General features: G+C 38.7%; 2 pseudogenes; both read left to right on the top strand.

Moving 5' to 3' along the window:
- Nucleotides 1-28,211: 28,211 nt before the first annotated feature.
- Nucleotides 28,212-28,962, top strand: LOC150004884 (high mobility group protein B2 pseudogene; annotated as a pseudogene).
- Nucleotides 28,963-34,474: 5,512 nt separating this feature from the next.
- Nucleotides 34,475-35,803, top strand: LOC150004883 (elongation factor 1-gamma pseudogene; annotated as a pseudogene).
- The last annotated feature ends 36,286 nt before the right edge of the window (nt 35,804-72,089 follow it).

Raw genomic sequence — 72,089 nt, 5'->3', positions numbered from 1 at the left:
AAGTCCTTAAAATAATTTCTCCAATTTTTGCCTAAACCAACTTAACTAAGTTTCTGTTTGGTATGACCAAAGTAAATAAACAAATCAATTATTCTTGCCATTTTTCTTTACCCCACTAAATCATAAAATTGACTACTTCTTTCAAGGATTTCCATTTTTGAGTCCCAGTTAAAATAAATTACTCTTTATGCCCCACATAAAATAATGCATTGGTTGTTGTTTAAAAGCAGAACAAAAAAGTTTGAATATATTTGTGTCTTGTTTATGTGTGAGGAGGGTGCTGTGTTAGCCACAGTAGGAAACAGTGTACAAAATAACACCATATGCATTTCAATTATTTTCTTATTTTGTAACTTTTGGAAAAATACACAACCAAAGATACGAATATAGATAAACTACAAATCCACAGGCTTTTCATTTTTTATTTTTTAAGTATATTTTATTGATTATGTTGTTATAGTAGTTCCAATTTTTTTCCGCTTTGCTCCCCTCTGCCCAGTACCCCCTTCCCTCCAGCAATCTCACCCCCCTTAGTTCATGTCCATGGGTCGTGCATATAAGTTCTTTGGCTTCACCCTTTCCTATATCATTTTTAACTTCCCCCTACCTATTCTGTACCAACCAATTATGCTTCTTAGTCCCTGCACCATTTCCCCATTTATCCCCCTCCCTCCTCCAAATGATCCCTATACCTATGATTCTGTTCTTATTCTGGTTTTCTTAGTTGAATTTTGTTTTTATTTTTTACATTCAGTTGTTGATAGTTGTGAGTTTGTTGTCATTGTAGTGTTCATAGTTTTGATCTTCTTTTTCTTAAGTAAGTCCCTTTGACATTTCATATAATAATGGCTTGGTGATGATGAACTCCTTGAGCTTTACCTTGTCTGGGAAGCACTTCATCTGCCCTTTCCATTCTAAATAATAACTTTGCTGGATAGAGTAGTCCTGGTTGCAGGTTGTCTTTCATCACATTGAATACTGCTTGCCAGTCCCTTCCTACCTGCAAAGTGTTCTCTGAAAAATCAGCTGATAGTCCTACAGCACCCACCCCCACACCCCCTGATAGGCAACTCTCTGGGTCTCTCTTGCTGCCCCCAAAACTTTGTCTTTATCTTTCACTTTTGGCATCTTAGTCATGATGAATCCTGATGTGGTCCCCTCAGGATCCAGCTCGCCTGGGACCCTCCATGCTTCCTGGACATGTTTGTCTATCTCCTTCGCAAAATTTGGGAAGTTTTCCTCATTTTTTTCAATTCTTCCTCATTCTGTACTGGTTGACTGCTTTTTGTTCCATATGTTCTAAATATTGATTTGAGCCCTGGTTTCCTTTCCTGCACCATTGGTTTTCTGTGGATTTTCCTTTGTTTCACTTACCATAGCCTTCACTTATTCTCTTATGCGTTTGCCATAGGCAAGCATATTTGTCAAGCCTGTGAGCATCTTTATCACCAGTGTTTTGAATTCTGCATCTCTTAGGTTGCCTATCTCCTCATCTGCTGGGTTGGCTATCTCCTTTTTACTTAGTTCTCCCACTGGAACCTTGATCCGTTCCCCCTTTTGGGCCATACTTCTCTGTCTCCTCATTCTGACAGGCCCCTGTGTTTCTTTGCCTCTGGTCCCCAGGTAGAGCTGTTGCTTCTGTTACGTTGTAAGGGGCAGAGCCTTAGGTATTGGTCAGTACAGGGCGACATGTTTCACCACGTTGTGGCACTGTATGTGGGGGAGAAGTCTGAGAGGGAACAATGCCTCCTGCCCAGCACTCGCCCCTTTTCCATGAACCTCTCCCACTTCCACACTAGACTGGCACCCCTCTAGCTGCTGCCCTGGCCATCGTTCCCAGAGTGGGTGGGTCTGTGGACATTCTAGGACCATGGGGGTCCTTTAAACAAGTGGACTCTGCTGAGACCAACAGTTTCTGCCTCCACCTCAACTCCCACTGGTCTGCACAGTCAGAAGCAATGAGGTTTGATTTTCCCCGGTGCTGGGACCGTGGGCTGCGAGGTCCAGTGAGGATCTAGGAATGCTCCGCAGGTGTCCTTCCTGACTTTTTAAAATGTGTGACTGTGCTTTCTGCTGGCCTGCTGCTGCTGCCACTGCTGCCACCACTACACCACATCCTCTCCGCCCCTACTCCACCCCTTCTACCTGTCTGGATGAGTATTTCTTCTTTATAATTTTGTTTGCTGGACTTCCATGCAGTTTGATTTTCTGGAACTTCTGGTTGTTTCTAGTTTTGAGGAAGTTGTATTCCTTCTTAGTTGTGCAGTGAGATATGGCATGTCTGTCTACGTTTCCATCTTTGCCGGATCCACAGGCTTTTTAAAACATGTCATCACATATATTTCAGTTGACTCTCACAATGACCCTGGGAAGGAGGATTATGAGACCCGTGAGGCATGAAAAGGCAAGAGTCCACATCAAGTAATTAATTTGTCTTGGATGGGACTCCAGAATATATGACTTCAAATGCATAATATCTCCTCCATTTTCTTATTTTTTTATTTTCTATTTGTTTCCCAAAATATATTCTATATCACACTACTCCCATGGAATATTCCATGGTCCAATTAACTTGAGAACTGCTAAATACCCCTTTACATTTACAATGTACATCCAAATTGTATATACTCGGCAAACAAATGTACTCAAATTCATTTAACCCAGTGTTTGGCCAATATATTTTCCAAAGAATCATCATGAAGTATATTAAACTTGTGTTGCTAGAAAAGCTATTAATAAATTAAAGAATTAGGATCCAAGATGGCAGAGGAGTAAGTGAAAGCTACACTAACCTCCTCCCAGGATGAGGCTGAATTTACTACTTAACTTTGGAGAAATCATCTGGAATAACCAACCGGACACCAGCTGGAGAGAATTCTAATAACTATGGAGAGACAGAAAAGGCCGCTACATCACAATGTGATGGGAGGGAGTGCGGAGATGCAGAAGAGCTGGATGGGCTCCCACAGGTGGCAGCTGAAGGGATTGAGAAACAGCTCATCATCCAGGGGTTCCCCCTGAAAAGGGAGGGGTCTAGACCCTCCAGCTGGGCTCCCCAGCCTACAGCAACAGAGTGGAAAGTAAGATAGTATCCAGCTCTGAAAAGCGAAAAGCCACAGGGTTTCTTGCTAACTGGAGAGAAACAGCTAGAGAAAAAGAGCTCTTAAGTGGATCACATACAAAAATATTTTGGCCCACACTTACCCCGGGCTCAAGCAGAGGGAAGGCAGAGAGGACTGGAGACACTTGGGGAGAGTTTGGAGTGGTAGCTTTGAGGGCAGAACTGGGGGAGCAGCCGACCGGGTCCCAGTGCTGACTTATCCCCAGTACTGCAGGAAAACCATTTCCCTCCAAGTGGCATCAGCCTGAGGGGAAGCAAAAGCCCTGCCTGCAGTAATTAAGCTGCCACACTTTTGGGCCTTAAGCCTGATGGCTAATCACAGACTTAACAGATTAACAACTAAAGGAGACAGGCAAAGGCAAGTAGATCCCTGGAAGTCTCCAACAGGCTGCCTAGAGCCAGACTGGTACACGATCTGACACCACCAGGGGCAGATCCAGGAAGTGCAGATCATTCTAAAAAGCAGCAACAAACAATAGGGGTCACAAAAATGGGGAGACAGAAAAACAACCCCACATCGAGAGGAAAGGCAGAATCCACAGAAAGAGTGCTAAATGAAATAGAGGGGAGCAAACTATCAGATATGGAATTCAAAACATGAATTATGGAGAAGCTCAATGAGCTCAGTGGAAACTACAAGGACTTCAGGGAAACTACAAGGAACTCCAGAAAAACTACAAGGAACTTACTGAGAATTACACCAGCATGAAAAAGGACATAGAAGCTATCAATAAGAGCCAGGAGGAAATGACAAATACAATTTCTGAATTGAAGAACACAGTAGAAGGAATTAAAAGCAGGCTAGAGGAAGCAGAAGATCGGATCTACGAGCTGGAGGACAATGTAGACAAAAACTCCCAGACAGTGAAACAAAATGAAAAAAGATTGAAAAAGAATGAAGAGCTTCTAAGACAGCTGCAGGACAACCTGAAACATAATAATATCCGTATCATGGGAATTCCAGAAGAGGAAGAAAAAGAGCAAGGGATAGAAAACCTCTTTGAAAAACTAATGACAGAAAACGTCCCTAACATGAGGGGAGAAAGAGTCACACAAGTCCAGGAAGCACATGGGGTTCGAATGAAGATGAACCCCAACAGGCCCACTTCAAGACACATCATAATTAAAATGGGAACATTCAAAGACAAAAAGAGAATTCTAAAAGCAGCAAGAGAAAAACAACAAATAACATACAAGGGAGCTCCAATAAGGCCATCATCAGATTTCTCAGCAGAAACACTACAAGACAGAAGGGAATGGCAAAAAATATTCCAAGCAATGAAAAACAAAGGCCTACAACCAAGAATACTCTACCCAGCAAGGCTCTCATTCAAAATGGAAGGTGAAATAAGAAGTTTCCAAGACAAAAGAAGGCTAAAAGAATACATCTGCACCAAACTAGCATTGCAAGAGATACTAAAGGGTCTGCTTTAAGAAGATGAAGAAACAGAGAAACAGAGAGGAACACAAGTACAAAGGGGAAAAATAACAATGAGTAAGTACCTATCGGTAATAACTTTAAATGTAAATGGATTGAATGTTTCAATCAAAAGACATAGGGTAGCTGAATGGATTAGAAAGCATGACCCACATATATGCTGTCTACAAGAGACCCACCTTAGAACAAAAGATTTACTCAGACTGAAAGTGAAGTAATGGAAAAAAATATTTCAAGCAAATGGACATGATAAAAAAGCTGGGGTAGCAATAGTTATATCAGACAAAACAGATTTCACAGCAAAGGCCATAAAAAGAGAAAAAGAAGGGCATTTCATAATACTTAAGGGAAAAATCTATCAAGAAGATATAACCCTTGTAAACATATATGCACCGAACTTAGGAGCACCCAAATATATAAGGAAAATTTTAAAAGACCCCAGGAAAGATATAGACAGCAACACACTCATAGTAGGGGATTTTAACACCTTATTGTCAACAATGGACAGATCTTCAAAGCAAGGAAACACCAAAGATATTGAGGATTGAAGAACACTCTCGATCAAATGGACTTAGTTGATATATATACATAGAACTTTTACCCCAAAGAAGCAAAATATACATTCTTCTCAAGTGCACATGGAACATTTTCAAAGATAGACCACTTGGTAGGACATAAAATAAGCCTCAACAAATTCAAGAAAATTGAAATTATTTCAAGCATCTTCTCAGATCACAAGGGCTTAAAATTGGAAATCAACCTCAAGGAAAAAACTCAAAAACATTCAAACTAATGGAGAAAGAATAACATGCTATTAAATAATGAATGAGTTAACGATGACATCAAGGAAGAAATCAAAAAGTTTCTGGAAATGAATGATAATGAACACACAACAACCCAAAATTTATGGGATACAGCGAAAGCAGTCCTGAGAGGAGAGGCGTAGCAATACAGGCCTACCTAAAAAAGCTAGAAGTATCTCTAATAAAAAATTTAACCCTACAGCTACAAGAACTAGAGGAAGAACAACACGCAAAGCCCAGAGCGAGTAGAGGAAGGAAATCGTCAAGATCAGAGCAGAATTAAATGACATAGAGACTAAACTAACAATTCAAAAGATCAACAAAAGTAGGAGCCGGTTCTTTGAAAAGATAAACAAAATTGACAAGCCTTTAACCGGGCTCATCAAGAAAAAAACAGAGGACCCATATAAATAAAATCAGAAACGAAAGAGGAGAAATCACAACCAATACCACAGAAATACAAAGGATTGTAAAAAATTATTATGAACAACTGTATCACAAGAAATTTGACAACCTAGAGGAAATGGACAGATTCCTGGAAGCATATAATCTCCCAAAACTAAATCAATAAAAAGCGGAAAGTCTAAGAAACTAATAACAACTAGTGAAATTGAAGCAGTAATCAAAAAACTCCCAGCACACAAAAGCCCTGGACTGGATGGCTTCACAGGTGAATTCTACAAAACATTTAGGAAAGAACTAACTCCTATCCTCCTCAGACTATTCCAAAAAATCCAAGAAGAGGGAAGACTCCCAAACTCATTCTATGAAGCCAGTATAACCCTAATTCCAAAACCAGGTCAAGACACAACAAAAAAAAAGAAAACTACAGGCCAATATTGCTGATGAACATAGATGCTAAATCCTCAACAAATATTGGCAAACCAGATCCAGCAACACATTAGAAAGATCATACACCACGATCAAGTGGAATTCATCCCAGGGATGCAAGGATGGTTTAATATTCGCAAATCAATAAACATAATACACCACATAAACAAAATGAAAGACAAAAACCACATGATCATATCAATAGATGCAGAAAAAGCATCTGATAAAGTACAACACCCATTTATGATGAAAACTCTCAGCAAAATGGGAATAGTGGGAGCATACCTTAGCATAATTAAGGCTATATATGAGAAACCTGAAGGCAACATCATGCTCAATGGGCAAAAACTGGGAGCATTCCCCCTGAGGTCAGGAACAAGACAAGGATGTCCATTCTCTCCACTCCTATTTAACATAGTCTTGGAAGTTCTAGCCACAGCAATCAGACAAGAAAGAGAAATAAAAGGCATCCAAATTGGAAAAGAGGAGGTAAAATTGTCATGGTTTGCAGATGACATGATAGTGTACATAGAAAACCCTATAGACTCCACAAAAAAACTACTCGACCTAATAAGTGATTTTGGCAAAATAGCAGGGTACAAAGTCAATATTCAGAAATCAAAGGCATTTCTGTACACCAACAATAAAATCTCAGAGATAGAAACAAAAGAAAAATCCCATTTACCATAGTAACAAGAAAAATAAAATACCTGGAAATAAACTTAACCAAGGAGGTAAGAGACCTGTACTCAGAACACTACATAACACTGAAGAAAGAAATTAAGAATGATACAAATAAATGGAAGCATATACCATGTTCATGGATGGGAAGAATCAACATCATTAAAATGTCCATACTACCCAAAGCAATTTATAGATTCAATGCAATCCCTATTAAAATTCCAGTGACATATTTCACAGACGTAGAGCAAATACTTCAAAAACTTATATGGAACCAAAAAAGAGCCCAAATAGCCACAGCAATTTTGAGGAAGAAGAACACAGTAGGAGTAATCACAATATCTAATATCAAACTATACTACAAGGCCATGGTAATCAAAACAGTCTTGTACTGGCATAAGAACAGACGTATAGATCAACAGAAGAGAATAGAGATCCCAGAAATAAACACAGGTCTATATGGTCAACTAATATTTGACAAAGGGGGGGGGGGAAGGAACATCGGATGGAATGAAAAGAGCCTCTTCAACAAATGGTGTTTGGAGAACTGGACAGGGACATGCAAAAAAATGAAACTAGATGAACAACTGACATTATACACCAGAATAAGCCCAAGATGAATCAAAGACTTAAATGTAATCTGTGGCACCATTAAAAGTGCTAGAGGAAAAAATGGGCAGGAGAATTTCAGATATTCCATCTGGCAACATTTTCACTGATATATCTCCTAAAGCAAGGGAAATTAAGAAAAGAATAAACAAATGGAGTACATCAAACTAAAGAGTTTCTGCTCAGCAAAAGAAAACATCAGCAAGATGAAAAGGAAACCAACCATATGTGAAAATATATTTGCCAATGATATCTCAGACAAAGGATTGATCTCCAAAATATATAAAGAACTTGTATGTCTCAACACCAAGAAGACAGACAACCCAATTAAAAAATGGGCAAAGGACCTGAACAAACACCTATCCAAAGAGGACATACAGAGGGTCCATAGATATATAAAAGAATGCTCAACATCACTAGCCATCAGAGAGATGCAAGTAAAAACCACAATGAGATACCACCTCACACCAGTCAGAATGGCCATCATCAACAAATCAACAAACACCTTGTGCTGGTGAGGATGCGGAGAAATGGGAACCCTGGTGCATTGCTGATGGAAATGCAGACTGGTGCAGCCACTATGGAAAACAGTTTGGAATTTCCTCAAAAAACTAAAAATGGAAATGCTTTTTGAATCAGCAATTCCATTGCTAGGATTATATCCAAAAAATCCTGAAACACCAATTCAAAAGAACTTATGCATCCCTATGTTCATAGCAGCACTATTTACAATAGCCAACTGCTGGAAACTAGCTAAGTGCCCACCTGTAGATGAGTGGATCAAAAAACTGTGGTACATTTACACAATGGAGTACTATGTAGCAGAAAGAAAGAAGGAACATCTACCATTTGCAACAACATGGATGGAACTAGAGAGAATTATGCTTAGCGAAATAAGATAGGCAACAAAAGAAAAATACCTTATGCTATCACCTATTACGGGAAACTAATGAACAAAACAAATAAATGAGAAAAATTGAGCCAGAGATATGCAAACAAGAAATAAACTAACAGTAAATAGGGGGAAGGCGGGAGGGAGAGAATGGGTTAAGAAGTGGAAGGGTCTAGTCAAAGAACATGTATAAATGACCCACGGACATGGACAACTGGGTGGGGACTGAATGTGTGAGAAGGGGGGTGCAGGGTGCAGGGAAGCAAAAGGGGGAAAAGTGGGACAACAGTAATGAAAAAATAAACAAAAAAATTTTAGTGGGGGAAAAAATAAAAATATAAAGAATGGAAATGCAAGTTCAGTGAATATTAGAAGGACAAGGATTTTTCTTCACACTGTATATTTTTCTCCCTATCTGATCCCTCCAGAGTTTGGCATTCTAACGAAGTAAGTAATGACATAAGTTTCTTTGCATAAAACTAATAAGACCAGTCATTGATAGAGATTTTATTGACCAAGACTTTGACTGGAATGTCATGCCTAAAGGAGACATGCTTGGGCTCTGGTTGTTACCAAAAAGCCCTGAGGAACTGGTATTGATTTTCAAAGGTAATAAAAGCCCATGAGATAAAAGGCCTGGTACCTTGGTTGGTCGTGTGGTCCATAGCAATCTTTCCAGAGAAGGAATGAAGGTTGTTTTCCTGAAAGATGGCTAGAAGGGACCTTTATGCACAATGGAAAACCAGTTTCCAGAAAACTTGGAAAATACAGGTGTATACTGGCAAGGCTGAAAGCCAGGTATGTGGCTCAGTTTCTGTGCCCTGAATGTCCCCTAAATATTTCTTGCATAAGTTCCAGCAAAGCAGAACTAAAGATCATAAGTGATCATTTTCTGCTCTTGTGTTTATGCAAATGAACAGGATAAATTAAAAATGGACTTAATGCAGTCCCTTTAATGACAAGGAGGGTAATCTTAGGGAGAAAAATCGTGACTCAAGGAAAATCACAACGCTCAGTGGTAGACTATAAAGTAATGCAGCTAACTGTGTTTAAAGTTTCTTTTCATTTAAAATTTGTTTTCATTTGAAAGTTAAACTATGTCTGTGGTATTATCAAAGATGTTTAATTTACAGGCAAGAAGAATGTCAAATGTCTTGCAACTGGATATCTTTCCAATAACACAGTCCTACAGATTTAGAGACTTGTATGTGGGTTATGTTGTATAAATTAACATGTGTGTTCTTTTTTCATAGGGCATAAGCCTTTGGTCTCACTACTTGAGTGATTTTCTCTATATATAGGCCTCACTTATTCCTGTCTGCATCGCTGCCTCCTGAGACTCAAAAATTTGGCTGAACTAATTGACTGGGTTGGTGAAGTATGGGGTGGTCTGTGGGCTTCACTTTAAAACTGGTTTCTCTTTTCTATCCTAATGGCTTGGACAGAAAGAGTCCAGAGGTCTGAAAGGGGGGAAACCTAAACTATTTCCCTCAGCCCAAACTAAGTATAATGGGCAAAAGGATTTTGGACAGGTGAGATGTGCCTGGCACACCTTCCTCCAAAGAACCCCCTTTTTTCCCTAATGTGGGACATTGAAAAATTAATCCCTGCCTTTTGTCATCTAGTGGTTATGGATTTAATGATGTCTTTTAACCCTGTTGCCAAACCTGTTGCCCCCAGAATATAACAAGAATGCCAGCCTGTTAAACCAAGCATGCCGTTGTCTTGGGACAGTCAACAGACTGGGAGTCTGCACGATCCTTCCCCATGTGGGAAGGCCACCCTCCCCTCCACACTCCAACTCTTATTAGGGATTTCTGAACCCAAGGGCAGGTAGGACGATGACCAAGTCCAGTTTGAAGCAGCTAGAGGAGCTCGAGACCTTTGCCCATTGTCCTTTATAAGTTTATAAAGGGTCTTAAGTCTGAGAGGGAGGGATTGTTATTTTTTATTGTTAAAATAATTAAGTAATTATTTTAAAAAAGAAGAAGAAGAAGAATATATGAAAGGGTGAAGAAGGAGAGCTTGTATGTATGACCCATAGGCATGGACTTGTGGGGGGATTGCTGGGGGTGGGTGGGTGCTGGGAAGAGGGGAGCAAATGGGAAAAAATTGGAACTATTATAACAATATAATCAATAAAATTTACTTTAAAAAATTAAAGAATGGTTAGTTGGTTAAAAATTAGAAAATATTGAACAATAGTACATTGCTTATTTTCCCCATGTTTTGTTGATACTTTTGAATATAATATCTTCTTATTGTTAAAAAATACTAAAATACATTACAGTATGAAGAGTCAAAAATCAGCTAAAATCCATGGCCCTGGGACAACCACAATCAACCTTTCATTGTTCGTACTATCACATATCTCTATCCATAGCTACCTTCAATTACAAATGGTTTTTCATAAATCAGATATCATCACAGGATGATTCATCATGACAATCCCCACCTTGTCTTTCTCTCTAACACTACTTGCAACAACACATACCTCTAGATAACCAATGTTTTAAAAAGTCAGTGTGCAGCTTTTGATGATTAGATAGATGAGAAAAACAGTGGGAGAGGTGGTTTTGTGGTACTGATTGTGTGATGACAATGAGATCATAACATATACATTACTCTACATCTTTCTTTTCTCTGTGAAAATTCCTTTAAGTTGAATGGGATAAAAAACTAGAGACCAATGGGAGAAAAATTGGGACAACTGTAAGAGAACAACAATAAAAAGCAAATTTAAAAAATAAAAACATAATCAAAAGGAAAAATAAAAATAATAAATTGTAAAAAAAAAAAAAAAAAAAAAAAACTTCAAGTGACAGCAGAGCATTAAGCCAAGCACAGGTCCTTAACATAGGACCCTATATGCACAAGTCACACACCTACAAAGTCAGCCCTGTGTCCACGAGATCTGTGGTAGATTGATACTGTGTGCCCCAATCTCAAATCACATTATTTTTGTTAATCTCCAGTTAAAGTATTAATATATTTTGCTTTTTCTCTGGCTGGTTTGGCTCAGTGGATTGAGCATTGGCCTGCGAGCTAAGTGTCGCTGGTTCGATCTTCCAGTCAGGGCACATCAGAGAAGGAAAACTCTGACTCCAAAAAACCTCCGCTGCCTTGCGGCATACCTTTTCAGGGGAAAGGCTAAGGGAGTAAACCCCGACAGAAAATCTGGAGCCGGAGTCCCTAAGGCGGTTTGACGTTGTAGTCAACACCGGCAACTCCTGCGGCGCACCTGAAGCCAAGCTGTATTGACTCTGTCTTTCCCTTGGATCCTTCAGCTGCGAAGAGAGGGGGGGTCTGCTGCATGGGCAACAGCAGACCCTCCATATCACCCTGCCCAGGCTCTGTAGCTTCAGCTTCACTGGAGAGGACACTCCAGCGTCATCGCAAGATGTCGATTCAACACAGGCGGAGACAGATACCGTGTCACTCCCGAGTCGGACTGCACAACCATTCTCGGCGGTGCAGATAGACTCTTAAGAAGCTACACCATTGTCTCTCGAGACGGACGACTGCCGACGATATTTTGCTTTATATGACTTAATACTATTTTATTTATTGCATAGACATAATTTAAGTCTCACTGTGGCCTTGTTAGGAATCAAGATTTTATCAATAAAAATCATGGCTTTTAGGCTTTTTTTTCCTTGAAAAAAAATTAAAAGGAAATAATTTGGCTCAAATCATTGAATATTCCAGTGAAAAAACTATAGCTTCAGGTATGGCAGGTTATAGAGGCTTATTCAACTTCATCTTTACCCCTCCCTTCTTTTCTAGAATGTTTCATTTCTTAGATAAGCTTTTCCCTTAAAGGAGCAAAATGTAAACTTTGGAAACCCAGGGCTATGTCCCTGCTGATTCATTTTTATCAGCCAGAAGTGTTAGTACTTTTATCCCAATATTCCCTACGCTTTCACTCTTTCACATATATTGAGTTGACTTAGGTCACCTGCTTGCCTCTCAATATATTGCAATAGGTAGTGCTGTGCAAATCCCCAATGAGCTTTGCTCTTTTAACTGAGTATTTACCCTTCCTAAACCTGAGGGAATGAAATGAAGATGGTCAATCCCCAACTAAAATCTGAAAGGGGTTGGTACCAGTAATAAGGTAAGTAAACACTGGGTTGCCCAAAATAACCAATATCTTGTAAGCATACTAGAGGATGGAAATCATTCTGAAAACATAATATTCCACTAAACACCAAGAAAATATAGCATAATTATATTTCTCATTCTTGGAGAGTTAACTTTAACATGGAATATTAGGACTAAATAAAAGTTACCAAATTTTATACCAGGTATCTCAGTCAGTCATCATGTGGCTGCAAGGAACAGAAGTCATTTGAGCTGGTTTAAGTTAAGAGGTGACTTTGGAAAATCTACAGAAGAATCTTAAAGAACCACATGGCAAGAAGTATAACAAGTATAGCTGGGTCTCATGAGAATTGGAATTTCTTAAGGAGATTATCTAGGAATTTATAGCCTCCTGTCTTTACATCTGCATCATTCTCTTCTTGGCTGGTCAATTTCTTCTCTACCCTAGGAATAAGAATGCTCACTCTCTTGCTGATAAAATTGGGATTTTTATCTCCTTTTACTTTTATTTTTGTATAACTTGCCACTGACAAGTTATGTCATTTCTGATACCTCACCCCAAAAATGTGTGTTGTCAGCGGTTTTGAAATACAAAGATAGTGGCTCCATCCCCATCTCCATGTAATCTTTCATTTGGAATATATTCCTTTCTTTCTTCATTTCGCTTGAACCTTCTCTGTTGGTTTCTTTACCATTAAATGAAACCGCTAGTCTTGAAGGAGTTGAATCTTATAATTCAAACTTGCGCTAGCTCTTGAGTGTGATTGTCCAAACAGCGTATTTTATTTTTAAAAGCTCCCAGTAGTTGAGGATGTGCAGAATCTGTCAGTGTCCAAAGGGGAGGATCTCAGCCAGCATCTAAATTCAGCCTGATTGGAAGCCAAACTTTGCTGCAGTTGGTTTCAAGTATGCAGATATAAACAATCTTGTGAGATCACAAGTGTAGGCCCCGCTCCTCACCAGTGCCAGGCGATCTAGGTATGAGTCTTGGTGATGGGTGAAAATACCGGGACTGAGCCTGTACAAGGCCCTTCCCAGGAAACGGAGCCGGCGGGAGTGAGGCGGATGGAGAGTGCCAAGGCAGTAGCTGCTCTCTACACTCTCTGAGAGCACGTCTGGCATCTAGATGTGCCCCAAAGCCAGGCCCTCAGGCTGAAGCTCCTGAACAAGCAAATAGGCTTCTTCCCCAGAAAGACAAGGGTAGTGTCTCAGCCGGCTCTCTATGCAGTGCCCGGGAGGTGGAGTCTGTCAAGAACCGGCTCTTTGATTATTCCAGTCCTGTGGGACCCTGAAGCGCAGCCCCTCCACAGATGCCGCAGCCGTGGAGCCTCAGAGTGAGAGCAGAAGATGGCGCCTGCCCTCTGGAGGTCTCCGGAAACGTTCACCGCCAGCCCTTAGATGTGCTGTTAATTAGAAGCCTGCCCCTCAGGCTGCAGCTATGATAATAATTTTATAGGCCTTTTCAATGGGAAGACAGAGCTCCAGGGAAGTGGCCTCTTGCTGTGCTCTGGGGGAGGTAACCACCGAAGAACCTTTTCTCCATTGGTTACCATTCCGGGGGACCCAGGAGTGTAAACCCCACGGTCACCCGAGGCAGGTGATGTAGAAGTGTGCCCTGGTGGCTGCAGCAAACACTATGCACCAGACGTCTGTACAAGCTCCCCTCGTGGCCATCTGGGCGTTCTGGAGCGAAAACCCGGCGAAGGAAGAAGGCGCCCTCTAGTGTCTGTCCTGGGGAGCAGCCCAGCAGGCCCCTGAATGTGTGGCAAATCAGCTGCCTGTCCCCTCAGGCCACACTCCCAAACAAGGGAAGGAGCCTTTCCCACACAAAGTCCTCTTGGCCTTTTTCAGGCCGCTTGCGCTGGATCCAGAGCTTCCCCTGGATCCTGGAGTGGGTGAGTCTGCGCTCATGCGCCCTTTAAGCGCGTTTCTCCAATCAGTATACTCTTGTGGGTCTGGTGGACGTGAGCCACGTTAGTTTTCAGAGCTAGGTGTTTTGAGGGCTCGGCTCTTAGGTGCAAGTCTTAAAAATTGGGGTTGCACATGTTGGGTTCAAACCCTTCACTCTTCAGGAGAAGCTCTGGATTCTGAGTTCCTTCCCAACTGCTAGGCACTGTGTGGGAGTGGAGTTTATGTGAGATCGTGTAGGATCCATTCCCACTCACTTGGATTTGGGCCTTCACTCATTTGCTGAACGTGAAGGATTCACTCAGCCAGTTTTTAGAGTATTGTTCAGGGAAAATTGTTCCATATGTAGCTGTAGATTTAGAGTGTTCATGGGAGGAGGTGAGTTCAGGATCTACTATGTCTCCATCTTGGACCGAAACCTCATCTCCACAAGATCTTATAACCCCTGGGTGAGTACATCTGATTAACTCAATGTTTATTTCTTAATTCCAAGTTCTTGGCACAGAGAATTGGATTTGGATAACTTGGGTCCAGTATGCATATCTGGCATAATCAGCTGCACCTGAAGGGGGGCAGTTTGCCTGTTATCTGAGGGAAGTCTCAGAAGAGGACTGGCTAGGGAAGAAATGTTGGGTATCTTACATGGAGTAGCTTCAGGGTTGGAAACTAATAGTCATTAGGGTTCATTTCAAGGCATTGTGGGTAAGCTTGCTGATATTGAAGGCGACTACTTAAATTTGAGGACTAGGTCCATCACCTATCAGCTATGTGACTCAGATGATTTCATCTGCAGATGGGGGTAATGATAATATCACTACCAAATAGGGTTTCTATGAACAATAAAGATGTTAATAGCCAAAACTCTAGATTCATACTTGATGCACAGTAAGCACTACATAAATATGAGATGTTATTAAAAACACAAAATTAACAAGTTCTGTGGCCAAAGTAACAGTTTCAGATAACGACTCAATTGATGCATTGAATGAAATGTACAATGAGAGATGTGCAAATAGATTATCCAGGAATGCAAGTCTTAATAATCAGAACAGGGACTGAAAACTAAAGTTGAGGCTGAGGTCCCTATATTTATGAGTCCTCTGTTAACCTGAAGCTGCTCCTTTTTACACATGGGAGATCTGCTCCAGCCTCCAATGGACTTGTTCTATTCACAGCTGCTCTGCTAAGCTGCTAAGGCTTTTACTTGGTCAACTTTATGTGGAGTGAGAGCCTGTCCCACTAAAAAGTGGTGGGTAGGTGATGCCCAACATGGTGTATCCTCATTAAGACAGAAGCAGAGGCAAGAAAGCCAATTATGGTAGCCAGGAGTCCCAGCACAGGTTCTGCCTCTGGGGCTGTCAGCCACTCTTCCCTCAGGGCACCAGATTATAATTTCAGAATCAGCACTTGGAAGGCCATTCAGGCTCAGCTTCTACTTCACAGTGCTTGGACATGGAAGACAATACCTTTCAGAACAGCAAAAATGTCCTGAAAGCAGCAGAGAGATGGAGTATTTAACAGGTATGTTCCTGGTAGGTGGGTGTCAAGAAAAATGGCCTCTGGTTGTTCATTAAATGTTACCAAGACATTGAGACAGAGACAACACAAGGGGCCGAAGCAAAACTCAAACAGTTTCACAGCCAAGAGGAGTGGCAGGTTTTTTATCACAATAAACTCCACTAACTCATGAGAAAAATCTGTATTTATTCTGAAGTTACCACAGTTAGAGGTGAGATTACAAAGAAAGTCAACAAGAGTTTAAGTTCATAGATGTCATTCTTAATATTGGTGAAAGTTAGGAAAAGCCAGGCTCTACTTTCACTGAATCTATGTTCCTGCCTCCCCTAGGACATTGATAATAACTTTTAAGGCTCACAGTGTGGTTTGGAAAGGACTTTCCATGACTCGTGTTCTAATGTATAATTTTTCTTTTTAAGATCAACCCACATAGAAGAGGTCAACATGATCACATAAATGAAATATTGAGAACAGTGGCTGGCATATAATAAACATTCAAAACACTGGCCATTTCTCTCTTCTCTTTTGAAGTAAGAGTTCCTCATTTATTTATTTATATTGATATTTATTTGACATTCTTGTATATAGGGTATGTGCCAGACAGTCTTTCAAGTGCTTTATGTATAACTCATGTAATCTTTACAACAAACATCTATAAGGTAGAGTCAGTTGTAAATCCTACTTTAAAAGTAGGGAAACTGAGGGCCAAGATGGAGACATAGGTAGACACACTGTGTCTCCCTCCACAACTAAGAAGGAATACAACTACCTCAAAACTGGAGACACCCAGAAATTCCAGAAAATAGAGCTGCATGGAAGTCCAACAAACAAAGATATAAAGAAGAAATACTCATCCAGACAGGTATGAGGGGCAGAGCCAGGGAAGAGAGGAAGCAGTGTGGTGGCAGCAGCAGCAGGTCAGCAGAAAGTGCAGTCACACATTTTAAAAAGTAGGGAGGGACACCTGGGGAGTGCCCCTGGCCCCAGACCAGACCATGCAGTTCATGGTTCCAGTGCCAGGGAAAATAAAGCCTCATTGCTCCTGATTGTGAAAACCAGTGGGGGTTGGGGCACAGGAAGAAACTGCTGGTCTCTCAGCAGAGTCCATTTTTTTAAAGGGCCCCCACAGTCTTAGAACATCTACAAATCCATCCACTCTGGGAACCATGGCCAGGGCAAAAGCTAGAGAGGCACTGGAACCACAGACAGGGCAACAGCTAGAGAGGCACCAATCCCATATGGGAAACAGGTGAAGTGGTGTTTGGAAAAGGGTCGAGTGCTGAGCAAGCAGCATTATTCCCTCTCAGACTCCTCTCCCACATACACTGCCACAACATGGTGAAACGGGTCACTTCATACTGACAAATACCTAAGCTTTTACCCCTTACAACTTAAAAAGTGTGACAGCTCTACCTAAGACACATAGGCAAACACAGGAGGCTTTCAAGTTGAGGAGACAGAGAAGTATGGCCCAAAAGAAGAAATGGATCAGGGTTCCAGTGGGAGAACTAAGTGATGAGGAGATAACCAACTTAACAAATGTAGAGTTCAAAACACTGGTGATAAAAGATGCTCACAGACTTGACAGATATGCTTGAGTATGGCAAACACATAAGGGAAGAATTGAAGGCTAAGCTAAGTGAAACGAAGGAAAGCCCACATGAAACCAATGGTGAAGAGAAGGAAACTGGGGTTCAAATCAATGCTTTGGAACATAAAGAGGAAAACAACAGTCAACCAGTACAGAATGAGGAAACAAGAATTGAAAAAAATGAGGAGAGGCTTACAAACCTCTGGGACAACTTTAAACATGTCAACATCCAAACCATAGTGGTGCCAGAAGGAGAAGAGGAAGAGCAAGAAATTGAAAACTTATGTGAGAAAATAATGAAGGAAAACTTCCCATATGTGGTAAAGGAAATAAACATACAAGTCTGGGAAGCAGAGAGTCCCAAACAAGCTAGATCCAAAGAGAACCACACCAAGACACATCATAATCAAAATGCCAAAGGTTAAAGATAAAGGGAGAATCTTAAAAGCAGCGAGAGAAAAGCAGAGAGTTACATACAAAGGGGTGCCTATAAGACTATCAGCTGATTTCTCAAAAGGAAATTTTCAGGCAAGAAGGGACTGGCAAAGAGTATTTAAGGTGATGAAAAGCAAGGATTTACAACCAAGATTATTCTATCCAGCAAAGCTATCATTTAGAAAGGAAGAGCAGATAAAGTGCTTCCCAGACAAGGTAAAACTAAAGGAGTTCATCATCACCAAGTTATTATTATATGAAATGTCAAGGGGACTTAAGAAAAAGAAGATCAAAATTATGAACATTAAAATGACAACAAACTCACAACTATCAACAACTGAATCTTAAAATTAAGAACAAAATTCAACTAAGCAAACCAGAATAGGAACAGAATCATAGGGATGGGGATCGTTCGGAGGACTATCAGCTGGGAGTGGGAAGGGGGAGAAATGAGAATTGGTGCAGGGATTAAGAAGCATAATGGTTTGGTACAAAATAGACAGGGGGATGTTAAGAATAATATAGGAAAGGGTGGAGCCAAAGAACATATATGCACGACCAATGGACATGAACTAAGAGGAGTGGGATTGCTGGAGGGAAAGTGGGTACTGGGCAGAGGGGAACAAAAGGGATAAAAACAAACTATTGTAACAATGTAATCAATAAAATATACTTTTAAAAATATTTTACTCAACTTGTTTTCTACATATTTATCCATCTCTCTATATTTCTGCTTATCCATGCATCAATCCTTCTCATGTTTAAACATTTCAAAGTCAGTTGCAAACATCAATAGATTTTTCACAAACATTTCAGCATTCATATCATTTACTAGAAAATTATAGGATACTGTATTGACCACCTCATAGATTGTAGATAGTGGGAGAGTAGTAGTTCTCCAAAGCATGGGTTGTTGTGCAAAGACATACCTCATATATCCATTACCAAAATCTGAGCCATGATTTTCTGATTCTGTATCTTTGCTAACACCAAGGCTTGCCATCTTTGGAGTGCTTGACTAGTCGCATAGATCACAAGTACTCCTTATAATAATAAGACATAGAAGTTATTTAAACAAAAAGAAAAGCTGTCATGTAAGATATGTAATTTGGCTGGTTTATGAGCCATGAGTATAATTTCAGCACTGACACACCTAGAACAGTGTTCTACCCAAGAGAAATGCATGATTAATGAATTTTCAGATTCATTGTAATAGTTCATATGCATTCTTTCCTCATTCAATATTGATCTAACATGACTATCCTGAATTAGTGTAAACCCCTTTCCCACATTAGTTACATGCTTTTGTTCCCTGCTTCTCATGCAGGTGTCTTAATTATTGGGTACACATCTTGCAGAGTATAATGTGTGCAATCTGATAACTTTTCCTTCCTGCCCTATTATTTTTAGAGGTTACAGTTTTTAAGTAAAGGAGAGAGTGTTAGTACATATTAGGACAGGAGTCTAACTAGTTACTTCAAAAATCGATATCCATGCAATAGAGGTTGGATAACCAGTGTTTTGGCTGGCTTACTGACCACCTTTTAAGTGACAATGTGTATGTCTATGCCTTGTTTGTCACCATTATTATTTGTAATTTTGCTTTTAGTTCTAATAATTTGGGAAGAGATCCAGCCAGAAAATGCTGGGTTAACCAATTTTCCCAACTACTGAGCAATGCATTGTTACTTCAGTAAGTCTTGGTTTCCCCAACTATGTGCAGTGAACTACTTGTAAGCTTAGGGAGAGCAGGGCCTGAGGCTGTGTTTGCCTGTGATTGGCTACTCAGCAGCTAGCAAAGTGGCTGGTACATAGTAAAAAATCTGTAAGTATTTTTGAATGAATACATCTTAAACTATTATTTACTCTAGCTGCAATGTCATTTTGAAGTACATAAAGATAATAGCATGTTTAAATATTATTATTAATGTTAGTAATTAAATCTAAATATTGTATTTTAAATATAATAATACATGTAATAACAAAACATGAAATCAAAACCTACAAGGGCATATAGAATAGGTAGTGTGTTAATTTCCTGGAGTTGCTATAACAAATTTCCACAAACATGATGTCTTAAAAAAAAACAGTTATTTATTCTCTCATAGTTCTGGAGGCCCAAAGTTCAATATCTGGGTGTTGGCAGGACTTTACTCTCTCCAGAGGCTATCGGAGGAGAATTCTCCCACCTTTACCTGTACTCCTCTGTGTCTTTGTCTCCTCTTCTGTCTCAAATCTCTCTCTGATTTAAGGCCCACCCAGATAATAAGCCTCAAAATAGCCATCATGATCTTTGAGCTCAACATCCTTAACTCATCTGCAAAGACCTTTTGTATTTTTTTAAATTTTTTTAATAAAGTCACATTCACAGGTTATAGGAGTTAGGACAGGGACATAACTACAGGCCATTCAACCCACTGCTCACTCAATATTTTGTTAAGCACTCACAATAGTTATCATGTAGAATAATGCAATTTAAGATTATATTGTTCAGCAAAGTTTTAAAATTAACATACTGCATTTAAGGAACTGCTGAGAAATATAACCAATGTATTTTTAACTTAAATAGCAATTTTCCTTTTGTAATAGCTTAGCTCTATCTGCTGTATCCAGAACTCAAATTATCCAAAAATGTAGCCAACTGTTGCCATAAAGAAAATTCATTCTTTACCACCAACAAAATTAAATTAAAACTACTATAGATATTAAAGCCACAATTCTAATTAGAGAAGTACACTTTGGGGCATTTCCTCTTAGGAGCTGGAATTCTCAGTAACTCTTCAAAAATTTTTGTATCCAAGGTTGTTGGCCACAAAGCTGAAATTAGTACAGTGATGAGATATAGGAGCTAAAATAAAAATCATGTATCTAATAGCTTTTATTTATATTTGTGACCTATAACTGAAGGCATCAAATATAATATATGGATTGAATGCTTCCTCAGTAATTTAATGACAGTGAACTTGGCACATTCTTTAAAATTGTGTGTAATCAATAGTTTGAATTCAGGTTAATTTACTTTCAGGGTTTTCTTCTCCTCTGCCATTTTCTGAGCTTCCCCTAGGTTAATGACTTGACAGAAACCTAACACAATTATTTGTGTGGCTAGTCAAAAAAACCAATGCTATAATATGAATTACATTTGATTCATTAAAAAAAAATCCATTGTGATTTTTGAGCTATGTAATAGCAGATAATTGGGCTTTCATTTTATTTGGTGGGTACTATCTCCAAATTGGTGCCATGTCTGACTCACTTAGTTTTCCATGCCAGCCTAAACTCTTGTCTTTTTTCTGATCCTCCCTTGGTATTTTAGTTGCCATCAGTTGAATTTGGTAGGACTTTCATATGTGAAGATGGTGGTAAGGTCTTTAAGTGCAGTAAACAGTGTGAGACAAGACAGAAGCCAAAGATATCCAAGAGGACTAGGCAGAGGAAATCACAGTTAGAGGAAGGCCCACTGGTTGTTCCATAGCAAGATGAAAAGAGAAGTGGAGGGGACATAGGTGGGGAGGAGAAGAGATGTATAGCAGGGATGGGGTAAATGTGAAGAAGACTGAAGAAAACATTTAGCATGAATGCTCAGCCCTTCCATTATCAGGCACCAAATGGTTGAAATAAATGTCCATCTCTTCCTACTTTATAAGATAGTCTACAGTGAAGGGGCTATCTGTTTGCTTCCGATTGAGTCCTGCCCAATCTTATATTGATTACAAGCATGCAATTATAAATGGAGATGAGAGCTATCAAGGAAATGAACATAGTTCCATAAACAATATCAAAGATACTTGAGGTAGACTGGAGATAAGAGAAGAGTTCACTGAAGAAGTTACTCTAGACTTGAGATGCAAAGAATGTAAGGAATTAACTAGTGAAAGGGGAGAATAGGGAAAGTGGGTGAAAGAAAGTAGCCATATGGTGGATTCAGCATGTGCAAAAGATTGGTAATAAGTGGTAGTATAATCAAGGACCTAGATATTAGAAGGTAAGGAGGAAAGTGGCAGGACATGAGGCTAGGGTGTAGACAGAAGCCACTGCCTACCTCTGCTTTAAGCCTTGAGAAGGGTGTACAGCTGGATGTGCATCCCTTCAGTGAGTGGTGGGATAGAACAAGTTGAAAGAACAGCACTATTCATTCAATCCAGCTCTTTAAGAACACATTATCCTTTCTTACAGCCTTTATGCTAACACACCATATTTCTTTTCACTTACTTCATTTACCTTAATTTGTCTGGTGTTATAGTTCCTTGTATCTTCAACTAATCCCCTTCATTAGACTATAAACTGCTGGCCTACCACTCTTATAATAAACATTTTCTGATCTCAAAGCAAAGGCATTGCCAGTACCCCTGGGCCTGGTGTCATTTTAAGCTGCTATTAAAATTTGTGAAATATATTCCTAGTCTTTGGAGTTTCTATCTTCTTCATGTATCAGGATTTTTCACAGTCCTTATTCTTATTTTTATGTTGTATTTTATATTTTATGACATTATCTCATGTATCTAATATCTGGACTTTATATATTCATTCATTCAGTCATATTCATACATGCATTTATATATGAATATATACCACATTTGGTACTAGAAAGTAATTAAGGCACCATTTTTGAATGAATGAATAGTTCTGTAATCAATATGAGCATATTATTCAAAATTTCTGGATATCAGTTTTCTGAGAGTGATGCTATTAGTATCTAACTTATAGATTTCCTGTGAATGTTTAATGAGATCAACCTCATGAGGCATACTATTTGTAAAATAGAAGTTCTGAATCCATGCTATCAACTCTTATTTCTATGAATGTCTTGATGATGATGGTGGTGGTAGTGGTGGTGGTGGTGATAGAGGTGGTATGGGGGTGTCTTTACCAGTTATAGAATTGATATCCTTTCTACGTACTTTAATTATTTTTGGTATTAACATGGTTATTCCATCACTAGTAAAGAGTGTGACATTTCAGGTATTCTGAATCCCATGCTTATTTAAGTAAAATCATGAATAACAATAATTGCTACCATTTATTGAGTGCTACTAAGTGCTGAATTTTGGTTAGTACTATATTAATTTGTTCCATAGAGAGCAGGCATTTTTAATAAACTATGGGATCTACATCTGGCTCTATTATGAAAAACTGGAATAGTGATTTTGTGTGTGAGTCCTTGAAACCACTTCAGGAATCTCTCTCCATGTCATATTCAGAGAGATCTACTTTTTATCCTGTGTCAGTGTACAGCTTATTCTAGCACTGTCATGTTGTATTATTATCTTCATTTATGCATCTATTTTTTTCAACATTCTGATTCTTCCTTAAAGACAAGAAAATGGGATTTGTACACATACCACCTTCTATTGAGCACAGGGTCACACACATTGAATAAATGACTGAATGACTTTTAAAAGGCTAATATCTACATACCCATGTATACATTTATTTGAAAGTCACCTTGAAATGCTAATCTATGACCTAGAAATTGTTACAAAAGTGTTAGGAATGGAAAGCAGGTAGCTGTAGTCTTGTCTTAAACTTCAGGGGAACCTGTGTCTCATCCTGGCTCATCTTCCTAAATACTTGTAATTCCAGATAAATTTCTCAGCATCTCAGTTTTATTACCTATAAACTAAAACCATAGGACTAAATTACCTCAAAAAGCCCTCCTTTTTTTGACATTTTATTACTCTGGTATTAAAGCAGTTCTTTCCTACCTATGCATCCAGAACAATATGCCTCCCAGACTACCTTGCAGATAGGTGGGAGCCATGTGACTAGTTCTAAGGAGCAAGTGAAAGTGACACATAAGGAAAATTCTCATTCTCTCTTCCTCTGCATCAGCAGTCAGAATCAGTGTGTCTAGACAGCAAGGCAATAGGTAGAAGCAGACTCCCTGTTCCACTGCTTGGAAGGGAGCTGCTCTGAAGAGGATCTCCATTACAATAAAAAAGAAAGAAAGAAAGGCCAGGTTCAGGACTGGCCCTCCAAAACCCCATAATCTTATTGAGTTTAGAAGCATGGGTATGAGAGAGCAAAAAATTAAAGATTTAAGACTATCTTGAACAAATGCTGTGCGTGGTCACTGGCACACACTGAAATTAGATGTTTGAAAAGCTTACAAGTTTTGTTAGATCATTTTGTTGCTGAAGAAACCTGAGCCTTGAGTTAAAAAAAAAAAACAAAAACCTATGACTTAACATGAAACCTTAAATGGTCTTTGGTCTATCAATTCTCATGGGATGAGAAAGCTGTGTGGCCCCAAATAGAGCATCTGTGTGGCCCCCAATAGAGCATAATGTCAACTTCAAATATGACCAAGGATAGTGGAAAGAAAGAATATCTAAGAGGATGGATTCAGAGACCATAGAAAACAATAGCAACATTGAAAGTCGAGTGTTGAGAAGATGGCATCACAAGATGGAAGCTGATGTGAACTTCTTTGGTGATAGGTGATATATAGCAAGAGGACCCAAAACATACATTGTGTGAACCCAAAACATACTTTTATGTGGTAAGCCACTGAATTTTGAAGGTGGTTGTTATTCAGCATAGACTAGCTTAACCTGAATATTATAGATCTATCTTCCCTTTCTATACCATATAGTAAGTTGTATCCTACCAACCACACATTTTGTCCTTGATTTTGTACAACACAAAATTGACAGCTGGTTCTCTATGACCAGCAGATTCCCAGATAAACACAAAGGAAGGTATGTATCTATGTTAACATAAAGCAAACTAGGGCACTAGTCATTTCCAAAAGCTAAGGTCTAATAAAAGTTTCCAAAACTCATAGTGAATATTCAGGGAACAAAACTTTGGAAGAAGTGGGTTAATTTTCCTGATTTCAAAAAACAACTTTTTATTGCTATAAACATTTAAAAAATTCTCCCTCTGAGAAACTGGAGGCATTAAAAATATTTTTATGTGCTTTAAATCCATTAGAGATTCAAAGTACAAAATGCATGGCCATGCTTCAGGTTAATTTGAAAATAACTATAGGAGAACTGTATTTAATTCTTCTTGAGTGTGTGTGTCACAAGTACAGAATCTGATAAGTTACTTTAATAAGCTAAGTTCTCCTACTGCAAGTATTACATGAAGTCATTGTGAGACCCAAGTTATAACAGTGGAAAACTGTAATGGTGGGAAACTGTAATCCTCTCACGATTCTTTTGGCATTGTTTCTATAAGTGCTGAATTTGACTAATATGTAGCTTGTAGATGGACAGCATGTTTTTATAAGAATCATAGGAACTAATTTCAAAAGATAGTCAGTGTGGCAGACATCAAAGACTCTGTTGAATGAATGGGTCAGACCAGACCCATAAATTGTATTTCAATTACCTTCCTCTATACTGTGTGTTTCAATATGAGAAAGTTAGCAGCTTCTTTTCAGGTCACCATGTATGTTTTAATGGCAATGCTATGCACGTAGAAAGAGTCTGCATGGAATCCTAACCCTCAAGGGAGCAGCAGCAGTGGTAGCATCATACCTAACTTCTAGTAAGAGCTTACTAGTTGCCAGGCATTGTTCTATCAGCTATAAAATATATATATTTATTTAACTATCACATTAAGCTATGATGCACATTCATTCCCATTTAAAAAATGAGGAAACAAACCAGCATCAATGCAGTCAGGATGTCAGGCCTTTCTCCAAAAAAGTTCTCCAAAGCTCACATGTGGAACTACCACAATCAGCAATTTGAAAGCAGACCAGAGAGCTGTAAAGAAGGAAGGGAATATCTTTATTTATTTATTTTTTAGAATCCTCTCTGCACCAGAATTAAGTCCTCTACCTATGCATCCTGAATGAGAATATGCTTCTTAAAATTAACTGTTGTACAGTAGGCACAGAAGGGCCTCAGTGGCTTGAGACAGAAGTAACTTAACTCCTGGTTAGAAACTATATCTTCAGAGTTTGAAATTGGCCTTAAAAAGAGCTTACAAACATACAATTTCAAAATAATCCATCCACGGAGCCCTAAAAATCTTTAACAGTATGTTAAAGATATTTTATTAATTTTAAAACAATCATTCCCTTTTAATTGACTCTGGGTTTTAAGTATTATGATAATCATAGATAGACTATCTTTTAAAAAATTACAAGTGCCACCCTGCATCCTGAAATTGCTTGAATTCACAGAGCCTTTCTAATGTTTAGGAAGCAGTTTAGAATTTATTATAACAACTGGAAAAGTGAGACTCGGAGATTTAATGGCAGGCTCTATGCATCAGGATGGGCAAAGTTGGGCTGTACAAATCTCAAAGTTTTAAACAGCTAAGTATATTTCTTCCTCACTTCATTCCATCAAAGATGGGGAAAAGGGCTCAGATGGACACAGGCACTGAGGAACTCAGGCTGATGGAGGTTCTCTCCAGACATGCTTTTCAGGGAAGATAGAGTCAAGCAGACAGGGCCTACATATGGTGGTTCTAAAAGCTTCTGTTTAGAAGCGACACACATCACCTTCATTCTCATGTTATTGACCAAACCAAAATATAAGCCAACGGTGTGAAGGAAAGTATAGGTTTCCCTAGTGTTCCATCTTTCATTTGCCTCTCCAGAGCCTTCTCCACCCATCTACACTCAGTTTTTTGTCCCAGAGGACTTTTATAAACTCTATCAATGGGCTCCCATATCCTCTGGGATATTGGAGGAAGGAAAGTCAGGTAAGGGCGTTTAGTCCCCTGGATAGCTCTCTGTGATGCAACTCCTGGTTTACTGTATTTTCCAATCTAAGGCCACCGCTTCCCTCAAGGCTTCTTTATAGGATTCCTTCACTCCAGATTCAAGTTCCTACTCCCTGGCCTCATTCATTTATATTTAGATTAGTAACAGCTCCTCCACATTTTGGACCCTAACTTTTTAGACTATTTTTAAAACTATATTTCACACTTTGTAAATAGTCCCTTTGTAATAACAACACCTGGATTATCCTAAATTGGGTACACCATCTGTTCTCTGTTGGAGCACTGAAAGGCAACGAATTAGTGAACAATAATTCAGTCTTCTTCTACACTGTCTTATGACACAGTGGTTAGAGTAGAAAAGTGGGATTGTCAGTGAGACCTCAATGATCTTCAATGATAATGTATTTGAAACTGTTCTATGGAAATACAGGACATGTGTGCCAAATAATGATATCCACAGTATTTTTTACCAGCAAATTTCCCAAAAGAGCACAGTAAAAACTTGAAATTTAAGGATATCTTTAAAGCATTGCTGGGAATATAAAAAATTTTTTGTCTGCTCTTTTCCAAAATAATCCCCACTGCTAATTAACTCAAATTAATTTCTAAATAGTGCAGCAGTAATCCAACAGATGTGCTTCTAGATATCCAGTGTAATAAACATTGATTAGATTGGGGGTTTTATCTAAAAATTACTCAGTCTTAGCTTGTCATACTATCTTTATTGATTTGTTATTGGCTACACTGTTCATTAAAATGCCAGAGAGCAAGGAATTCATTTTTAGTGCTCTTCCAGATACCAGATTTTTATCTCCTTAACAGTATAATTCAAGGTCAAGGTTGTATGTTGTGCTTAGACAGAAAAGCAATCAAAGTAGCTTGTGTTTAAAAACACACAGAGGGAAGTTTGAAGTTCCTACTTACCCTAAGGACTGAAGTTTTAATCTCAGCATGCAATCTGAAGAGTCCCTGGATATTTGCTGAGGTTTCATAGTTTAGAGTGGGAGGGTTTTTTCCCCCTTTTCTTATTTAACTAGTTACAGAAAGAGTGGTAGTAATTATTGCCTTTTATTCCCAAGCAATTTTGCTTTCTGAGTGACTGCATTTTAAATTCTGCAATCTATCTCCAAGGTAATCTTAAAGTCATCAGACTACTTAACTTAATTCACCACTTTCTGGGCAGAGGTATCAGTTTAGTAATGTTTCCAGCCAGTTTCTCACATAGTTTTAAAGGTCTTCAGAAATTTTATGTTCAATATTTTGTTTATGTTTGATATCTATGAACCCTGGTGGACCTTTAGACATATCAAGTCAAAAAGGTGACAAAAATGAAAACCTAGTGCTCTTTAAAATACTATACTGTGAACTTCCCAAACCAGAAATTATATTTCTAGTTATATGAAAATACCAAAAGTTCCCTATAAGTTGATGAGAAATATAAACACATATCCATAAAAAGGAATGAGTAGTCAATTTTCAGAAAAGAGAAAGGCAGGAGGCTAATAATACATAGTAAATGATGCTCAAGCTCACTACTAGGAAAAAATATAAATTAAATGAAAAATGAAATAGTATTTATCTTGCCCATCAGAATGACAAAATTTATACATACAATAATCCAAGCAAAACAACAGCCTGAGGATTAGGTAAGCGAAAAATCAGTTCACACCAGAGCCCAGCGAGGAAAGCGTCTTGGTAGACACTGTCTGTCACCATAGCTAAAGGAGACCCCAACAAGCCGAGAGGCAAGATGTCCTTGTATGCCTTCTTCGTGAAACCTTCCAGGAAGAGCACAAGAAGAAACACGCGGACTCTTCTGTGAACTTTTCCAAATTCTCCAAGAAATATTCAGAGAGATGGAAGACCATGTCTGTGAAGGAAAAGTCAAAATTCAAAGATATGGCAAAGAGTTACAAAGCTCACTATGACAGGGAGATGAAAAATTATGTTCCTCCCAAAGGTGATAAGAAAGGAAAGAATAAAGATCCCAATGCTCCTAAAAGGCCTCCATCTGTCTTCTTCCTGTTTTGCTCTGAACGTCGCCCAAAGGTCAAAAGTGAACACCCTGGTTTATCCATTGGGGATACTGCAAAAAAATTAAGTGAAATGTGGTCTGAACAATGAGCCAAAGATAAGCAGCCATATGAACAAAAACAGCTAAGCTAAAGGAGAAATATAAAAAGGATATTGCTGCACATCATGCCAAAGGCAAAAGTGAAGTGGGAAAGAAAGAAGGGTCCTGGCAGGCCAACAGGCTCAAAGAAGAAGAATGAACTAGAAGATGAGGAGGAAGAAGAAGAGGAAGAGGATGAGGACAAGGAAGAGGATGAAGGTGAAGAATAAAAAGCTATCCTGTAATGATGTGTGTGGAGTATGTGTGTGTGCTTAGGCAATTGTTTTGCTAAGAATGTGAATTGAAGTACAGCCAAATATTAGCTTCAATATATAAAAACTGTACAGATTTTTGTGTAGCTGATAAGATTCTTTGTAGAGAAAATACTTTTTTCAAAATGCAGGTTGTAACTTTTTGAGGGGCTACTACATACAGTTAGATTTTAAGGCTTTGGATGTTAAATGTTTCTAAATATTTAATGGTTTCTTTAATTTCTTGACTTGTGTATGGTAGCACAGCAAACTCAGGAATTAGTGTCAATAGTAAATTTTGGGTTTTTTAGAATGTTGTATTTGTTGTTGTTTTTTTAAATTTGTAATAAAAGTATGTATATTTAAAAAAAAGAAAGAATCCAGTGCTGGGGAGCATGTGTGGAAATGAGTATTTTTGTGCATTGTTAGTACAAAGTAAATGCTATCCCTCTTGAATTCCAGTAGTGTCTGTGGAAATAAAAATGTAAAATACTGATTTTTGATCAAGCAATACCACTTTTGTAGCCCTCATAGAAATGAAACCAATAATATATATACAAAGATATTTATTATTGTATTTGTACTGATAGAAAACTGAAAACAACCTGAATTATAGGGGTAGATTAAATTAAATCTAATGTTAGCTACAATGTAAAAAATGATTGAGATTCACATCTTCCAATCTAGAGGAAGGGTAGTGACATATTTTTATGTGGAAAAAAAAGCATGCAAATGTAGATAGCATGGTTATATTTTTATAAGAACAATACTACAAACTGTCTATATTGGTGGCAGCCAGCCTCCAAGATGGCTTTCAATGACACCTGCCTCCTGATGTTCATGCCATGATGTAGTTCCCTCCCACATGGTATCAGGATTGGTCCTGTGACCAACAAAATATAGCAGAAGTGCTGTTGTGTGCTTTTCAAGGCTAGGTCACAAAAGGCATTGTTGCTAAAGTCTTGCTCTTCATATTGAATTGATCTTGCTGGGGGAAGCCAGTGCCCATGTTGCAAGGACTCTCACGATGCTCCATGAAAAGGTTCATGTGGTAAGGAGCTGGGGCCTTCCACCAAGAACTGTCCAGGAGCTGAGGCCACAGCCAACAGTGACATGAGGACATTCTCTTACAAGTGGATTCTGTTCTAGATAAACCCCCAGTCACCATTTAAACTGCAGCCTCAGGAGAGACTCTGAGCCACGACCATCCAGCCGTGCTGCTCCTGGATTCCTGACTTTTCTGAAACAGTGATACAGTGAATATTTGTTGTTTTTATAAATAATAAGTTTCTGGATAATTTGTTACACAGCAACAATTAACTAATACAATGTGGAAAACATGGAAGGACATGTCATACTATTAAATTGTTTACTTCAGTGTAAAGGTGGAAATGATTTTTAAATTAAGGTTTCAATTTTCATTTTTATATTTTGTGCACTACAACTACCATACAGAAGCTGTTAAACGCTACAGACAGCATCCTAGTGATCTATTTATTTAACAAATACTGCAAATATTGATTAATTACTCTGAGGCAGGTATTGTTTCATGTGAAGGTTTAAAAGTAAATAACACAGTGTCCTCAAGAAGACCACACTTCAAAACAGCAGGTAATCATTTTTTACATTGTAGCTATTTACTCTCTCCCATTTTAAATAATAATAAAAGTTATGAGTGTACCCAGAATGTCATGGGAACATGGGAAAACAGGACAATTGTGTTGGAAAATTGCTGAAGACTACAGAGAAACTTACCTCTAAGGTACATCTTGAGTGACCAAGAGGAGATTTCCAGGAAAGGAAAGTAGAGGCAGGTAGGGAGAGCAATACTAGAGAATACTTGATTTTGAGATTTATTCAAGTTTTGCTACTCTTTGAACATACACTTCCTTCTGAATGGGTCTTCACCATCACAGAGTATAAAAATCATAAATCTATGTTAAAAAGCAAAAGCCAGGTTATATTTATTTTACATTGATTACTACGAATATAAAATTAAGGAAGAAAACCTGCTGCTGTATTATTCAGTTTCAAAATCCATCTCAGTGGAATCTGACCATCTAGAGCAGAATTGGAGGACATGGTGCTTTGTTCGGGTGTCAGCCCTTATACAATGTATGGCCAATGTCTAAACAGCCAGCAGAGGTGCTCACCCATCTTATTACACTGGATACTCCAGGGCCTGAGGCTAAACGGCTTGCAGTCTGTGATGTTACTTCACAGTCAGTTCCAATTTATTTGTACTTAAGAAGCTGGGCAGTTTGGATTAACTCTGCCTTTTGTTTTGTGCAGCTCTTCCTAGTTTTCAAAGATTTCAGCTCTCATTAGCATCCCTAAAGTTACAAATGATAATTACAAATAGGTCTTATTTTTTTAAAGCTCACATGTGTGCAAAGCAAGCATCAGGCTTTTTTTTTTTTTTAGAAAACAAAAGGACATTACTTAAATAAGTGAACAAATGTCATTCTCCTTCTTATCTCCATATCTCCCCCTGCAATAATTGAGACCTTGGGGATCCATTTCTGTTATGATTTTAATGGCAGCCAATTTCTGCATTTTTAGGAAATAAGAGTTGTGTATCTTTTATTTGCCTAAGCCATCTGAATAGGAGTAATGAACTGCCGTTATAATAGGAAAAGTGACAATCTGTCGTCTCTCGATGCAGTTGTTACTCTTACATTTCTTAAATTCTAAATACTTTTGCTCAGGTCAGTATGATAGGGAACAACTGACTTTGTGAACAGGTTTGCAAAGTTGGTTCCAAAGATGGGAAATTCTAGAATGTTTGAACCAGAAGGGGGTTATATAAATTCAGATTCTATAGATAGTGAGTAACAGAAAATCTTACTAGTCACATAAGCCAATGCATTCTTTGTTAAGCTGAATGTATTGGCTTACGTGATAGAAAATCAGATTAGAATCACTTTAAGGAAGATTTCAGTCAAGTCTGATGAGTCCTTCCTGTTCATAGTCTGTTCCCCTCATCCATGAGTTGGGTTGACTTCCTCAAAGACACTTGCCCTTAACCACCCAGATAGCTGTTAAAGTTCCTTGCATTTTCTCAGGTTCCAATCTATCAGTACAGACAATCTTTTGTTCCAGCATCTCCTGAATTAGACAATGTCATTTTCTCTGATTGAATTGTTATATTCAAGACAACATCAATTATATGGCCCAGAGAATAGACCTCAGGCACAGATCGGCCTTTAGAGCCAGGGTGGGAGTTAATACCATCAGAGCTATATGGACAGAAAGTTCCAAACCCATGATTCTGCATCTTCTCGAAACAGTACCATATAGAATTTTGATGAAAAGTAACAAAATCATCATAAAGCCACAAAGTCTGTTTAATTGCCAAGCTTTTTCTGAGAGACTTTATTATGGACTGAATGTCTGCCCACCTCCCCATACACACATACACAAATTCACATGTTGAAGCCTGATCCTCAATGTGATGGTATTTGGAGGTGGGGCTTTTGGGAAGTCATTAGGTTTGGATGAGTTCATAGAAGTAAAGCCTCCATGATGGGATTGGTACCCTTATAAGGGGATGAAGGGTGATAGTTCTCACACTTCACAGCACTTTGATACCAGATGTGCTGTAACAAATAGTTTACTGACTTCCAGCCAAGATGGAGGCCTAGACTGACATGCTCCATCTCCCTCCACAACTAAGAAGGAATACAACTACCACAAAACTAGAAATAACCAGAAGTTCCAGAAAATAAATGGAAGTCCAACATGTAAAGTTATAAAGAAGTGGTGCTCATCTGGACAAGTAGGAGGGGTGAAGCCAGGGCAGAAAGATCAAGCTGTGCTGGCAGCGCAGCAGCAGCGATGGCGGCAGGATGGCAGTAAGCACAGATACTCATATTTAAGGGGAGGCAAGAAGCACCTGGGGAGCAACCCAGCTTCAGACCAGACCCATCAGCTTCTGATTCCAATGCTGGGGAAGGCAGACCCCCATTGCCTCAGACTGTGAGGTCCAGAGTGGGTGGGGAGGGAGAAGGAGGCTCCCGGTCTCTCAGTGGAGAGTGAATGGCAGGAATCCATCTTAGATCCCCACCCCCACAGAAAACACCACAGCGTGGTGAGAAGGGTCACCCGGTAGTGATGAGAGCACAGGGCTCCACCCCCTATAGCATAGGAGGTGTGACAGGAACATAGGGAAGGAACAAACAGTCAACCAGCGAAGAAAGAGGAAATGAAAAGTGAGGAAAATGAGGAGAGGCTCAGAAACCTATGGGGCAGCTATAAGCGGGCCAACATATGAATCATAGGGTTGCCAGAAGGTGGAGAAGAAGAGCTAGAAATTGAAAAATTGTGTGAAAAAACAATGAAGCAGAATTTCCCTAACTTGGGGAAGGAAACAGACTTATAGGTCCCAGAAGCACTGGACCAAGGGAGAACCACACCAAGACACATTATAATTAAAATGGCAAAAAATTAAGGATAAAGAGAGAATCTTAAAAGCAGCAAGAGAGAAGAAGAGAATTATGTACAAAGGGGTCCCTATAAGACTATTAGCTGATTTCTCCAAAGAAACTTGGCAGGCAAGAAGGAACTGGCAAGAAATATTCAAAGTAATGAAAAGCAAAAACCTACAACCATGATTACTCTATCCAGCTAAGCTGTCATTCAGAATAGAAGGGCAGAGAAAGTGCTTCCAGGACAAAGTAAAACTGAAGGAGTTTATCAGATCCAAACCACTGTTATATGAAATGTTAAAGAGACTTGTTTAGGAGAAAGAGGATCAAAACTACGAATATTAAAATGAATACTGTGTCACAACAACCAGCAACAGAAGCTAGGGAACCGAAACAAAGGCAAACTAAGGCAACAAGAGTGGGAAAATAATTATAGGTATGGGGAACATATTGGGGGGACGTCAGTGGGGAGGGGGAAGGGGGAAAGGGAGGGAGATGGTACAGGACTTAAGAAGCATAGTAGGAGGGAGTGGCATAGACAGGAAGATGTTGAGAAGAACTATGTGCACAACCAATGGGCATGGACTAAGGGGAGGACAACCAGAGGGAGGGGGGTCACTGGGTGGAGGGGAACAAAGGGAAAAGAAATTGGGACAACTGTAACAACATAATCAATAAAGCATATATATATATATATTTATTTATTTATTTATTTATTTATTTATTTATTTATTTATTTATTTTTTAAATAGTTTACTGGGGCCCTCCATACACAGGGGATTCTATTCAAAAGCCTTTGTCCAAGATGGAGGCCCAGGGATCTCATGGGGGACTCAAATGTTGGAATCATTTTGTTTCAAATAACAGCTAATGAGCTTATTAATCAATGTATGTATAAAGCTATTGTTTCAAGAACTGGAGGTATGACCCACCTTGATTCCAGAAAACCACTAGCAATTCCACCTTTGTGCCTCAGGAGGACTGCAAGTAATCAAGAAGGTATCTGAACCATTGTACTCCAGGGTGACCACTGCTCAGGACACAAAGACTACCACCCACCCTTTCTCTGTGGAATCACCATGGCGGCCGGGACCCTGTACACATATCCTGAAAACTGGAGGGCCTTCAAGGCCCTCATTGCCACTCAGTACAGCGAGGCTTAGGTCCGCGTGCTGTCTGCACCACCCCACTTCCACTTTGGCCAAACCAACCACACCCCTGAATTTCTCTGCAAATTTCTTGCTGGCAAGGTGCCAGCACTTGAAGGTGATGATGGCTTCCATGTCTTTCAGAGTAATGCCATTGCCTACTATTTGGACAATGATGAGCTGTGGGGAGGTAGCCCATGGGCAGCGACCCAGGTGGTGCTGTGGGTGAGCTTTGATGACAGTGACATAGTGCCCCCGGCCAGTACCTGGGTATTTCCCACCTTGATCATTATGCACTACAACAAGCAGGCCACAGAGAATGCAAAGGAGGAAGTGAGGCGAGTTCTGGGGCTGCTGGATGCTCACTTGAAGACACGGACATTTCTGGTGGGTGAACGTGTGACACTGGCTGACATCACAGTTGTCTGCACCCTGTTGTGGCTCTATAAACAGGTCCTGGAGCCTTCCTTCCACCAAGCCTTCATCAATACCAACCGCTGGTTCCTCACCTGTGTCAACAAGCCCCAGTTCCGCACTGTCTTGGGGGAGGTGAAGCTCTGCGAGAAGATGGCCCAGTTTGATGCAAAAAAGTTTGCAGAGAGCCAACCTAAAAAGGATACCCCTTGGAAGGAGAAGGGGTCTCAGGAAGAGAAGTAGAAACCCCAGGCTGAGCGCAAAGAGGAGAAGAAGGCAGCTGCCCCCGCTCTCGAGATGGAGATGGACGAATGTGAGCAGGCGCTGGCTGCTAGGCTGAAGGCCAAGGACCCCTTTGCTCATCTGCCCAAGAGTACCTTTGTGTTGGATGAGTTTAAGCGCAAGTACTCCAATGAGGACACGCTCTTGGTGGCACTGCCATACTTCTGGGAGCACTTGGATTGGGACAGCTGGTCCCTGTGGTACTCCGAGTACTGCTTCCCCGAGGAGCTAACCCAGACCTTCATGAGCTGCAACCTCATCACCAGAATGTTCCAGCGCCTGGACAAGCTGAGAAAGAATGCCTTTGCCAGTGTCATCCTCTTCAGAATGAACAATAGCAGCTCCATTTCTGGGGTCTGGGTCTTCCGAGGCCAGGAGCTCGCCTTCCCGCTGAGTCCAGATGGGCAGGTGGACTATGAGTCATACACGTGGTGGAAACTGGATCCTGGCATTGAGGAGACACAGACGCTGGTTCAAGAGTACTTTTGCTGGGAGGGGGCCTTCCAGCATGTGGGCCAAGCCTTCAATCAGGGCAAGACCTTCAAGTGAACATCTTTTGCCATCGCCTGGCTGCCTATACCTGTGCTTCAGGGAGATGGGGTCATTAAAGGAAAAACATTGAAAAATAAAAAAGACCACTGCCCAGGACATAGGAACCACCGCCCAGGACACAGATGAAATGACACTGCAGCTTTTATCCAATTAACCTTTTCCCTGAATTCCAACCCCCTTACGTACTCTTCTCTTTATAAAAGGGCAATTTTATACTGGAATTTTAAGACAGTCTATTAGGGTACAAACCTGCTGTCTTCTCAGATTGCCAACCATCTGAATAAAGCTCCCATAAGATTCAATCCCTGTCTCTGCTTATTGGGTCTGGTAGATGACAAGCAGCACAAGCACCAGCTTTTCTGGTTTCAGATCTGCATTTGACAACTTCAGTGGGTGCTTCTATGAATGTCTTCCAAAGACTACACTTTAGGATAATCATGTCTTCCTCATAAAATACCCTAAGGAGGAGAGTCTTGAAATATTTGGATATTTCTCAACACAACATTTGTCTTGGAAGATAGTTTATGGACCCAAGCAATTACCAATAAAAAAATAAAAGCCAATGCTTTTTTTGTTAATTGTTTTTTTTTAATAATGGCAACTCATCAAGGGGAATAAAAAATCATTGGCTTCTTCTCTGTTTTATTCAGATGAGCTTTTAGGGATAAGATCCAGACAGGCTGCAGTTTTTGAAACCAAACATTGTTTTTTTTTAATTATTAGGTCCTCTTTATTTTTTTTTATATTGTTTTTCTATTTCAGTCGTCCCACGTTTTCCCCCTCCACTCAGCCCACTCCTTCTCCCACAGTCAATCCCCACCCCATTGTCCATGTCCATGGGTCATTTATACTAGTTCCTTGACTAGACTCCTCTCTTACTTACCCCGCTTCCCTTCCCGCCCACCTTGTAACTGTTAGTTGGCTCCTTGTTCACATGCCTCTGGTTCAATTTTGCTCATTTGTTTGTGTTGTCCATTAGTTTCCTATATTAGGTGATATCATATAATATTTGTTTTTCATTGCCTGGCTTATTTCGCTAAGCATAATTCTCTCTAGTTCCATCCATGTTGTCGCAAATGGCAGGAGTTTCTTCTTTGTTTCTTTCTTTCTTTCTGCTGCATAGTATTCCATTGTGTAAATGTACCACAGTTTTTTTTATCCACTCATCTACAGATGGGCACTTAGGTTGTTTCCAGCACTTGGCTACTGTAAACAGTGCTGCTATGAACATAAGGGTGCATAGGTTTTTTTGAATTGGTGTTTCAGGATTCTTCAGGTATAATCCTAGCAATGGAATTGCTGGTTCAAAAGGCGGTTCCATTTTGGTTTTTAGTTCCATTTTAGTTGTTTTCCATAGTGTCTGCATTCCCACCAACAGTGTACTAGGGTTCCCTTTTCTCCACATTCTCGTCAGCACTCGTTGTTTGTTGATTTGTTGATGATGGCCTTTCTGATTGGTGTGAAGTGGTATCTCATTGTGGTTTTTATTTGCATCTCTCTGATGGCTAGTGATGTTGAGCATTCTTTCACATGCCTATGGACCCTCTGTATGTCCTCCTTGGAGAAGTGTTTGTTCAGGTCCTTTGCCCATTTTTTAATTGGGTTGTCTGTCTTCTTGGTGTTGAGACATATAGTTTCTTTATATATTTTGGAGATCAAACCCTTGTCTGAGGTATCATTGGCAAATATATTTTTCCATATGGTTGGTTCCCTTTTCATCTTGCTGATGTTTTCTTTTGCTGAGCACAAATTCTTCAGTTTGATGTATTTCCTTTATTTCCCTTACTTTAGGAGATATATCGGCAAAAATATTGCTATATGGGATATCTAAAATTTTCCTTCCTATGTTTTCTTCTAGGACTTTTATGGTGTCACACAGGTATTGTGATTCCTCCTATCGTGTTGTTCTTCCTCAAGATTGCTGTGGCTATTCAGGGTCTTTTTTGGTTCCATATAAATTTTTGAAGTATTTGTTCTAGATTTGTGAAATATGTCACAGGTGTTTTAACAGAGATTGTGTTGAATCTATAAATTACTTAAGGTCGTATGGACATTTTAATGATGTTGATTTTTTCCATTCATGAACATGGTGTATGCTTCCATTTATCTGTATCTTCCTTAATTTCTTTCTTCAGTGGTATATAGTTTCCTGAGAAAAGGTCTGTTACCTCCTTGATAAGTGTATTCTCAGGTATTTTATTTTCCTTGTTGCTATAGTAAATGGGATTTTTTTTTCTGGTTTCTATCTCTGATATTTTATTGTTGCTGTAAAGAAATGCCTTTGATTTCTGAATATTGACTTTGTACCCTGCTATTTTTCCAAATTCACTTATTAGATTGAGTGCCTTTTTCATGAAGTCTATAGGGTTTTCTATGTACACTATCATGCCATCTGCAAATAATGACAGTTTTTGTTCCTCTTTTCCAATTGGAATTTTTTTTTAAATTTCTTTTCTTGTCTGATTGCTGTGGCTAAAACTTCCAAGACAATGTTTGATAGGAGTAGCGAGAGTGGAGAGACTTGTCTTTTTCATGATCTCAGGGGAAATGCTTTTAGTTTTTGCCCATTGAGTATGATGCTGGCTTCAGATTTCTCATATATGGCTTTTATAGAGGTGCACTCCCTCTATTCCCATTTTGCTGAGAGTTTTCATCATAAATGGGTGTTGTACTCTATCAAATGCTTTTTCAGCATTTGGATATGATCATGTGATTTTTATCTTTGATTTTGTTTATGTGGTGTATTATGTTTATTGATTTGCAAATATTAAACCATCCTTGCGTCCCTGGGAGGAATCCCATTTGATCATGGTGTATGATCTTTTTAATGTGTTGCTGGGTCCAGTTTGCGAATATTTTGTTGAGGATTTTAGCATCTATTTTCATCAGCAATATTGGCCTGTAGTTTTCTTTCTTTGTTGTGTCTTGACCTGGTTTTGTAATTAGGATAATACTGGCTTTATAGAAAGTTTGGAAGTCTTCCCTGTTCTTAGATTACTTGGAATAGTTTGAGAAGAATAGGAGTTAGTTCTTCCTAAAATGTTTTGTAAAAATCGCCTGTGAAGCCATGCACTCCTGGGCTTTTGTGTGCTGGCAGTTTTTTGATTACTGCTTCAATTTCATTTGTTGTTGTTGGTATATTCAGGCTTTCTGCTTCTTCTTGATTCAGTTTTGGAAGATTATATATTTTCAGGAATTTGTCAATTTCTTCTAGGTTGTCGAATTTCTTGCGATACAGCTGTTTGTAGTAGTTTCTTGTAATCCTTTGTATTTCTGTGGTATCGGTTGTAATTTCTCCTCTTATGTTTCTGATTTAGTTTACTTGGGTCCTCTCTCATTTTTTTCTTTATGAGCCTGGCTAATAATGACTTGTCAATTTTGTTTATTGTTTCAAAGAAACACCCCCTGGTTTAATGATCTTTTGTATTATTCATTTAGTGTCTATGTCATTTGATTCTGCTCTGATCTTGATGATTTCCTTCCTTCTAGTTGCTCTAGGCTTTGTTTGTTGTTCCTCTAGTTCTTGTAGCTGTAGAGTTATATATTTTTTTTGAGATTTTTTATCTTTTTTTGGTAGGCCTATATTGCTATGAACTTTCCTCTCAGGACTGCTTTTGCTGTGTCCCACATGTTTTGGGCTGTTGTGTGTTCATTATCATTAGTTTCCAGAAACATTTTGATTTCTTCCTTGATGTCATTGTTAACCCATTCATTATTTAATAGCATGTTATTCATTCTCCATGAGTTTGAATGTCTTTCAGTTTTTACCTTGAGGTTGATTTCCAATTTTAAGCCATTGTGATCTGAGAAGATGCTTGAAATAATTTCAATTTTCTTGAATTTGTTGAGGCTTGTTTTGTGTCCTGTCATGTGGTCTATCTTTGAAAATGTTCCATGTGCATTTGAAAAGATTGTATATTTTGCTTCTTTGGGGTGAAAAGTTCTCTATATATAAACTAAGCCCATTTGATCTAGAGTGTTGTTCAATGCCTCAATATCCTTGATGTTTCTTTCTTCGAAGATCTGTCCATTGTTGACAATAAGGTGTTAAAGTCCCCTACTATGAGTGTGTTGCTGTCAATATCCTTCTTGTATTCTTCCAAGATTTTCCTTATGTATTTGGGTGGTCCTATGTTGGGTGCATATATGTTTACCAGGGTTATATCTTCTTGATGGATTGTTCCCTTAAGTATTATAAGATGTCCTTCTTTGTCTCTTTTTATGGCCTTTGCTGTGAAATATGTTTTGTCAGATATAAGTATTGCTGCCCCAGCTTTTTTTTACGTTCATTTGCTTGAAATACTTTTTTCCATCCCTTCACTTTCAGTTTGTATAGGTCTTTTGTTCTGAGGTGGGTGTCTTGTAGCAGACAGCATATATGTGGGTTATGTTTTCATATCTATTCTGCTACCCTACGTCTTTTGATTGGCACATTTAAACCATTTAAATTTAAGGTTATTATTGACAGGTATTTATTTATTGTGACTTTTTCCCTTTGTACCTGTGTTCCTCTCCCTCTCTCCTTTTCTTCTTCTTAAATCAGGCTCTTTAGCATCTCTTGCAATGCTGGTTTGGTGCAGATGTATTCTTTTAGTCTTCTTTTGTCTGGGAAACTTTATTTCACCTTCCATTTTGAAAGAGAGCCTTGCTGGGTAGAGTAGTCTTGGTTGTAGGCCTTTGTTTTTCATCGCTTGAAATATTTTTTGCCATTCCCTTCTGGTCTGTAGAGTTTCTGTTGTGAAATCAGCTGATAGCTTTATCAGAGCTCCCTTGTATGTTATTTGCTGTTTTTCTCTTGCTGCCTTTAGGATTCTCTCTTTGTCTTTGTATGTTGCCATTTTAATTGTGATGTGCCTTGGAGTGGACCTCTTGGGTTTATCTTCACTGAGATCTTCTGTGTTTTCTGTACTTGTAAGACTTTTTCTCTCCTCAATGTTTGGGAAGTTCTCTGTCATTACCTTTTCAATCAGGTTTTCTATCCCTTGCTCCTCTTCTCCTTCTGGTATCCCTATGATATGGATATTATTATATTTCATGTTATCCTGCAGCTCTCTTAAACCTTCTTAATTTTTTTTCAGTCTTTTTTCATTTTGTTATACCGTCTGGGAATTTTCTTTTATATTGTCCTCTAACTCATTAATCTGATCCTCTGCTTCATTTAGCCTGCTTTTGATTGCTTCTACTGTGTTCTTCAGTTCATAAATTGTATTTTTCATTTCTTCCTGGCTCTTATTGATAGTTTCTATGTCCTTTTTCATGCCTGTGTAGTTCTCAGTAAGTTCATTATAGCTCCCCTGGAGTTCTTTGTAGTTCCCCTGGAGTTCATTGTAGTTTTCTCTTGAGTTTGTTGAGTTCATTGAGGTTCATCATTACCATTGTTTTGAATTCCATGTCTGATAGTTTGCTTGCCTCTATTTTATCTATCTCTCCTTCTGGGAATTCCTCCTTTCATTTTGATGGGGTGTTATTTCTCTTCCTTCCATTTTGGTGGCTCTTCTTGTTTATATCTGTTCTTAGGTTGACCTGCTTTTATTTCCTGCCCTTGTGGTGTGACTTTCTTGTATACAGTTGTTGAGCTATTGCCTCAGCTGATGCCACTTGGAAGGGAGTAGTCTTCTTAAGAGATTTCTCCCATAGCACTGTGGATGATTCCGCACTGGGATCTAGTCCACTGCTCCCAGAGGCAGATTTAATGGTGGGTGCACTGGGCATGCACCCTGGGCCCTGACTTCTTAAGAGCACCGCAAGTTTACAACTTGTACGTAATTAAAATTGCACATATGAAACCAAACTTGATGTCATTAGAAAAAAAGTGTAAAGTTGAGGTTTTGTGGAGCCCTTCAGAAGTCAGGTCCCAGGGTTCACTCCCGGTGTACCCACTGTTAAATCCTGCTCTGGTGTCTGCTCCCCAGCTCTTTCTCCAGATCCAGCGCCCAAAACTTTTACAAAACATCTCTCGTTCACTTCACTCTCCTTTGGCCTCAGCCAGGGTGGGTGTGCTCCTTTATGCAGGTGGGGGACAGGCGGGTTGTGGCCTGGCTCTTTGTACACCAGGGCAGGCAGACCAGTGCACCCCTGCACATGTGTGACCCAGGGCAGGAGCTGGGGAGTGGGCAAGGGCATTCCTGCATGTGCATTTCTCAAAAACGTCACTCTGCCCCTACCCTAGCCTTTCCTCCCTGGTCTGCAAAAATCAATTAAAAAAAAAAAAAAAAGCACACCCATACTCAAAAAAAAAAAAAAATTTGTTGCTCCTTGCCTCTCAGAGCCAAATGCCACCTGGCCCACTCCTGGCTCTGCCATCAGGCAAAGTCTCAATCTCCACCCCCAACTCCTCTCAGGGGAAATCTAGAGGCACTAAAAAATCTTTGTACACTACTAGCCGAGCCTGGGGAGCCAAGTCAGCCAGAACTTGTATCTCACCCCTTTCTCCCCCGTGATCCTCACCTGACAGGTCACTCTGAGATGGTTTCCTCTGCTGCCAGCAGTGGCAAGGCTCAACTCCTGCTGGTGTCCAGATGTTAACTGAGATGCTCTGTCCACAATTAGCCTAAACTATAGACAGGTCTCAGGAGTACACAAGCACAGCCTCCCCTCCCTCCTCCACCATCTTTCTTCTCGAAAACCAATCTTTTATGCTCTTTAGGAGCCACAGGTTCAATGGACACAAGAGGTGATACTTTGACCGAAGACTAGAGACAATGGATCTGAAGGCAAATTAAGTCAGTCGAGAGAAATGATAGGGATCTCTGAGCTCAACTCACACAGGAAATAAGTCATGTAAGGGACAAGGTAGTCAATAGCCACTTACAATGACAACCAGCTTAAAGAGCAGGTATCAAATGGAAAGGAGAAGACTAGAGGCTGAGAAACTGGAGCTCAAAGAATTGGTCTTAGAAGTGGACATTTTGTGCAGGGACACAGGGACACATTCTCTGTTCACCAGCTATAATTTAACCCTGATCTTTGATTCAGACATCTCATTTAACAATGATTCTAGTGTCAGGCGCCAGAGTCTAAGCCACCAAATATGCATGAATAATATAGGTATGGTCTCCAGAACTTAGATCATCTAGCTGCAAAGATGAACATTAAGTGAGATACAGTATATATAGAATATCTTCCCAAAGTGTGGTCCCCAAATCAGCAGCAACATTACCAGGGAATTTAATAGAAATGTAAATGTAAATTCTCAAGTGCCACTCAAGTTTCTGCTGAGTCAGAAACTCTGAGGATAGGGCCCAACCATCAGTTTCAATGAACCTAGCAGGTGATTCTGAGCCATGTGTCAATGTTCTTGTCCTCAGTTGCCTCATTTGTAAAATGGGGTTAATAATACTTGACATGCCTACAGACACAGCCCACATTATACCAGGCATGAAGTTCTTAGCAACAGCCCCAAGGTGCCTCATAATGTGAACTGCTGGGAGGATAGTTAATGGTGTTATACAAAATGTCCAAAGCTGCATGTAAGGGGGACCATTTTCAATTCTTCTCTGATCTTAAAGGCCTCTCCCTATCTCAGCAGCCCATCAACACAGCAGGTGAGTCTCACAGTCACAGAACAGAACAACGCTGATCCATGCAGAGAGAAAACAGAGATGCCATGGTACTGCTTTATGGTGCCAGTTTATTGCTAAAAAGATAGATTCAGCACCTTTTAGTATCATTCATGAGCATCCTGACACATAAGTTCAGTATCCCAGGGCATATTGTATGAAAAAAAAACAACAGCAGTGGTATCACACTTCTAACTAGATGAATTTTACTTCCTTGCTACACAAGTTCATGGGAAAGCATTGGATACTGGGTCTGAATTATTCAGTTAGCAAACACACTATTACCTATAGGTATTGTCTAGAAGTTAGTAGAGTATGCTGTATATAACTTCCCTTATAGATTGACTTGATCTCAATAAATTCTTTTTCATGGTTATAAAGTCCTATAGCAGACAAAGTTGATTCACATCTCATATCCCTTGACCCACCTCTGAGTTCACGTGTTCATGCTGACAGGCCCCAGTTCATCAAGTGGTAGTCTCTCTCTGAATCTCTGCCTGCTGGGAGCTTTCGGGAAGTTTATGAAGTTCCTGGGTAGGGCAGTCAGACAAAACCTGAGATTTAACACATTGGGGGAGGGGAACTTTTAGTTCATGAGAAACAGATCTAGCTTCCTCATCCTCCATGGGACAATTCCAAAGCACATTTACGGAGAAACTCAGAGAGTCCTGGCTGGACTGATTAACAGACCTCCATTGGTCATTTTCCCTTCCTTGTCTATTTTTCCTGCTCCCTCACCTGTGCTTCCTGAGATCCCCTTTCAGATGAACTACTTGTACCTAAGTTCCTGTCTCAGAGTCAGCTTTCAGAAGAATGCAAGTTTACACAACTTGAACATGATAGAGCTTTATTCCAAACCCAGGCAGCCCAGCCTCGCAGCCTGTTCTTTTTTGCTACGTCATTCTCTCTCAGTACAGCACCTTCTGAAGTCTGCAGAAGCACTCATTCTTGTCCTGCATAATCTAGGATCTGAAAAATTCAGTCTCAGGTAACCTAGTCCTGGAACTTCATAAACTAGATCAGAAGTCATTGGGAGAAAACAATAGCTGTTTCTCCACTAAAAGAAAAATAACATTTTTTATTTGTAAAACTACTGATATGCTTCAAACATAAGAATGCTTCTATGTCATGAAACCAGCCCACCATCAAGAGCATTGTTTGATGCATGTCTCTTGGGAGACTGCCAAGCACTGTAAATGCATTTCAGTTTTTCAAAGATGCCCAGTGTAACAAAGGCATTCAATATTTCCACCCTTTGAAACATTGTTGATTTTGTTATGCATCTCTGCATTTCAGAGACAACCATTTAAAAATACCACTTGAATTACACATATTTTAAAGGAGCTGCACTTCGGTTTAACAAATAGTTTTATTGTGTAAAACTGTAGAGAAAATAGCAGATTTCAGTAAGCAGACTAATCCCAGAGGAAAGTACAAGGAAGAAATAATGCTCTCAGTCATTCCTGGGACAAGTAGAGAGATTAAAATGCCTTCTGAGATCCCTTTCATCACAATGTTCCTATAATAAAAAGAATAGGTAGGAAGAAAGCCACCATAGCCATTCATTAGCTCTATTTGAATCCCTTTTATCCAGAAATCTTTCATTCTGAGACTTAGAAATGTTAACAGCCCACAGTAACAATTTTGGCTTAAAGTTGAAATGGCATACAAAAAAATGAGTAATGTAAATTTACTCTTGTGAATATTTACTAATTATCTATAGTGTCATCATCATTGAAATGCTTTTGCTTTTAATTTTACTCTACAATATTATTTTTTCTACATTAAATTAAGTCTGACTTAGAGATCCCACTAATCAGAGTGATAAGAAAACAATAATGCTAAGTTCTAAGGTGTCTGTTATACTTCTTAAGTTATATAGGAATCCAGGAACATAGGCAGTGTTTGGAAAATAAAAGAAGGACCTGTTATCTTTTTCCAGTCATGGTAACCACCAATATGTGAATTTTCCAGTGTTGTCCACTGGAGCTGGGCTGACCCTCTATTTGTCCAAGAGCTATTTCAATAAAACCATCAAAGCCACATCTCTTATGATTTAGGCCCCAGCAGCCCCAAGCTCGCATATCACCCCTAAAGTAGTGCTGTGAGGGAATGGGCATTGCACCCACCATTCCAGGACCAAAACAGCCCTTTCCATATGCAGGTGCTCCGGGATTCCTGCTTGCCTTCTACCTCCTCCCACTTTGCCTTTTCTCCATCAAATCTTTTTCTAAGAGAATTCCTCTCTCCGCTCAGTGAACCTCTAGGAATAAAAATGACAGCCCTCTTCCCTGTTGGTGGGAGAAGACATAAAAATGATCTTTTGTTCCTCCTAACTCACTGTGTTCCACCTGCAATATCTAACAATAACCAAGAATAATGCCTCAAATTTATTGAGTATTTCTATGTGGTAGGCACTTTACAGATGTCGCCTCATTTAATACATTGACTCATTAACGAAATAGTATTATTTATGCTATTTTTCAGATTACAAACTGAAACCCAGAGAAATTGAAGTCCTGCCAATGTTGCATCGCTTGAAGATCCTGAGCTGGGATTTGATCACAGAATCCCTAATTCTAGTTATTTTATTCTTACTAATTCACACTTCAGTTGGACCAATAACAGCTATTAATAAAATATATGAATAGTAAATAAAGGCTGAAAATTTTCTATGCCCCAGGCAATGCTTAGCATTCTTCTAGACCTTGAGATAAAAAAGGAGAAGACATTTCTGCCTTTATTGTGCAGCACCAAGGACCAAACTTGTAGAGAATTTGAGGGGTAAATTCAGTAGATTCTAATTAAACAATTACAGTGCCCAGCTCACATGAACTCTTCTGTTAGTTATAGCATATAGAAATACACTGAAGACAAGAGCATATAAAAATTGGGAAATTTCATAAAGATGCTATGTCAAAAAAATGGGGGAATATGGTAGACTAGACAAGCAAAAAAATAGATTCGTAACCATAGCAATCCAGTTACTTCCTTATTTTTTAATCTTTCCATAGATATTAAAACTCTAAATATTCAATATCACTCCTCTCCTCAGCTTTAAACTCTGCAATATCTATCCATTGCAGTTGAAATAAAATGTAAACCCCTTACCATGTCCTGCTAGATCTGCCATGATCCGGTCCCTGTCTACCTCTTTGACATCAGGGGTCATCTTCAACATTCCAACTCCTAATGCATTTGCCATTGATACTCTTTCTCAAACATAGCAAACTAATTTACTCCTTAGAGCCTGGGGATTTGCTATTTTTTTCATCTGGAATTGTAACTCCTTTTTCTTTCTTTGGCCAGCCTCTTCTCATCAGTTGTTTCAGCTCAAAAGTTCAAGAGATCTCTTTGTTACCCATTCTGCAATAACACTGCTCTCCATTCATTCATCTCTTCCTTTATTTATTTGATGAATGTTGAACACTGGCCTATGCCCATAAAGCAGGGAATGAACTTGCCCAAGTCCTTATCCTCATGATACTTATATTCTAATGAAAGTGTTAAACAATTAACAGGGAAGGAGGAGAGCTATGGATAGTATTACTTTCCTGGCTTGCACCCTCTGGCATTACCAAAAGATGGCTACATGCCTAAATGGAAGGTCACGCCTCCTGTTGGATGGTTATCATGTAGCTATGCCCCAAGTTCTCATAATTGTTTCTTTCCCTTGAGCCCTTCCTCATTAATCCCAGGATACTGCATTTTCCCCTGTAGTTATCTGTAAAATTTGCCTGCTCCTCTATAGTCATTTTACTCAAGTCCTCAAATCACCCGATATATGAGTGCCAGGAGCCTGAGTGTTATAGAAGACTTCGCTAGGAAGATGGTAATTAGTCCGCAACCTATAGGAAGTGAGGAAGCAAGCAAAGGGATAGCTAGGAAAAGCACTCTAAGAAAAACACCAAATGCAAAGAAGCTATATTAGTTCAGTGTTGCTGCATAACAAATTAAAACATAGTAGCTTAAAACAATATAGATGCATTATTTTATAGCTCCTATAGATCAGAAGTCTGGGCACAGTTTGACTGGATTCTCTATTCAGGGTCTCATACTGCTGAAATGAAGGTATTGTCTGGGCTACTGTGTCAGCTGAGGCTCAGGGTCTTCTCCCACTTCATTCAGGTGGTTTGCAGAATTCGATTTCTTGTGATGATCAGAATTTAGTCCTATTTCCATGTTGGCTGTCCTGAGTGCTACTTTCAGCAACAAAAGGTCTGTCAGATTCACAGCCATGCAGCCCCCTCCATCTTTAATCTAGCAAGAGAGAACTCCTCAAATCTCCCTCGTGCCTTGAATCTCTGTCTCTGACTTCTAGACTCAAACTTAAGGCTCTTATAATCAGGTCAGGCCCACCTAAATTGTCTCCCTGTCTTGGGATTTCAATCCTGTAAAATTCCTTTACAGAAGTACCTAGACTTGTGTTTGATTAGATAACTGGCAGATGGTATCTACATCAGGACACAAGAATCAGGAGGGGTGGGGCACATCTTGGAATTTTGTCTACCACAGGGCCTAAGGCAGGAGCAAGCCTTTGTGTTCAAGAATTACAAGAGAGTCAGTGTTCTAGATAAATGTGGGCAACAAGGGCATTGGGTAATCAGGTCACAGAGATGGTGAGCAAAGGAAGAGAAGTCAAGAATCATTGAACTGAGTAGCTTGAATCTGACTTATGTGTTAGAAGTGTTACTCTGGCTGCATGAAGATAGATCATAGGGAAGGCAAAAACTGAAACAGAGAGACCATTATAGGATTACTGTGATAACACTGATCAGAGAAGGTGCTGGGTTGGACCAGAATGGAGATGATCAGGATTGAGAAGGAGTTAGCCAGGGGCCCTCTATTATATCTTTCTGTATGTAGAGGGTATGTTCTTCTCTGCTCTATTTTGTTTCCTTAAATTACAACATCATTATGACCATTTCTCAATGAGAGGGGTTAGGGAAGGAGAAATGAAAGGAAGAAGGAAAGAAGGGAGAAAGGGAGGAAAGGAGAGAGGAATTCTATGTCTCAAATTAGTGATGACTAGATCAAAATTTGTAAGAAACTCAGAATACTCTCTGGATTTTAGGGTCAAATAAGTTCTTAACTAAGTTCAAATTAGCATGTGAAGGACAAGCTGTATAGAAGAATCACAAATAATTCCTTTGTCTCTGAACAATTATATTTGGTTGTCAGCAGACAGCAGAACATATTATGTTGTTTGGGGTGCAGTGTTTCCAAAGCCAACTTAATATACTGTCAGGAAACATGTCATTTAGAGTCCTGCAATTTCTGCCAGACCTTTTCTACAGAGCACCTTTAAGTATCTCACTGTGTAAATCTTTTAATATTGCAAAGGTCACACAGTGAGAATAGGCCATTTAAAAGCAGACACTCTTTTTTAAGGATCTACAGAGATATATCAACAGTCTGTTTGTGTGTTCTTTAAAAATGCTCAGTGTGAACAAACACTAATAAAACTTGACTAGTGGGAAAGCCTTCATAATTTTCCTTGATGCCTGAAACAAACAGGGAGCTCCTTTTCTACTTCTTCTCCCTTATTCCTTACAAGCCAACCATTTCTAAGCCCTGTCCATTTTATCTCCCAAGTGATAGCTCTTCTTTCCGTCACCAATGGCATTACTTTAGTTTAAACTGGTTCTAAACTGCTGGCCAATGAAGCTCCTAAAACTTACCTATACATTTTCTGAATATATATTTATTAATATACTTGCAATGCATTTGGTTTCTTAGGTACTATATTCTCTTGGTTTCTTTTCGCCAGTGATTCCATCCAGATCCAACATCCCCTCTACATGTTAATGTTATTTTGCATTCTGTCCTAGGCCTTCTTTCTCTGCCCCTATACATTCACTTTGGGACATCTCTTTCACTCCCAGAGCTTCTGTTATCTTCTATATGTTGATACTTATTGATTCTTATCTTCAGTATGTTTCTTCCTGCTTAGTTCCAGACCTATATATTGGATCCTTACTTGGCTATATTAAATGTATATTGAAATTTTGACTTGGAAATCTTAGAGGAACCTCAAATTCAATGTGACCCAAACCGCAGACATTATCTTATTTCCAGACCCAACCTCCTTCCTGAGAAGGGCATCCCTACTTAGTAGCACTGCAACAACCCATTTGTCCAGTATAGAAATTTTGCACTTATTCTGACTCTTCTCTCATTCTTATCCCTAGCATCTAATCTGTCAATAAACATGTCCCAGATATTATACCTCCAAAATTTCAAAAATGTCCATTTTTATTCACTCTTTTTTAAAGTATATTTTATTCATTATGTTGTTACAATACTCCCAATATTTTTCCCTTTGCTCCCCTCTGCCCAGTACCTGCCTTCTCTCCAGCAATCCCACACCTCTTAGTTCATGTCCATGGGTCATGCATATAAGTTCTTTGGCTTCACCTTGTCTATTTTGTACCACACAATTATGCTTCTTAATCCCTGCACCATTTTCCCATTTATCCCCCTCCCCACTCCCAGCTGATAACCCTCTGAATGATCCCCATACCTATGATTCTGTTCCTATTCTGGTTTGCTTAGTAGGATTTTGTTTTTATTTTTTAGATTCAGTTGTTGATAGCTGTGAGTTTGTTGTCATTTTAATGTTCATAATTTTGATCTTTTTCTTAAGTAAGTCCCTTTGACATTTCATATAATAATAGCTTGGTGATGATGACCTCCTTTAGCTTTACCTTGTCTGGGAGGCACTTCACCTGCCCTTCCATTCCAAATGATAGCTTTGCTGGATAGAGTAATCTTGGTTGTAAGTCCTTGCTTTTCATCACCTTGAATACTTCTTGCCAATCCCTTCTTGCCTGCAAAGTTCCCTTTGATAAATCAGCTGATAGTCTTATAGGCACCCCTTTGCAGGAAACTCTCTGCTTTTCTCTTGCTGCTTTTAAGATTCTCTCTTTATCTTTCACCTTTGGCATTTTAATTATGATGTGTCTTGGTGTGGTCCTTTTTGGGTCTAGCTTGTTTGGGATTCTCTGTGCTTCCTGAACTTGTATGTCTAGTTCCTTCGCCAAATTTGGAGAGTTTTCCTTTATTATTTTCTCACATAAGTTTTCAATTTCTTGCTCTTCCTCTTCTTCTGGAACCCCAATGGTTCAGATGTTGGCATGTTTAAAGTTGTCCCAGAGGTTTGTAAGCCTCTCCTCATTTTTTTCAATTCTTGTTTCCTCATTCTGTACTGGTTGACTATTCTTTTCTTCCTTATGTTCCAAAGCATTGATTTGAACCCTAGTTTCCTTCCCATCACCATTGGTTTTGTGTGGATTTTCCTTCGGTTCATTTAACATAGCCTTCACTTCTTCCCTTATGCATTTGCCATACTTAAGTATCTCTGTCAAGCCTGTGAGCATCTTTATTATCAGTGTTTTGAACTTTGTAACTGTTAGGTTGGCTATCTTCTCATTTGTTAGGTTGGCTCTCTCCTCGTCGCTTAGTTCTCCCACTGGAACCTTGGTCTGTTCCCCCTTTTGAGCCATACTTCTCTGCCTCCTCATCTTGACAGGCTCCTGTGTTTGTTTGCCTATGTGTCTTAGGTAGAGCTGTCACTCCTGTTATGTTGTAAGGGGCAGAGCCTTAGGTTTTCTTGTCAGTAGAGAGCGACCTATTTCACCACATTGTGGCGCTGTATGTGGGGGAGGGGTCTTAAGGGGAACAATGCCACTTGCTCAGCACCTCACCCCTTTTTCATGCACTCTTCTCTATGGGAATGGTGCCTCTCTACTTGTTGCCTGGCTGTTGTTCCCAGAGTGGGTGGGTCTGCAGACATTCTAGGACTGTGGAGGCGGTTTAAACAAGCAGACTCTACTGGAAGATGGGCAGTTTCTTCCTCCGCCCCAACCCCTACTGGTTTGCACAGTCAAAAGCAATGAGGGTTGATTTTCCCTGGCGCTGGGACCATGAGCTTGGCGGTCTAGTCTGGTGCTGTGAGTGCTCCCCAGGTGTCCCTCAAGACTTTTTAAAATGTGTGGCTGTGTTTTCCACTTTTCCACTGGCCTGCCGCTGCCACTACCACCCTGCATCCTTTCCACCCTGGCTCCGCTCCTCCTACCTTTTTGGATGTGTATTTCTTCTTTATATCTTTGTTGGACTTCCATGCAGCTTGATTTTATGGAACTTCTGGCTGTCTCTAGTTCTGAGGTAGTTGTATTCCTTCTTAGTTGTAGAGGAAGATGTAGTGTGTCTGTCTAGGTCTCCATCTTAGCCGGAAGTCTTTATTCACTCTTATTGCTACATTTTCATTCAAGGCATTGTCATCTCTGACCAAGATTATTTGGGCCCTGTCTACCTGCCCAGGTTTATTTACTTCCATTCTGCCTTCCCCATACATTGTTCTTTCCACACTGAAGTACTTTTTGTTTTTAAAAATATGTTCTATTTTCTCCCTCACCTCTAGATATTTGCACTTGCTTTCCTCTGTAACATGTGTACTCTTCCCAAATCTGCTTTCACCTGGCTGACTCAAATCAGTCTACAGGTTTTAGTTTACACTCCACTTCCTTTGAGAGGCCTTCCCTGAACTCTTGATTGGGTTCTGCACTATTATTATTTGGTTCTCTGTCCTAATCCCTAGTCTTTAGAACAGAGGCTATATCTTTCCCTTTTTTACTATCATTAATACCAGAGTCTGGCATAATGACTGTAATACAGCAGCAGCTTAATAGAAATTTATCGAATTAATCAACTAATTTATATGTTTACATTTCTGTCTCTCTTATGACACTGTGGAATTTGTAAGGGTAAGTTGTCTGACTCTTATGTTCGGGTCCCCAGTACCTTGTATATAATGGACACTCAATATATATGTATTAAGTGGATGGATTCATGGATGGATGGATAAATGGTTAGTTCTAACAAAAAAGGTTATTTTTGGAAAAAGTTCCAATCTGTTCTTTTGGCGATTTCACAATAATGCACATAGTGGGTTACTGAAGTTGAAAAAAAGGTGTCAGAGGAAGAAGTGATATCAAATAAACTCTTTCAAAAAATAAACTGAGAAGAAAAATGTCTTGTTTTCAACAACCAAATTACTTCTTTATGCCTGTCATAAAGTATTATAAAGTATACATATCTATTGTGGAATATATTTGGGGATGATTCTTTAACTCTTTCAGAACACTTTGGTCCCATACCAAGCTGTCTTATTTACACCTAGGAAAATATGGAACTTATATGGTGTTTTCTTCCTGTTAACAACAAAGGGTCCATTCTGACAGACAAGAAAAAAAGAAGGAAGGAAGGAAGGAAGGAAGGGAGGAAGGAAGGAAGGAAGATAAGGGAAAGAGGGATAGTAATTTGCCAAATGTATCATTTTCCCCTAAATATTAATTCCAAATTTATAACACTGAACATAACATATTTTCATTATTTTAAAAAATAAACTAAATCCAGTCCAGTTATTTATTTTTCCAAATGTAGTAGCTAAAACAACATTTCCCATAATCAGCAATCTGGGAGGGCTTGATAGAGACTATTCTTTGCCACATTTGGCATCAGCTGGGATGAATCAAAGGCTGGGAACTAAAATTTCTAAAGATTTGCTTGCATGACTAATGTTAATGCTGGCTATTCATGGAGACCTCTGCTAGATTTGTGGCCAGAACACCTCCCCATGCTTCCCCATGTTGCTTGAGCATCTTCACAAAATGATGGCTGGGTTCTAAGAGCAAGTGTCCTAAGAAAGAGATCCAGGATAAAGTGGTGCAGGTCTCCCACACTTTCAAACGTTCACCTTATGTCATGTTCCTTTTCCAAAATACCTACATCACTATCTGTTTTAGCTAACTGAAAGAAATCTGAAGAGAAACTTTACTTTTACAAAAATAAAATGAAAATCAAAAATAGCACTCAGAACGTTTTGCAACAGCCATTATAGAGGTAGCATGCACCACTGCCCTCAGCAGCGAGAGTGGCCCTGTCAAGATCCTTCCTCCTGACCTACACTCAGCATCTCAGCATCAAGCGTCATAGCTTTGAACTGTGTCTGTGAGCATCTGTACTTTATCTCCATTTATTTGTGCATCTGTTAGCAAGGTGAATTCTAAGGTATCCAAAAAACCTAAGAGAGTTCCTTAGGATATTAAGCTTGAAGTAAAAATGGATGTAATTAAGCATATTTGGTATGATTTGGTAAGTTAATTTTTAGTTTGTAAATGCTGAAAATTTTTCCATATAAATTAATAGTGATTATTTCTTTGCTTTATACCATTTCAGCTTAAAAACATTTTCTTATGAATGCTCTACTTTGAGATAGCAAGGAAAGCCTATGTTACCTTTTGTGAACTGGCCTCAAGTATTGCAGTTCACTTCTGCCTCATTCTAGTCATTGAGATGTCACAAAAGCTCACCTAGTTTCAAGAGGAGGAGAAGAGATTCCATCTCTCCATGGGGAAGTGCAAACATTTAGGACAAACATGGAAAATATTGCTGTGATCATTTTTGTAAAATACATTCTGCACAAAACCAGTATGTTCTTTGGGTCACTGTAAGATCAAAGCTTCAAAGTAACAATGCCAATATTCTGAGTCCATGGAAAAATTTCAAGGTTCTCTAATGACTACCAGACAGATAGTTTGTATCCTATGATCAAGTAGGTCAAATCTGCCTTTTTAAAAAATCAAACCAAATATAAAATATTTGCATTTTCTTATAGACAGTTCACTTCTAATCAGAAATAACTTAGGTACTAAAACCCTGGATCCATCTTGTAAGCAAAGCCATTAGAGTAAACCCAAGTAAAGCTGTCTCACAACTGATTTTTCATGGATAGAATTCAGAATGGAGATGCCTGATGGGCATCTCCACAATACTAAAGGAAGACCACCATGGATTTGGGAGTAATCAGAATTATGGGAAGATTTACTTCTGCTTTTACTCCTGCCTCCCCTCATAATAGAATAACACATTCTACCTGTTCCTCTCCTGCCCTCCTCCCATACTTAAACCTGAGAGGCAAAAAACATTAGGTGAGAGAGAATTTCCTCCCTGGTCCCCAAAGGAAATAGAACCTAGGCAGCTGCCAGGAGAGAGTAATAAAGTCTATCATTTAGTCTGCCACAATGTAGTTCTTGGCAGGTGAACTTCAGCAGAATACAGACAAATGAAACAGAAAAACAGAGACTCGGAAACTGAGGGAGTGGAAGGAGACAGACCTCAGAGACTCAATCCTTAATGTGACAAGAAAAGAGGGATTAGGTTGTTCTTTCTACCATCATGGGTATTTTATTGGTTCAAGACAGATAGTAAAAAGCAGAGACAGACTCAGAGAAAAGTTATCTTTATCCCTAGCCCTCTAGAAGAAATCTGTCATCTTAGTGAAAGTCATAACTCATATTATGGGAAGATCAGTGAAGAAAGTTCTCCCTGTGAGTCAAATCCAGTTCAAGATTATTTACAACTTCACATGGTTCATACTATATCCACATTTCTTTACCACATAGCTGGGCCTATAGACCATCAATTTCCCTTCATTTACTATATATCAGGGAAAATTGGAAAAGGCCACATAAGTGGTAATTTGGGAACCTCCAACCTTGTAATATTCTCCATAGAGGATGTGAGGTGTTGAGGAGATAAAACTGGTATGAATCTTGTAGTTCTTACATGGCCATTTGTTCCGGCTCCTTCTTGACTTCTTGGCTATAGACTTCAGGACTTCTCAACGGAACATCCACTTTTGTTTTCTATCCTTCCTTCCTTCCTTCCTTCCTTCCTTCCTTCCTTCCTTCCTTCCTTCCTTCCTTCCTTCTACTCTTATTTCATGCTGTTTGGGTTGGGGCTGCATCTGAGATTCCTAGTGGGCATGTGACTCAATGACTACTTTAGAGCTCAGCATGTAAGGATAGTAGATCAAATCTTTTGACTTTCCAAAGTGAATATTTGATCTAATGTTGTGAAGATGTAGATCTGGAGGTGCCAGAGAACAAAGGAAGCTAGAGATGAGAGATGAAAAAAGATACTTGGTCCTGATGACATGGTCTGAGGCTTTGTATTCAACCACATAAATCTGCTCCCTGGACTTCTCCATTATGTGAGCCAAGTAATCCCCCTTTTCACACCACTCTGAGTTGTTTTATTCTAATGATTGTATAATTTGCAAAGAAGTTTATAGCCATGTCTACTCCAGTGAGGTCAGATTAATTGGCCTCTCTGTACAACCCCAGTTTTAACTGCTGGGTATGATTCTACTGTGGATATATTGGGTGTGGTTGAATCTGTAGTTGATATGACCACAAAGCAACAAGGATTTTTCCACCCTCAACCCAGACCTTAGCTTTGGCGATCAGGTTATTCCTAACTTCTTATTCCTAACTTCTTTTTCCAGCTTAGGCAATATTTAAATAATTATGTTCATAGAAGAAAAAAAAAGTAATGGCAAATATAGTGGGCCCAATTCCCTGCTTGTTTAGATTATTATTAGCTAACTTGGGCATAATTCATAGCATATTAAGAAAAACCCTAAGTTCAAAGCTCTGTTCTATTCCTGATTCCAGATTTGTAAGCTGTATGATCTGAGGCAAGTCACTTAACGTAAGTTCTCCGCAAAAGAGAATAAAAGGCATTATAAACTATTAATTATTAAATATCAATGGCAGTATTATTACTGATAATAGTATTAGAATCAAGTTCATTCTGACCTCCCTTTGGTTGTCACTTATCAGGTATAGAAAATAGTTTATATTTTTATCAGTCTTATGATAAAAATGTTACCAATATAATACAATCCAACATTAAAATGCATGAAGCGTAACACCTAAATTTCTAGGTATTTGTTATATTACAAATAAATCTATATTCTTGTCTGTATTAGCTAACACTATCTTTAAAATTCTGAAAATAATATAATGCTTTAAAGGTTCATTAAGCTAATTTTTTATGGGATTTCGCAATGTGCCCGAGAACCAAATGAATCTACAAGGTCATATAACCTTGGACGAAGACACTTTTGTTTTTAAAGTAGAATATTGCATCTGGGCTCCACAATGGCTGTGGTACTATATGCTGAGGGAACAAGAAGTTGAAAGATTATCATGTGACATAACAAAATCTCTGTGTGACATAATAAAATCCCTGAGATAAAACAGGACATTTATTAGAGTAGCCTGGAGACAGCCTGACTTTTTATCTGCTACATTCATATCAAAGAAGCAAATAATATTTGGTTTATTTAATTGGTACCTAATGAGAGGACCAGATAGAAATTATTTTTGTAACACTCTGTCCTTTTATATTTACTTGATTGATGAGTAATTTCAAAGGAGCCAAAGATAATTAATTGCTGAGTGGGTGTATTTATGTGATTGAAGTAAAGGAAGAAAAAATAACCATATGAAGCCAAGATCTGGAGGAGAAGAAATAGGTAGCTATATTTGTCCTCTCAGTGACTTTGGGAGTGTGCATGGTAACCTCTCTTGGTGCACATGATATAAACAATTAGTAACATGAGTTACTCTACCCTCCAGATCTGAGACATATCAGGCTATACTAATGTTATCAACAAACAATGCTCCAAAACTTCACACTTACTGATGAGCTAGTGAACCCAATGATTAATATCTTTTTTATTCCAATTTATTTTTATCACTGAATAAGCTCAATCCTTCAAGAAGGTGACTTTTAAATAAATGATGCAACTGTATTTAAGTCATCGGACATGATGGTTGTCATCTCTACCAATAAAGCATGCTCCTACACTGCTTGTATTTATAGGCAGTGCAAAACTGATCCTTGGATCAAGACTTCTGATCCATTTCTCTTCCTCTAAATTCCTGTGGCGAGTGACTGAGATTATAAGCCATAATCAAAGAATGAGTCCTTGTGCCTCCCTGTCACTCCACATATAAAATTTATCAAGTTAATCCTCCAAGATACATTTTATACCCCTCTTATCCCCTGAACATTCATCTCCACTCCCTAGTTCCTGCTTCTGTTCTTTCTAAAGATCTCCACTTTTGCCAAAATTCATTTTCTACACATTTTATTTATAATTAAACTCTTTGATATGACCTATCAGGCCCTTAAACGGTTTAAATCATGCTTTCTTTCTTTTTACATTCCATTCTTACTGCCTAACTAGCTTGAAATCTTTTCTCTTGTCTCTTCACTTGGTGAATTCCCTTTTCAACTTTCAACCTTAAGGACTCATTCCCAAAAACACTTCCTCTTGAAAGAGGCCTCCCTGATCCCAACTCTACAGCAAGCCAGTGTCATAATCTCCCCTACTCCTGTTTATTCCTAAATAGAACTTATATGACCTTTTTGTTAATGTATTTGTTTCTGTGTTAATGATCTTTTTCTCTCACCAGACTGACAGTGTGAACAAGAACTTATCTGCATTCAAAACACCATACTTAACAAATACTTATTAAATTATTAAAATCATTTGCTCCACCAAAGTAAAGCTCTCAGTCCTTGAAGGAAAACCCAATTCTAAAATAGATGACTGTTTCATGTCCCAGGATTTTAAAACCAAATTGTAGTCCTCCCTCACCAATTCTTCTGCCATCCTAGTACATTTCTCAGTCTCCACTTAACTATTCACGTGACTGAGGCAAGTTCTATCAGTGGTCTTATTGCAACTTCTGATTCACAGGCAATCAAATATCTGTGGTGTGATTTTTATCTGTCAACTAGGTCATGGTACCCAAATATTTGGTCGAACACCAGTCTAAATATTGCTATGAATATACTGTCATTGTTGTTCTTATGTTTTTAATGATACTCAGCTTTTTCTTGCCTGACATTTTCTTAGACTTTATCGGTTAGAGCACTTTTAGATTCACAGAAAATTGAATGGAAAGTACAGAGATTTTCCATATGCTCCCTGCCACCACATACACAGCCTCTTCCACTACCAACATTCCACTCTAGAGTGGCATATTTGTTACAATCTATTAACCTACATTGACACATTATTATCACACAAAGACCATAGTTTATATTAGGGTTAATGCTAGGTATTATACAGTCTGTGGGTTTTGACAAATGTACAACCACATGTATCTGCCGTTACAGTATTATACAGAACAGTTTCACTGCCCTAAAAACTCTCTGTTTTATCTATTCATCCTTTCCTCTCCCAATCCGTGGCAACCACTGATCCTTTCATTTTCTCCATAGTTTCTTTTTTTCAGACTGTTATAAAGTTTAAATCAGACAGTATGTAGCCTTTTAAGGTTGGCTTCTTTTACTTAGTAATATGCATTTACAATTTCTCCATGTTTCTCGTGGCTTGATACTTCATTTATTTTCAGTGCTGAATAATATTCTATTGTCTGGATGTACCAGTTCATTCACCTACTGAAGGACATCTTGGTTGCCTCCAAGTTTTAGAAATTATCAGGAAAGCTGCTATTAAGATCCATGTGCAAGTTTTTATGTAGACATAAATTGTCAGCTTGTTTATATAAATACCAAGGGTCACAACTGCTGGATCGTATGTTAAGGATATGCTTAGTTTTATAAGAAACTGTCAAATTGTTTTTTCAAAACGGCTTTTTGATTTTGCATTACCACCAGCAGTAAATGAGAGTTCCTGTTGCTCCACATCTTCATCAGCATTTCATGTTGTCAGTGTTCTAGATTTTGGCCACTATGGGTATGCAGTGGTATCTCATTGTTGCTTTAATTTGTTATTTCATATATATATCCTATTAGTTCTGTTTCTCTGGAGATCCCTGACTCTGCATGTGGATTAACTCCTTGAACTAAACTAAGAACATCAGCATTATTGTAGTGAAATGCATTCTTCATAAGCAACTGCTTTGCTCATGATACAGTTCTACACAAACAAAAGACCAGAGTTCTTTATATGAATTCTAGGCAAAGGAAATCCTGTTGGGTCAGCCCCAAGAAAAATAATGATAAGTATATTCTAATACCTCAGAATTCTTTTTCTATGCCTATGTCCCCGGTGTCTGATGGTTCCATTTGATTCTCAGTTGCTCAGGTACTCTGATGGATAATGTAGATGCATCATCGCAGATTAGTACCAGAACTCAGGCTTTCCTACCCATTATATCTCAGTGAAAATTCTAGGTCTTTCAACTTCTAGCTATTACTTAAACTTTCAATGTCTGATATCACTTATCTCTAAAAAAGGAGCATTGTTTTAAGGATAACTGAGATGACACTAGTCAAGTGTTCAGCACAGAATTAGCATTTAACTCATGCCAGATGTTATTTTTACTATTAAGTGCTTCACCAATAAGCAGTCACCTATTATGCTTTGCTCCACACTCCAAATCACATGCCTTCGCATATACAGTTCTTTCACCCTAAATTTTCCTTGGCAACATTCTCTGTTTATGTCTTCTAAAACCCAGATTACTCTAATTTCATCTGTGAAATTAAACTCTTTTAGCCTATAGTAAATTATCGTAGTTCTTACTTTTTGTAGTTAAGTCATTATTTGTTACTTAAAGCAGTGATATTTGTCCTGAGACTGCTTTAAGCAGTTGCATCCATGCCCAGTCTCATTTAATCTTTACAACAACCTTTTGAAGTAAGTTCTGTCATAATTACATATTTAAAAACTGAGGTTTAAAAAACTTGGAGTAACTTGATCAAGGTCCTAGAACTAGAATGTTGTGATCATGACTTAAAGATCATTACACATGATACACATTTTCCCCGATCTTTGAAGGCATTCACTAACTGTTTGATTAATAAGTGAAAGCCTGAGTATAGATAAGTGATAGATTATAGGTTGAAAGGTCTCAGCAGTAAAGATTTTGGGGCATTTAGGCAGATAGTTGCACAGGTGGGTGGCTCTTCCTGCAAACTCAAGCTCTTCTAGCATGACCTGAAGAACCATATACCTTAATTTCCCATGCCCCAGATGAAAACAATGCTGCACTTTTGACAGCTTTAGTTGATGACAGTTTTGTTTCTCATAACCTTCTTTACAGATAGAGAGCTTCATTCTGACAGAAATTTTAAAAAACAAGTTATGAACTGCTAAAAAAAGAAAAAAGAATAACGTATACGCCAGCAAACATTTCATTGTGGTTTGTGCACATCAAAGTACAGAAGGCAGTCTTCCATGATTTGGTTTACCTTTAACAAAACTAATCCAGGTTAGTGGCTCTTTACCTTAATCCTGTTAGAATTACCTGGAGAGTGTTTGAAGATTGTCATTTAATCAAAAACCTGAAACTGGAGCCCAAGCATCAGAGTCTTATAAAAGCTTCTTGGTGATTCTAATGTGGAGCCAGAGATGATAACCCCTGATCTAGGGTAATCTACAGCTCTGATTTATGATATTTAGGAGAGATAAGCATAGCTTGCCTCAGAGGATATCTTCCCTCTGTTGAGTTTCATATTTAAGTACAACAAATGGACAAAAAAAAAAAATACACTGAAAAGACAGTAGGTATGAATATGAAATTTACCAACCTATGAGAAAAAGGCTATCGATAAAATGAAACATTGATATGATGATCTTGGTGAAGACAATTTGTCCTTACTAGTCTGCAATGAGAGCAAATATAATATCTGAGGAAAACAACTTGATTTTAATGAGATTGTGGTAAATGGCATGGTAATATGATGCTTTCTGTTTCTCTAGTGATTGCAAGTCATGTTCTGTGTCAAAGACAATGATTTGTTCATGGTTCTGAGAGTTCAAAATAGTAACATAAACACACAGGGATTTTGAGACCAATATCTCAACCAATATCTAAGGTCTCTATTTAGAAACCTGACAATGATACAATCAATGACATTCTTACTGATCCTAAGTTTAAAAAGACCCCAAAATCTTGCATATGTATGTCTCTGATGTCTCTGCATGTGGTTTGATTAACTAATGTCAAATTATATTTAGTTGTAGTAGTATATGGCCTAATTCTATCTCCAGCATTCCAATATAGAATTTTTTGACCATTAGAGAAAGGACAGCCATATTGTTTTTATGGACATAATCAAGCTATAGAAGACTAATCTTATATCAGTCACCAATTGGAAATCACACCTTATATTTTCTTCAAGTGCTTCCTGGTTGCTGATTCTTAAAAAAAAAAAAAAAAAAGCAATGCAATATAGTAGTAGAGAGGTGGTAAGCATAGGTTTTAATTCTACTATAATCTTGATCAGTCTTTTCAAGGCACTCAGTCCCATAGGGAGACAGAAAAATAATTGGACAAATTTTATAAGACAGAAAGTTGTGTTTAGCTTGTCTTAAACAAGATGAGCAAATTTTCCTAAATGGCCTTGGCAAATTCCTTGAACTCTATAGCATGTTACCTGGTTTTCTTTAGGAAATAAAAGAGTTTCTGTTGACCATATCTTTCTGCATGCTCTTCCCACCCTTCTCCCCCACATATACATGCATTTGAAAGAGTCTATGCCTTCTGTGAGAGATCAAGACAATCACCAGGTCCTATGAGAGAGAAAGATTAGTACATAATGAAGTGAAAACAAAAAACAAAAAACAGGAGCACATAGATAGGAAATACGGTCCCTGAACATTTAAATCAGGAAATGTGTGATGTCATCTTTACCATGAATGAGTTCTCTAGAATCAATTGACTAGAGGCAGTCAAGAAGCCAATATTAAAATCAGAGTGAAAATATTTATTTCAAGAAGAAATATACTCTTTCCTGGATGTTTAGGATATTTACACTCAAAACATAAATAAATGATTGGCTATAACTTCCAATATCTGTATCTTAAAAAAAATGAACAATTAAAATTCAATCAAAATAAAAATAATGATAAGTCACCCAGTATTTGTAAAAAATATTAGTAAAATGCTTGCTTGATTTATCCCCTCCCTAAATCTTAAAGAGTTATAAAAATTGACCACAATATATTAAGCAATTATATCTTTCTGGAAAAGTATGCCATAACAAGTTTTTGTTATTCAAATCATATGAACAAAACATATGGGAACCTGTTATAAATAAAATGACAGATTGGATCTTAAGGAATTTTAAGTTTCTTGGCAATGCATTCCAATTTATGAATTTATAAGTCCTAGATTTTATAACCAAATTTTTCTAATATGAAACACAGTAACACTGTAAGAGATATCATTTACATTTCTCACACAAATATTCAAGTGAGAGGGGTGAGTAAAGGAGATTTTTAAATGTTTTAGGATATCAGGATTTCTTTTATATATAGGATGCTACCCTTCAACAAGAAAGTGACCATGTGATATTTTTCCTTTGCTTAGACTAAGGCTGTTCTCAGAAATAATTACATAGGTGATAATTTAAGAATATGCCATCTGGTATTCAAGGTGAGATTTTGCCCTAACTCACAAATTCATATTAGAATGTTGGGCTACATAGAAAATGTCAGTGTATCAGATGTCACACTCACTCCCCAGTCTTTTCTGGGGCATGACATCCAGCTTTATACAAAGAATAATAAGGAGATTAAAAGAAGTGAAACTTAGACCTGCCAGTAAGAAACGCAGATATTTGCTTGTTCTTACAAAGTGCAGGTTTCTTCTACTTGGGCATACTGAACTTCAAAAGGACAGAAACAAATGTGGAGCACAATAGCCCTGATGTAAACATCATTTTGGTTTCTCATCCAAGTAAGTAAATTGTCTTTTTTTGATTACTAGAAAGGGAGTTCTATTAAAGGAAAGATCAATAGTGCCAAACAAAATTTAAGTGTTCAATACATTTTTTTCTCATTGACTTGATCAAATTATCTTGGCATGTGCCCTATTCTCTTTCATTTTACCTGTGTAAACAAAAAGTGACCTCCTCTAAGTATATTTTTTAATATATAAAATCAATCAAAAAATGGTAGAGGAATAAAAAGAATGATTTGCTTTATTTAAGTAATTTTTAAAGAGTGCTATTTGTATCCCCAGTAATTCACACTATTATTTTGTATGAAATGCTAGGGAAACATTATTTGTTTTAATAAATTATTTTAATTATAGATTAGAGAAATATATAGCAGTACTCCACACACATTGCTGCAACTTTTTTTAACAATCCATATAACAAAAAACTTAGCTTAAAGAAAAATTTGCCTTTGAAATAGCAGAGGCAGTAGGCAAAAATAGTAATAATAATAGTGGTTGTGGATATATGACCAAAGTTGGAAACACTGGTTTAATGGAAACAAGCAACAAAAGAACAGGATCTGTACAACAATTTTTAGATGGCAGTTGGCCACAAATTTTCAGATTGAGCAATAGAAACACAGAAGAAGCAGAGCTATTCAGATCTTCTAAAAACTGCAAAAATCTCCATTGGCTATCTCTCCTAGCAACCTGCAGAGAACTTATTTCCATGAATATGAGTTTACCATGACATTCATATCACCTGAAAACAATGTCAAGTACTTTTTGTATCAATTTACCCCACTATTTTTTAAGTATGAACAGATTAAACAGTATCATCTCAGTTCAATACCTGATGTTCTGTGGGAGACCAGCAGGTGACTGACTTGGGTTGACAGAGCTCCTTTGAGGGCCAGACTTCCTTCCCTCCTGAGGTGCTTGATGTGGCATGCTAGGTAAGAGATTTCACCCACACATAAGGATAACCTGTGCTAAAATCATTCCATTTAGCTACTAAATCTTACAACTTCAGAATAGGATACTTACAATGAGTCTGAAGTTTTTCTCAAAATCTGCTAACTTCATAGAGCATTTAAACAAGTGATATAATTGCTTCCTTTGGATCAGTCATTTTAAATGAATTGCAGAACGTTGTGTAGATTTGTCATGTCTCAAAGAAACAGGTGGATTCAGAGTTTGGATTTGTGCTAAAAAGTCTCTCAAGAATGCCATTGGACATATAAAGCAGATTGAATTTCTTGTTACAGCTAAATAGCACTTCTATATCAGAGACTTGTGGTTTCCCCAAAGCGTGTCTCCACAGAAAAGGAAAAGCAGGAGAGCGTGGACGGTGTAGTATGATAAAGGCTGTCAATCAAGAGGACACTGTGAAATTCTTATTCCAGGAGTTAATGAGAATATTTGTAAGCTTCCTCTATTGGTAGCTAATTAAGGAGACAGTAGAACAACTAAGATAGAAATTATTAAGGAAATATAGAATGCAATTGAAAGGAGAGGTAATTAGGAATTGAACTTATTAGTTTGAGAGACAGAAACAGTATAACTTTGTAAAATTTGAGGGTAAAGATTACTAAACATAAGGAGGAACAAATTTATACAGATTACTCTTCAGTGGACAAAGCATGGAGGACATTGTTTCTTTTTTTTTTAATATCTTTTTTTTAATGTGTATTATTGATTATAATATTACATTTGTCCCAATTTCCCTTCCCTCTGCTCCCCGCCACCTGGTGGTCCCCCTCCCTCCAGTTGTCCCCCCCTTTTAGATCATGTCCATTAGTTGTGCATATAGTTCTTCTCAACCTCTGTCTATTCCATTCCCTCCTACCATGATCCTTAATTCCTATATCATCTCCCTCCCTCTCCCCATTCCCCCTCCCTGTTGACCTCCCCCCAATATGTTCCCCATACCTATAGTTCTTTTTCCACTCTCATTGCCTGTTTAGTTTGCCTTTGTTTCAATTCCCTAGCTTCTGTTGTTTCTTGTGATGCAGTTTTCATTTTAGATTTCATAGTCTTGATCCTCCTTTTTCTAAACCAGTCCCTTTAACATCTCATATAACAGTGGTTTGGATCTAATGAACTCTTTCAGTTTTATTTTGTCCTGGAAACACTTTCTCTGTCCTTCTATTCTGAATGACAATTTCGCTGGATAGAGTATTCGTGGTTGTAGGTTTTGGATTTTCATTACTTTGAATATTTCTTGCCAGTCCCTTCTTGCCTGCAGGGTCTCCCTTGAGAAGTCAGCTGATAGTCTAATTGGGACCCCTTTGTACATGATTCTTTTCTTCTTTCTTGCTGCTTTTAGGATTCTCTCTTTATCTTTAATTTTTGACATTTTGATTATAATGTGTCCCTGGCTGGTTTGGCTCAGTGGATTGAGCGTCGGCCTGCGAGCTAAGTGTCGCTGGTTCGATCTTCCAGTCAGGGCACATCAGAGAAGGAAAACTCTGACTCCAAAAAACCTCCGCTGCCTTGCGGCATACCTCTTCAGGGGAAAGGCTAAGGGAGTAAACCCCGACAGAAAATCCGGAGCCGGAGTCCCTAAGGCGGTTTGACGTTGTAGTCAACACCGGCAACTCCTGTGGCGCACCTGAAGCCAAGCTGTATTGACTCTGTCTTTCCCTTGGACCCTTCAGCTGCGAAGAGAGGGGGGGTCTGCTGCATGGGCAACAGCAGACCCTCCATATCACCCTACCCAGGCTCTGTAGCTTCAACTTCACTGGAGAGGACACTCCAGCGTCATCGCAAGATGTCGATTCAACATGGGAGGAGACAGATGCCGTGTCACTCCCGAGTCGGACTGCACAACCATTCTCGGTGGTGCAGATAGACTCTTAAGAAGCTACAACATCGTCTCTCAAGACGGACGGCTGCTGACGATTATAATGTGTCTTGGAGTGGTTCTCTCTGGGTCCAGTTTTTTTGGAATTCTCTGTGCTTCCTTTCCACAAGTCTGGGAAGTTCTCCTTTATTATATTTTCACTCAATTTTTCAAGTTCTAGTTCATCTTCGTCGCTCTCTGGCAAACCAATGATTCTTATGTTGGGCCTTTTATAGCTGTCCCAGAGGTTTCTGATCCTCTCATCGTTGCTTCCCATTTCCTCTCTCTGCATTGGTTGACTGCTTGTTCCTTCTCCATATTCCAGTTTGTTGAAATGAACTCTGGATTTTTTTTCCTCACCATCTGTCTCGTATGTGGTTTTGTTCCTTTCGTTATGAGTGTTTTTCGCCTCTTTCTCATCTTTTTCCAGATCTTTTGTTAATTCTGTAAGCCACCTGATAACAATGGCCCTGAACTGAGCCTCTGACAGGTTTCTTATTTGTTCATCTGTCAGATTCCTCATCTGTTGCCTGGTGAGCTGTGCCACTGGGATTTCTATAGTTGTCTGCCACATTTTGACAGATGCGTTTTGTTTTCTTGGGCCGGCTGTCCGGGGCAGTGCCTGTGTACTCGTCACAACCCAGCGACCGGCGCCTGTCCGCGACCTATTTCGCAGCCCTGTGGCACTTTCTTTGGGGGCGGGGGTCCAAGATGGATTCACACAGTTATTCTGCTAGGAGACTGGGATCCGTCCTCCCGCCCCCCTGGGCCTCACTGTTCAAGGCGATGTGGTGGCTGCTTTCCCCAGCGTTGGGGTCGCGAGCTGCCGGGGGTTTGACTGCAGCCGGGATTGTCCTCCCTGCCGCTGGGATTGTTCTCCCTGCCGCTGTCCCTGGTGCGACTGCAAATAGCACCGCCCCCTTTTGCTCCCCTTACCTTCCCAAAGGGCGCTGCTGGTTTATAATTTCATACGTTGGGCTTCCGTGTAGTTTTATTTTCTGGAATTTCTAGTTATCCTTTGTTTTGAAGTAGTTGTATTCCTCTCTAGTTGTAGAGGGAGACCGAGCGTGTCAGTCTAAGCCTCCATCTTGGCCGGAAGAGGACATTGCTTCTTTAACTTTCATGCTTTTGAAGTACTATATTCATTCTTTGGCAGGGAACACAGGGTCCTGGACATTTATGGACTCAGTGATCCTCATGTAGACATTGGTTATATAGTGTGAAAGAAATGCCTCAATTTAATCCAAGATATCTTTCTTTTGGACAACTATACCTTTTGAAACGTAACATTAACTATAATGACTAACTATTTAATAATAATAAAAGTTTTCAGTATTTTAGAGGTTTTAATTGTATCAAATAGAAAAATAGAGTAGGACTTGTTTGGGTCACAGATTACTTTAAAATAAACTTCATAGTTCCAAATTGCTTTAGGAGTGGGCCCGTAAATTTTTAAAGCAAAAGAGGAATGCCTCATTTGTATTCTCACAAACAGTAGCCCAAGCTAGGTCAATAACCAGCTGGGTAAAAAGGCATGTACTAGTGATATATTCAAGGCAATCTGACCAATCCCTAAATATTTATTGCATATCTTCTGTGCACCCAGCAATTAACACAAACCTTTATCCAAAATTGGGGGTTTTTAATTGGGGTGCCTATGTCGATTGGTTCATACAGTTATCTGGAGAAAAAGTTAAAAACTTTTCTGGTTTCAATACAAACAAATGTTTTTAGATATATTGACATCTTCTATCAGGAGATAGGAAAAATTATAACCTAGGTGCCATGCACTTGCCTTCCTTATTCTAGCTAAGTCAGTGATTCTCAATATTAGCTACACACTAACCTAGAAACTTTTTAAAAATACAAATCTCCAAGATTCTGATTCCATTGTTCTAGATGCACCCACATGTGAGTATCTTTGTAAAGCTTCACAGGTATCTCTGATGTGCAACAAGTGAAGATTCACTGCCAAAGATCATACAGAGTTCAGAAAATCTCAAGTCTCCTGTGATCAATTTCCTGGGTTAAGTCTTTTATGTGATGTTTCCAGGAAGCTGGCCTTATTCCTTAGGAGTCCTGGGAGACCACTGAAAACTAACCATTTCTTTAAACTTGGTAAATGGCATCTAACTTCTGTCAATGTATTTGTCATTCCAAGTCCCTCAGAAAATACGTATTAGTTAGGAGACACTGCATTTCCACATGGCATCAACTCTCTTTTAAATGACATCAAAAAAGAACTTATTAGTGATTCATCCTTTATGCATTTATTAACCTGACTTGTAAATCAAGTGAGTTGTAATGTTAAGTGATTATTTCAAAATGTTGGTGACACCTGAGTGTATTTAAAACAATCTATTTTTGATACATTCATTTAGCATTTAATCAATCTACTTTATTCTCCTGGGAATACCACATCTCCAAAATAGCTTCCAGATTGTGTTAGGAAATTTTGAAATGATTTTAAAATAGACTTTCCCACTTCATGTGAAAATTGAGTATTAAAATAGAAAAGGGGAAAGTCAGCTTCAACTAAAATGCTTTGATTAGTCAATAAAACTGAAACTGTTTCCAAATCTCTGGTTTTCTCAGACACTAATGCTTACTGTTATGAATTCTCCCTCTTCCTGATCTCTTACCCCTACTGGAATGCCTAGCAGAAGAAATTATGGAGAGTAAGAAGCATCTCAGTTCTTAAAGACATGCTACCATTGGCATTAATGGAGGCCCAGTCATCCCAATGGAAGTCACCTGGTTCTCCATGCCTGAAAAAGGTGCAGCAAAGTTGCAGCAAGATCAAGATTATGTTAACAATGTTTTTTCTTGGGAAAGTGATGTCCATCATGTGTATGTCCCTCCAGGACAAACAATTAATAAGAAGCACTACCTCAATGTTCTTTATCACTGAGAGATGCAATATGACTAATACAATCACAGTTATGGGCAACTGGTGATTGACAGCTTTATCACAACAATGTGCCTGCTCATGCGTCACATCTCATGACGAGTTTTCCGGTGAAACATTAATTCACGCAGGTGACTCAGCTCCCCTACAGCCCAGATTTGATGCCCTGTGACTTCTGGCTTTTCCAAAATTAAAATCACCTTTGAAAGGGAAGAAATTTCATACTGTTGCTGAGATTCAGAAAATACAACAGGGCAGCTGATGGCAATTCCAGCAAAGAATTTTGCAGAGTGTTTTAAACAGTGGAAGAGATGCTGAGAATACTATGTGAGGTCCCAAGTTGCCTACTTTGAAGGGGTCTGAGGCGTCATTGTCCTCTGTACAATGTTTCTTGTATCTTGTATCTTCTTCAATAAATGTCTCTATTTTTCATATTACATGGCTGGATAACTTCTGGACAGAACTCATATTCTACTCTAAGAGCTACGCATGGCTCCTTCTTCAGGCCAAACATATGTTCTATATGCCCAGCCTCATGCTTGGTGCTGGAAATAGAGAGATCAATAAGACACAGTTTCTACCCATACATAATTTATAATCCAGCTCTAAAACTAACCCTGCAAAATCTCCATTAACAACAACAACAACAGAAAACAGAGGAGCGTGTCAGAATGAGGAGACAGAGAAGTATGGCCCAAAAGGGGAAACGGATCAAGGTTCGAGTGAAAGAACTAAGCGATGAGGAGATAGCCAACCTCACAAATGAGAAGATAGACAACCTAACAGATGCAGAATTCAAAACACTGGTGATAAAAATGCTCACAGGCTTGACAGATATGCTTGAATATGGCAAATGCATAAGAAAAGAAGTGAAGGCTATGTTAAGTGAAACTAAGGAAAATCCGCACAAAACCAATGGTGAGGGAAGGAAACCAGGGTTCAAATCAATGATTTGGAACATAAGGAAGAAAAAAACAGTCAACCAGTGCAGAATGAGGAAGCATGAATTGAAAAAAATGAGGAAAACTTTCCAAATTTTGCAAAGACGTTAGACATACAAGTTCGGTAAGCACAGAGGGTCCCAGGCTAGCTGGACCCAGAAGGGACCACACCAGGATGCATAATGATCGAGATGCCAAAAGTGAAAGATAAATAGAGTCCTGGGGCAGCAAGAGAGAGGTGGAGAGTTGCCTACAGGGGGGTTCCTATAGGACTATCAGCTGATTTTTCAGAGAACACTTTGCAGGCAGGAAGGAACTGGCAAGCAGTATTCAATGTGATGAAAGGCAACCTGCAACCAGGATTACTCTATCCAGCAAGGCTATCATTTAGAATGGAAGGGCAGATGAAGTTCTTCCCAGACAAGGTAAAGCTAAAGGAGTTCATCATCACCAAGCCATTATTATATGAGATATCAAAGGGAATTATTTAAGAAAAAGAAGATCAAAACTATGAACACTAAAATAACAATAAACTCACAACTATCAACAACTGAATCTAAAAAGTAAAAACAAAATCCAACTAAGCAAACCAGAATAGGAACAGAATCATAGGTATGAGGATCAGTTGGAGGGTTATCAGCTGGGCAGGGATAGGGAGAGAAATGGGGAAATGGTGCAGGGACTGAGAAGCATAATTGATTGGTACAAAATAGGGGGATGTTAAGAATAATATAGGAAAGGGGGAAGCCAAAGAACTTATATGCATGACCCATGGACATGAACTAAGGGGGATGGGATTGCTGGAGGGAAGGGGGGTACTGGGCAGAGGGGAGCAAAGGGGAAAAAAATTGGAACTACTATACCAACACAATCAATAAAATATACTTAAAACAACAACAACAACAACAAAACAGCCGTTAGCCTTCCAACATTGAAATATTATTTATATTCTAACTTATTTGGATGAAATCAAATCATTTACATTTTTCAACTTAATAATATATATAAAAGATGTGAGATGAAAATTAATTGGACAGAGAGGGAAGCACTTGAATAACAGTGGTGGAGGTTTTTCAGATATAACCATCTAACACTTAAAATATTAAAGCATGTCTCTCACAAGAGGAGACCAGAGGGCTGGGTCTGCCACTTTGATGAGTCATTGTATAACAAAAAGTATTTTTTATATTATTTCTTATTTTATAGGCAAGGTAACTGAACTTCAGAGAAGTTGTGTGATTTACTAAGGTAATTATGTTGGGAAGCTGAGATTATAAACTTGGCCATTTCTAAGGACTTTGTATGGGTGGTAGTTTGTACTGCTTCCAGAAAAATGTGTGTAGGATTCCGTATCTCTCATTAGCTTCTAGCAAGTGCAGCAATCATGTATTTTTTTACCCCATGCACCAATTTCTAGAAAATTTGTATAAATAAAAAGCAATATTTATATTGACATATTAGCAGGAAAATAACTGTTTATCTCCAAATTTCCATAAGTCTATGCATTTATCTAAACTGTTCATTTTGCCAAGACACTATTACATGTGCTAGTAAAGACAGGTAGTTATTACCAGAAGTTGATTGAGAGCTTAAGAGGTAATTTCCTTTATGCTGAATTACTCAGATGAAATGGTCATTTATTCTAACATGCTGAATATCTACCATGTCAAAGTATATTAAATGAATCTTTTTTTTTTAGTATTTTCTTTTCTTCTCACACCAAATTTCTAATATTTTTGGAACCAGATGGAAAATGAGCTCTGGCTTTAAAATTTCCCTGGAAACCCAAATATAATCATAGCATTGACCACAACTGAATAAATACATATACTTGAATTTTATTTGTAGTGCTAAGTATTTAACAAACCAAGAGTTTATTCCAGAATTTGCCATCACATAAGTATAAAAAGGGACTGCTATTACATAAACAATATCACTAGTCATATTTGGGTCTTAAAGGAAGTAGATAGCACCAAAAAGGAATTTAGTCTTCAAGTGTTATCAGTCAGCTTGGATCTTCAGAATCTGGAAACATCAGCACCAATGTGAAATGCCACTTATGCCTTCTCACTAGTTCTGGAGAGCAAAACACCAAAAGAGAAAAATGGTGATGATATTTAGAGGTACCAATAGCCACATCAGCCAAAGGCAAAGCAAAATCAATGAGTGATGACACTATTAGATTTTCATTCTCCACTGGCAAGAAGAAGCCCACAATTCATCAGGAGAAAACAAGTGATTTACTGACTTCACCCCATTTATCTGTGACAAAAAACTGATAAGTGCTAGTGACAATTTTTGTCTTCATTGCAGTCCTGGACTAGAGATATTTTTTAAGTAATAATTTATTTTAAAATTTCAGTGAAATTTATAAATATTTAATCTACAGTAGTCCCTCTCTATATCACGGTTCACTTATCGAAGCCTCACTGTTCTCGTGGGATTTTTAAAAATATTATATTTAATTATTTATC

Source organism: Furipterus horrens, unplaced genomic scaffold (genome assembly GCF_987537825.1).
Source record: "Furipterus horrens unplaced genomic scaffold, mFurHor1.1.pri manual_scaffold_7, whole genome shotgun sequence".
NCBI classification, from domain to species: domain Eukaryota; kingdom Metazoa; phylum Chordata; class Mammalia; order Chiroptera; family Furipteridae; genus Furipterus; species Furipterus horrens.
The sequence above is the reverse complement of the archived record's forward strand: the minus strand, read 5'-3'. Positions and strand labels throughout refer to the sequence as shown.